Here is a 64861-nt window from a genome sequence, read left to right on the forward strand (position 1 = left end):
GGGGGTCCTCTTATAATCAGGGTCGTCTGATAATCGAGCCAATACGTTAATACCGTATTGGCTCGATCATAGACCACACCTGATTATAGGCCGCACCCTTAAAGGTTGTGTGCTTTTTTAAAGAATTTTTTTTTTAAAGAAAAAATACACAAGTGCAATAGTAAAACAGTATTTTATCTAATGAACAGGAATACATATATTTGAACATTTATGGTATCTATTATACAGTTACTCAGCATATGATACATACAAACAGAAAACCAATAGCCATTTTAAGGTGTCCCCCCATTAATTTATAATTCACCTTACTTATAGTTATGCCACCCTGCAACCCAGATTTGCCACTCTGCTCCACTGTTATGCTTTATGCCGCCCAGATATGCTTTTTGCTCCCCAGATATGACACTATACTCCCCAGATATGCCACTCTGTCCCCCCGTTTTGTTTTTATTTCCTTTTATTTGCCAACCTACCCCCCAGTTATGCACATCTGCCCCCCAGATATGTCTTATACCCTCTATATTCCACTCTGCCTCCCTGATATGCCTTATACCCTCCTATATGCCACTCTGCCTCCAGAAATGCCTTATACCCCCCTATATGCCACTGTGCCCCATGATATGCCTTTTAACCCTCTATATGCCACTGTGTCCCATGATATGTCTTTTAACCCCCTATGTGCCACTCTGCCTCCAGAAATGCCTTAAAATACATATCATGGGGTATAAGGCATTTCAGGAGGCACTCTGCCTACAGAAATGTACTATGCCCCCCCCATTTAACACCCCCCGACTTACCAGTGCTTCTGACTCCCTGGTGTCTAGTGGGGGCAGCGGGTGGACGCCTGTGCAATTCGCATAGGCAACTTCCGCTGCAGCTTCTATGACCTGGAAAGTCATGTGACGCCAGTCCTCTGTCATAGAAGCACCGGCAAAAGTGCTGGTAGCAGCGGGGGTACACGCATTGTACACGCATGGTACACGCATTGCGCAGACCTTCCCTGCCCGCCAGAGAGGAGAATTCCCCGCATGCGTGATAAGGGTAGACAACCTCCGCTGCTGCCAGAACTTTCGCCCGTTGGAAGTGCCGGCAGCATTGGAGGTTACCAGACAGGAGGATCCGGGTTCCCTGCAGCACTGCGGAGGATTTGGATCTTAGTCTCATAGTCAGCCCTATATTTGAGCAAATACGATACTCATCTTCAAAAACGAATGAAAAAACCTGCTAAGTAGATTCTACTATTTGTCCTGAGTTTAGAAATACCCAATGTTTTTAGGATTTTTTGCTATTGGGCAATAATTACAAAACCATTCTTTCCCGAAGTCTCCATGTGCTATTTCGGGTATTTTTGAAGCCGGCCCAATGCAATTTACTCCATCACACCATATATTTTATAAAACCAGACATAGAGCCATGTCGGCAACACCGATTATGCTTAGGATCGCTGATCGCTCCCTAAAAACCACCCACATCCCAAATTGTTTAATGAAATGCTTGGCATCTTCATTTTGCTGAAGTATAAATCTTTAAAAGTACAGGAGGTGAATATAATTGGTACAATAATGTTAGTGCTTCTATATATTATATTACACAGGGTTCTTGACTATGTTCATATAGAAACACCTAAAACTTCATTACCGCACTGCTTAATGCCTTGTTATGAGTCCTTATTTAAATGTAATTTACTATATGTTTAAGCCACTTTGTATTTTTGGGAAACTCTAATACATACTGACTATATGGTTATGTGTGTGTGTATATATATATATATATATATAATATATATATATATATCTTGTGTGATATCTTGTGTGATACGTATTGGAAGGGGCTGGATACTCAGTAACCTTTTTCTGTAGACAGACATGAATAATTAGATATGGTTCTGGAGATAAGTAAGCTTACAAAAATAGCAGAAAATTATTATTTTTTTTATTTTAGGTGTAACGGGTTTTTTAGTAGGCCCACCAATAGCTCAGTGTTCCCTTACCCCAGTTACCTCTTTGCGCTCTGCAGGCCCATCCTAAGCCTCCGCTGCTTGGGAGTTGGGGTACACAACTGTGGCGGTGCCTCCACCCAACAGAGCATCCAGGGTATGGATGTGGGATCCTGTTTGGAACATATCCGAGTGATCAATAAAACTGACACAGGGCTAACTTAAAATTAACTTGGAATTTCACAGCAAAACACTATGCAAATATGTAACAGAAAAATGAAATATTCAGAATATCCAATATACAATATGAGGTTCACCCACCCACAACAATCACTGCGGCCTCTGTCCCTAGGCCTCTCTCACTCTCCCAAAAGGGGCCTTCGCTTCCGGCATCCAACTCTAAACTCCTCTCCCCAAAACTCCCAATGGCCCCTTTTATCACCTCATGCCATGTGCTTTTCAGTTCGCCATCTGCTGGTCACTCCACAAGAACTACAGGTCAGTGACACAGCAGTAATCACTGAAATCCCCTGAGGGGTTACGTAGGTAGAAAGACCTCCAAGACTTTGAGTTGCAGGATCCAACGCAAGTCATTGAGTTTGTAGGCCTGCATTACTGTTGCATTTCCTTTTTTGTTATTGATACACATATACATATACATGGTTTCCTTCAGGTATCTGTGTAGCGGGTTATGATTGTGCCAAAACAAATGAAATTCTGCAGCTGCTTGTACCACAGAAGTTACATACAAAAAAAATCGGGTAAGAACTTTTTGAACGTATTTTCAGAGTAGTTGACATATAAGTACAGAGAACTGCAAGAAGTACAAGGTTACAATCAATGCCAATACAGAAGCAGTATCAGTAAGAGTAAAACGGTTAAGGTTATGATAGAGTTTACCTTTTAGTGAACCACCATTCATAGAGAAAGGTGAAGTTGCAGTATTTGAGGACCTGGGAGGTCCCTTCTTCATATGTAATGAGGAGTAAGGGGGATTACTTCAAGAAGGGCTCTGCCAGGTCCATAGAGCTGCTCAGAACGCCAATCCACTAGAAGGAATTTCTCTTCTTTGGGCTATCTGTAAACAGAACACCCGCAGGATTGCTCTGTGCAAATAGGGGCTAAGGGGTAAAAATGATTACCTGTTAGGTGAGCCCGGATCAAAAGCATGGAAGGAATTATCAGTTGGGACGCTTTAGGTTCATTACAGTCTCGGGCTTCCAAAATAATTCCCAGTTAATGATCAGTTTGGCAGGTATGTAAAATACGGGGAAGAAAAGTATTTCTTTTCCATATTGGAGTTTTTCACATCATTTTGTTTTACCAATAAAAGGCAGATAAATTGGAGATAAACATTCGCACTAATAATTGCAGCTCTTTGATATCTTTTTTAAGGAACCAGAGCTTACTTCTTGTGGAATGATGCAGGAAGTAGAAGCATAGAGAGGGTTTTTTCTTTTAAAACTGGCAGAAAATTAAAGTGAAAAAATAAAGAGAAAAGATATTTTATATTTAGGAAACTCATATAGCCATGAAATAAATTACACTCGCCAAACATTGACATAGTGGCAGGCAAAGCAATATATAGCCATATAGTGTGATGGAATCCCCAATATTTATGCCTCAGTGTCACGCACAGCGTAGAATAGGACCTGTAATCAGGTAGAACAGCGTGTGCAAGTTCAATAGACAGATCACAAAAGTCCAGCACAGAATAGCCAATGAGCAAGCCGTGGTCAGGAAGCCAGAAGTCAGGATCGTTGCAGGGTAAGCCGAGGTCAGGAAGCCAGAAGTCAGAGTCGTCGTGAGGAAAGCCAGAGTCAAACGCCAGGAACACAGGTACAGGAACAAGCCGAGTCGGTAACAGGAAATCACACGGGAACGCTAACTGAGGGGACACTATACAAGATAGGTACGACCATCAGAAGGCAAAGCTGGAAGGTTTCTGAGGCTCTTAAATAGGCAGAGGAAGTCCAGGTGCTAATTAGCGTTTTCCCGCCAAATTTCAAAATGCAGTTACGTCACTTCCGGTCCGCAGCCATCTTGGGATTGGCGAGATCTCAAGTGCCTAAAAGGACCGGTAGTACCGGCTGGCGCCACTAGGTGGCGTGCAGAAGAACGCGTACACGTGGCAGGTCCGGAACAGCTTCCAGTAGGCGGTGGCTGCCGTGTGGAGTTGCGGGGTCTTCCCCGTCCTCGCGACGGCAGCAGCTGTCTCGCGGAGGCGGGAGGTCTTCCTCTCCTCCGCGGTGGTTGCGGCTGCTGTGGCAGGGCGGGGGGTCTCCCCCTTCTCCGCGGCGGCTGCGGCTGTTGTGGCAAGGCGGTAGGTCTCCCCCTTCTCCGTGGCGGTAGAGGTTGCTGCGGCAAGGCGGGGGGTCTCCCCCTCCTCCGTGGCGGCTGATGCTGCTGTGGTGAAGCGGGAGGTCTCCCCCTTCTCCGTGGCGGCTGACGATCCGCGGACCAGGAGGAACCGGCAGCCAGGTACGTTACACTCAGGCATTGTTTGAATGGTATTTACTGGGAATGTACTGAACTCTTGCATTGTTTTGTGTACTTACTGTTGAATGTGTATGCCTTTCATGTTCTTTCTGTATATATTTTTTTGCCATTTTTTTAGATTTTTTTCAATTAGAAGCTTAAAATAATGATATCTAAAGAAAACCCTTCTTGTCTTGGAACAAAAAAACAATATATAACTTGTATGGGTACAGTAAATGAGAAGAAAATTACAGCAAAACACGAGCACCGCAGAAATGTTAAAACAGACATTGTCACAAAGGGGTTAATTTTCTGTGATATTGTGAGTTATGCTGTACTAACGACAATGTCTGACTCAGTATATAGTGATGGGAGCTGCGCTGTACCGCCGTCAGTGTCTGGCCCAGTATAAATTCATGGGAGTTATGCTGTACCCCTGCCTGTGTCTGGCTTGCTATATAATGATAAAAGTTACACTGTACCACTATACTGGATCACTATATAATCATGGAAGTTGTGGTATACCACTGTCAGGCTCTGTGCCACCTTTATTGTCCAAATGTGAATAAATCACTGGGTTTTGGGAAGTTTGTTTTACTATTTTTTTTTAATGATAAAAAGGTTTGTACCATGTTAGCCTTTGAAAAACAGTAGAAAGGTATAGTTAAAATGTGAACCTGTGAACTGTGCTTTTGTATTTAAAAAAATCTGTTTTAGCTTCATTAATGTCTTAGGAAGGGACCTAACAACTTGGTCTTGAAAGCTTGCAATTAAACTCTCAGTTAGCCAATAAATGGTATCATTTTAACTATACTTTTCTCCTATTATTTTTTTTCACACTCTGCAGTTCTAATAGCATAAATGTCCGGTTCCCTATTGATTTTCCTCAAAATAATCTCTGTAAACATATATTGAGGGGGCACAATTTCCCGTTCTTGCCTTTTTTCCCAAAAGGAGCTAGCTACAAGTTTGCCTCTTTCGCTTGGCGGCTTCTTTAAAGTCGATTTCTGACAAGTCTTGTCATTGCTGGGGGGCAGAGTATCATATCAGGGGGTATAAGGCATATCTGGGGAGCAAGCCTGGGGCAGATGTGCATAACTGGAAGGGCGTCAGGTTGGCAAATAAAAGGAAATAAAAACAGAACATTCATTTTTCTCAATCATAGTTTTTATTAAATATGACTAGTAAAACTTTTTTTCTATAGGTTAGTCTTATATTCAGGCTTTTTCTTTTTTTCCTAAATTAATATTCAAATTTTGGGGGGTCGTCTTATAATCAGGGTTGTCTTATAAGCAAGCAAATACGCTCATTCTATTTATAGCCCTGTATGTCACGCCTTTCTAAAAAAATATCCAGATCCCTTTTGAAGGCGTCTAATGTATTTGATAACACCAGCTTCCTTGGCAGTGAATTCCATACCTTCATTGTCCTTACTGTAAAGAATTTCTACCTTTGTTGTCTATGAAATCTCAGCTCTTCCAGTCTCGTAGGGTGACCTCTTGTTCTTTGTACATTTCTGTTAATGAACAGGCCATTGAAGACCTCTTTTTTATTGGCCCTGCATATATTTATATAATGTTATCATATCCCCTCTAAGTCTGTTGTTTACCATTATTCCTAAAACCTTCTCATTGGTAGTTTTCCCCAGGGATTCCATTCATAGTATAGGTTGCATATTTAGGGGGTTATAAGGCATATTAGGGGGCACAGTGGCATATAGGGGTATAAGTCATATCTGGAGGGCAGAGTGGCATATCTGGGGCATAGAGCATATCAGAGGGCACAGTGGCATATCAGGTCAGCAACAATACTCTGGTAGGCTGTCGCATTTAAACGATGCTCAATTGGTACTAAGGGGCCCAAAGTGTGCCAAGAAAATGTCCGCCACACCATTACACCACCACCAGCGAGAACTGTTAATACAAGGCAGGATGGATCCATGCTTTCATGTTGCTTACTCCAAAGTCTGACATCTGAATGTCGCAGCTGGAATTGAGACCCATGAGACCAGGCAATGTTCTTCCAGTCTTGCGTGGTGCAATTTTGGTGAGCCTGTGCGCATTGTAGCCTCAGTTTCCTGACAGGAGTGGCACCCGATGTGGTCTTCTCCTGCTATAGCCCATCTGCTTCAAGGTTCGATGTGCTGTGCGTTCAGAGATGTTATTCTGCATACCTTGGTTGTAACGAGTGGTTATTTGAGTTACTGTCGCCTTTCTGTCATCTTAAACCAGTCTGTCCATCCTCCTCTGAACTCTGACATCAACAAAGTTTCACTGGAGATTTTTCGGACCATTCTCTGTAAACCCTAGAGATGGTTGAGCAGTTTTTTAAATACTCAGATCCGTCTGGCACCAACAACCATGCCATGTTCAAGGTCACTTAAATCCCTTTTCTTTCTCATTCTGAATTTCAGTTTGAACTTCAGCAAGTTGTCTTGACCATGCCTAAAGGCATTGGGCTGCTGTCGTGTGATTGGCTGATTAGCTATTTGTGTTAACAAGCAATTAAACAGGTGTACCTAATAAAGTGACCAGTGGGTATATATATATTTATTTTTTATTTATTTTATTGTTTACATGATAAAGGCAATTAACTCTCAACAGGGTGAGACAAATGGGAGTTAATAAAAGTTAATTGCATGTTATTATGTTAAATCATTGGCAAAATAAGGTATGTCCATATGTAGTACATTTAAAAGAAAATTATCTCCTTGACTCACCAAGTAAATTTACCTGAGTGGTCATTTCTCGTTTAAACAAAATTATGTAACATTTAGGGAAAAATATACAGCATAAAAGTCCTGCACTTGACATCAATATGGCAAAAATCTCTACAGCCACCATGTATTTCCCTTTGGTGCTCAGATAGGCCGGGATCATTGCAATCCAAACGCTGCAGAACACCAGCATGCTGAAGGTGATGTACTTGGCCTCATTAAAACTGTCTGGTAATGTCCTGGCTAAAAAAGCTATAATAAAACTAAAAGATGCTAAAACCCCCAAATAACCCAGGACAGTGTAAAATGCAATAACCGAGCCTTCATTACATTGAAGGATGATCTTTCCCTGATACGTGTGCATGTCCTGTTCCAGAAAGGGGGGAGAAATAGCCAACCAGCTGATGATAATTATAATTTGAATACATGTACAAAAGCAGACAATGGAATAGGGTAATTTGACTCCAACAAACTTGCTCCACACACTGCCAGGTTTGGTGGCTTTGAATGCAATACAGACCACTACAGTCTTGGCCAAGACAGAAGATACAGCCACTGAGAAAATGACTCCAAAAGAGGTATGACGGAGCATGCAGGTTATATCAACTGGACGACCAAGGAACAAAAATCCACAGAGGAAGCTCAACATGATGGAGACAAGGAGGATGTAGCTAATGTTTCTGTTATTAGCTCTAACAATAGCTGTTGCTCTATATAAAACAAACAGCCTCAATATGACAAAAGTCACACAAAAAAAGAAAGCTGAAGTTGAAGCAAAAAATAAAGCCAATATATCATTCTTATATGACAGAAACTCAACAACTTTGGGGATACACTGATTCTTCATCTCATTGGACCACTCTGTGTCTGGGCATTTTATGCATTTTTCAGTGTCTGGAAAAATATAGGAAACAAAGTCAATATATTGAATTTCTGATTACAGGGATCATCGTTTTTATTATTCCGAACACAGGAACGGGCGAATATTCGTGGAATAGAAAGATTTTTCACCACGAAGACTAACAGGAAGAGTTGGCCAGATTTCGTAGCAGCATGCGTTCCCTGTGCTACCAGTAAAGCTTCCCATTTACCAACCTGCCAGACTCCTTCATCCTTTCCCTGTTCCGCCTTGTCCTTGAACCCATTTGGCAATGGAATTTATTGTTCACCTACCTTCACCAGAGGGAACTAGTCATTTTTGTCGTAACTTTTCTAATATGGCTCATTTTGCTCTCCTACCCAAGCTGCCTTCTGCTCGTGAATTAGTACCTATTTTCATCAGAGACATTATCCATGTTAACCCCTTAAGGACAATGGGCGGTCCCTAAACCCATTGCAAACAATGCATTTTGAGCCCATACATGTACGGGCTTTGTTATTAAGGGGTTAATGGTCTTTCAGTGCAAATCTTATCAGATAAATGAGTGCAAATTACAGCTTTGGTTTGGAGCGCTTTCTGTTCAGCAATGGGAATCTCTTTGGCGTACTCATCCACCTACCACACCCTAAATAAATAGATTGCAATAGATTGCAAAGAACCAATCAGGTGTTGCAACGGCTGTTCATAGGAGATCACCAAGCAAACTGGACACAACCACTCGTCTTTCCCAGGTCTGTTCAACAAAATCCCATTAACTGCGGTAGACCTCTCCCCGCCACCTGATGTGTGGCTGGAGGCAGGGTCGCCCAACTGTGACTCAAGCCTGCAGTTTACCTATACAGGTACCTGGATGCATCCATGCTTTGCCTACTATAGTCAGTACCAAAATGTACCTGCCGCACCTGGACCTCCTCCTTGGGGTTGTCCAAGTCTCTATCCTCTTAGCTTGGGGCTTAACTCCTTGCTAGGTGATTCTGGGCTGAAGAACTTTGAACTCACTGCAGTGAGTGCTCATTCAGTGATGGCAGACGTGACAATTAAGTATTAAGTTCATTATTGTTATTATTATTATAGTTGTAAGTTATTAACCCCTTAAGGACTAATGTAAAATACATGTAAGAACTGTAGGGCCTCTGTCAAACCATGTTTTTGGTGTACGCCAGGGGTGTCCAAGTTTTTTCTGCAGTGGGCCACTTCATCAGAATTGTATACGTGCGCGGGCCGCACTCATTTTTCACTATGACAAAAAATATGGCCTTTAATAAAATATGCAGATTAAAATAAACCTTTACTCTTCCTCTCACTGATTTCTGGGCCTAGAAAGTTTTGCGACTAAAAATTCAGGATTCCCTAGATTTATTCTAGGGATGAACTAAAATGAAAATTCTGGACCAAAACATTCAGGGTTCACTTAGCCAAAACCGAAAATGACCCCCACCTTTAAAAATAATAATAAAAACTCACATTTTTAGTAAAAGTAGGTAACACACAATTGGACAAAATTAGCAATATGACTTGGCATGATAGGAGTGTGATTGCTAACAGCAATCACACTCCTATCATACCCAGGCAACCAGTAAACGCTGGTACCTAGGCATGATGAGACTGTGCTCGCTGTGATTGCTGTTAGCAATCACACTCCTATCATGCCAAGTCAGCCAGTACATGCTGGTACAGGGTGGCTGTAAGTGATGTGCAGACCCCATACTGCTGGCAGCATCACTACACAAGGTGGGCAGCTAGCTAGGTTTCAGCATGTACTGGCTGACTTGGCATGATAGGAGTGTGATTGCTAACAGTAGTCACAGTCCCATCATGCTTAGGTTCCAGCACTTACACATCCATCCAGTAAATGCTGGAACCTAGGCATGATGGGACTGTGACTGCTGTTAGCAATCACACTCCTATCATGCCAAGTCAGCCAATACACGCTGGTACAGGGTGGCTGTAAGTGATGTGCAGACCCCATACTGCTGGCAGCCTCAATACACAAGGGGGGCAGCTAGCCAGGTCTCAGCATGTACTGGCCGACTTGGCATGATAGGAGTGTGATTGCTAACAGCAATCACAGTCCCATCATGCCTAGGTTCCAGCACTTACACATCCATCCAGTAAATGCTGGAACCTAGGCATTATGGGACTGTGATTGCTGTTAGCAATCACACTCCTATCATGCCAAGTCAGCCAGGACATGCTGGTACAGGGTGGCTGTAAGTGCAGACCCCATACTGCTGGCAGCATCACTACACAAGGGGGGCAGCTGGCCAGGTTTCAGCATGTACTGGCTGACTTGGCATGATAGGAGTGTGATTGCTAACAGCAATCACAGTCCCATCATGCCTAGGTTCCAGCACTTACACATCCATGCTATCACACACACACACACTCATTTATTCATATAATCATTCATTCACAGATTCATTCCCTCAATCACACACACTCATTCAAACACCCTCCCCACCCCCTACCTGCACTGCAGCTCCTCGATGCCGCTCACAGACTTCAGCAGGGGGCGCGGCCTCCCTCTGCCTTCTCTGCTAAAGCACAGAGGAAGTAGGATGTCACGTGAACTCCGCTTCCTCTGTGCAGTCCAGAAGACCCTCCCACAAGTAACTAGCAGGGCTTGAGGTGCGGCTCGCGTAAGATCGGTTGCCCTGGCTGCCGATCTTACGCGGGCCGCACCTCGAGGTCTCGCGGGCCACATTTGGCCCGCGGGCCGCATGTTGGACGCCCCTGGTGTACGCTATGAGTTGGTTAAGGTCAATTACCCTGATAAAAACATACCGAATTTGAAAGATATTTCTCCTTCTGCACACGGTACACAGTCATGACAGCAGGGATGTATTTTAGATTTTAAGACTTTCCTGTGACCCGGTAAACATGGCTTTGAACATTTCGATATTGGAATCTAAAATAAAATATTTTGTATAGTCAAGCAAATTCACAATCACTGTCTGTATGTAAAGCTTTATAGGTATAGCCTTCCTTCAGGAGTGTGCCTAGGGTTAACACGAGAACATGATTACATGCATCGCACACTTGTTCTGACACCTACTTACTCTAACACCATACATACATACATACATACATACACACTCTCTTTCCCTTTACCCATCCAGCACTCACAGCTCTCCCTCTAATCTTACCTTGTGTAGAGCCCTGTCTTCACACTCTACATGAGAACTACCACCCTACTACCGTGGGTTCACATAGAGCGTTTCCTAGGAGCAGCAGTGATTATTGGAGTCTTGTTTAACAGTGACATACACCAGGAGCTGTTTTGATGGGGTAAATGCAATTGGCCAGCTTTAAATATAACCGAAGTAGCACATGGGGCAGAACGACCAGATTTTGAAAAAATTGGTTTTGAAAAAACAAAACGCTACTTGTACTTATTGCCCAATAACTTGCAGAAAAAAGCAAAAAAAAACAAAAACATTGGGTATTTCTAAACTTAGGACGAATAGTAGAATCTATTTAGCAGGTTTTTTATTAGCTTTTTGGATGAGTAAAAGAGTTTTTTTTTATTATTATCTAGGAAATTAGATTGTATGATCAAAAAAGTATCTGAAAAAAGCCCTTCTTTTCCTGAAGAAAAAAAAATATAACTTGTGTGGTTATACTAAATGTGTGACCCCGATAGATTCCCATGCCGGTTCAAAAAACTTTAGAAAAGGCCCTTCCAACCTGGACCAGTACGAGGAGACAAGAACAAGTGGTTGCAGGGGTCTCCTGGGTCCCTGAGAGGTGCGCCCTGTCCCAGTTGTGCCACTGGATTGACAGAACTCTGGTAAGCTCCCAGTTAAATTTATCACCATAGCCACTAACCCTTCCTATGGCGACAATAACCTCAACCACATGCACTTTTTTCATGACTTTTGTTGTTCAAGGATTTTTAAGTTGAACTGTTTGTAGAAAATACATTATCTATAAAATAAAATTACAAAATCCTTTACCTTATTATCCTTGGTCTTCCATGATATTGCTTTGGTGTTAATAGTTAATTGTGCTTCTTCATTTGCCCAAGGTGTAAAATTACCCACATATATGTCAAGCGGGGTACTATTAACAGGAAGTAACCAGTTTACAATCATGGAATAAAAGACAAATTCTCCATATTTATCGAAGATAGGCACAATATCCCTCGAATTTAATGTGTATCGAATTTTCTTAATGTAATGATGTAACTTGAGAAATTAAACAAAATATCAGTTACATGTAAAACTTGCACAATTTTTAAATATGGAATGGCATTTTATCAACAGTCAACTCAGACAGGTTTATGCAATATACATTTTTTTTCTTATTACAATGCAGTTAATGAGATCCATAACTAATACTCCTTATCAATGATATTGCCATGTGTTAAACAAAAATGTATCAGTCTTAACAGGTAAACATTATGTTCCATGTCATCTATATAATGGTTTAGAGTGTGGCTACGCGTGAAGTGTTGCAAAGTAATTTAACAAAATTTGCTGATTTCCTCAATTCGTACGAATCACTAAAACATAAAATACAATGCAGTGTTAAACTAAATGTCGCAGGCCATAAGAGACTGCAAACTATCCCAGTCTGTCTACAGCTATGTCTTGCTTAGACACGTGAAACTACAGTGACCATTGTGTCAAAAAAAAAAAAAGAGAAAAACCAGTGAATGCTAATTTTGGCAGCAGCCTATATTAACGCCTGAAAAACTCAAATATTATTTTGTATACAGTATATGCAATATTTTGTATGATTGATATTTACAATAAATACCCTACCTTATTCCTGTAAGTAATGTGTCTGGTATTCTTTTTATCGACTTTAGTCGCAAAAGACAAATATATATAATTTAGCGCAAGAGCCATGGTTTCTAATGACCGATACACTCGAGGAGTGACTCCTATAAATATATAACTTTTGATATTAACTATATATTCTTTCCCAGTACAATTAGGAAGAGAATCTCCACAAAAAGATGCATAAAGCCGATTTCTTGATGTGTTGGATATCAGGCAGTTAAAGGAATAAATCCACAAATCGTTCAGCAGTGCGTCCATTGGGAGAGTTGAAGGATTTATATCTTCAAAAAACATCTCAATTCCCGGAATCAAAAGTGGAAAAGGTTCTATGGCCAAACTAAAATTGAATAGTTGGATGTTAAAATCTAAAATATAACTGTTTGAGGCCCATGAAAAAGGAAGAATTAATGTCTTGTCTTGAATCATTTGCATTTGTTTTGTTAATATGTGAATGATAACAACAGAAAATGACCCACAAAGTACGATAACTTGGGCAGATGATTTTTTTGCTACCAACAAGCTTGCCTTTCCCATGTATATAGAGTCAACACTAACTTTTATTGTGTAGGCTGCACAAATACCATATTTAGCCATATGATTTAATAGAATAATACTGTGCTGCTCTCCTGAATCATCTTCTGATGCAATTATCCCAACCCAGTTCCATCCAAAATACTTCAGAAGCTTGCATACGATTAAATACTGGACTTGGTCATTCTGAATCATTCCAAAGAAGTGAGGATAAATTTGTTCATTTCTGAGCACGTAGTCTGTAGCCCCGTAACTGATCTATAATACAAGAAAAATTTCAAACTATAAAATAAAAAAAAATTAAGAGTACACGATGCGGTCTTATAATTTTAGATTTGAATAAATATTTTAAAAACAGATTACTAAATGGCTGGTGAGATTTCATTTTTTATGATTATTTTTTAACCTTTTAACATCTAGACTTTGTGAATTTTAACCCTGATTTTTCTTATTCTTACTTTTGACCCCAGTACCAGACCTGAATATTTGTAAGCAGCTAGGAGCTAGATCAAATATTTTTTTGCCAACAAGCTCTAGCCATTGTCTGATAGAAACTCATCAGAATTGGTATTGCATGTTGGAACATTTTCTTCATGTGGAATCTTGGTGTATCGTACTCACCTGAGCATAGCCATACACACTGAGTATTTGCGCTATTGGAACAGTAGTTATGGAATAGTGATCACCAATAAAACCAGCCAGCTTCCCACCTTCTGCACAGTAATAATTAGGAACAGTCTTCATTGGTCCAGATAAAATTTGTAAAACATTTTTCACTGCCTTTCTAGTATGTAGACATGAGTCAAATATATGGTATCCAAGTGTAATATTTGGCAAAATGTTGGGGTTATCATTGATGGTTTGAATGGCCACAATAAACATCAGTAAATTTACGTAATGACGCACAGATGGTCTGTGAAATTAAAAGTTAACATCAAAATGTTATGACATCTTTGCATCCATCACAACATTTCTGTTTATTTACACCTGACTCTTCTAGTTTAACACAACCCCAAATGACAAAATTGAATAATCTTCTTTTTTAACCGCACGAGTTGGAAAATCACAAATGTAAATTTATTTTATATATTTTCAAAACCAACGTTTATGGGAACATTTTATACTGTTATTTATTGTACCATTCCATGTCAGAAAGTTCTGAATAATTTATTTCATGGTTGTCATTGTGGGGTGTAAATCTATACAATGCAGATTTTGTTTTAGTACGAAACCTTACATTTTTATTGGTGTATAATTTAACACAGAACATACCAAAATGCTCAAGAATGTCCTGGCGATACATATATATATTGGTAAAATTGATCTGGCATTAAAATAATTAAACATGTTTTCTTCCAATTACATACAGTACAATTATTTGGGTTTATATACTTTCCTCCGGTCATATGTGAAATTACAAGGGTCAAAGCACAAACAATGAGATTTACGTAGCAAACATTAATGCTACCGCAATATTAAAAGCGGCTATATCGCCACAATTAATGTAATTATTCTAATTAATATTATTGAACTATTCTATCAGTGTAGGGTTGCCAATTTTCTTGCAAAAATACTATAAAAACATAATGTACACCTACCTCCCCCCCAATATTTCCTGTCACAGAAACATAATGTGCACCTACCTTCCCTCCCCCCCAATATTTCCTGTCACAGAAACATAATGTGCACCTACCTTCCCCCCAACATTTCCTGTCACAGACACATAATGTACACCTACCTCCCCCCCAATATTTCCTGTCACAGAAACATAATGTGCACCTGCCTTCCCTCCCACAATATTTCCTGTCACAGAAACATAATGTGCACCTAACTTCCCTCCCCACAATATTTCCTGTCACAGAAACATAATGTGCACCTACCCCCCAATATTTCCTGTCACAGAAACATAATGTGCACCTACCTTCCCTTCCCCAATATTTCCTGTCACAGACACATAATGTGCACCAACCTCCCCCCCATATTTCCTGTCACAGAAACATAATGTGCACCTACCTTCCCTCCCCACAATATTTCCTGTCACAGAAACATAATGTGCACCTACCTTCCCTCCCCACAATATTTCCTGTCACAGAAACATAATGGTCACCTACCTCAGTTTACTTATAGCAGTGACAAAGGTGATCAGATCTCTTTTAAAACCCTAGACCCGGATCACTTTTTTATAATTAACTATGAACGTTTTGTTACAACATATAAAGGCAAAGGATTGTAGTTTAGAGTTATAATTAAAGGAGCATCTTATAAATTATATTTTTTTACCTTTTGCAAATCATTTTAAAGTTAAAAATATTTGATCTGTTATTAAAATAAATGTTTGTGTAAAGCCAGTATGTTTTATTCTCCTTGCCAGATTCCACACTGTAATATTACACCTAGTAGGATCCTAAGTGGCCAATGGTATAATACTAACTGGCTTTTTATATAGCTATAAAATGTAGAATAAATGCTAAATGCTGCTACTTTTGTAATACTTTCATCATACTTTCTGAGTACTCTCACATTATTTTTTTTTTTTTTTTTTTAGATTTAGAGGGCCATACTTACATCAAGCAAATCATCTGTTCATTAGGGTTGTTTGAATCCTTGGGTACCCATCCTACTGAATTCACCGTGACTATGCCTCCAATTATAATATCTCCATCTTGGTAATATTCATAATCTTCAAATGCTTTTATTATTTGCAGATTACAGGCAGACATTGAATTTGGTGTCAAGGATCTGCAGGGCATCACACATAGAGCTAGGTGGAATAAAATCACTTCCAATGTGGATAAACACTTGCTCACCATTCTCCAAAATAGAACGATACAGAACAATAGAACAAGAATTGTCAATTTGTTCAAATTATTCAAATGCATTTTCATGTACAATGGCATCTCCTGTTTGGTCCTTTAAATGAAACCAAGTGCTTCTCATCGTTCTTTTATATCCTTATTTTATTTACAGATCCCTAATTTAGTAGCATGCATATGTGGTTTGGCGTATTTAATTATATAAAATAAATCAATCTCAAGATGTAATCAGCAAGGTTTTTTAAAGCTATCTTATTTTAACTCCTTATATGAATTTTTATGAAAATTGTAAAAAGTTTCCCTTTAGTCCCATGTAGAATCTGTCTATACGTCAATGACACATAGTAGAAATTCAATTAAACTATGGTACCAAATTATGATAAAGATATTTGTAAAAGAAAAATAATTTAGCATTAGAGTATATATATATATATATATATATCTATATATATATATCCTTTCCTTAGTACCCTACATTGTTTAAAAAAATACCGTACTTAAAGGGGTCGTGGGGAATTGCTGAAGTTACTGCATTTAGCAGTTTGGGTAAAGAGTTATATAAATTACTAAACAAAGTTTTGAGATGGAGAGAAATTCAACTCCTTCAGGAAAATCCATTCCATGATCAAAATGGCAGGAGGCGACCCAGGTGACAGTGCTTCCACAGTATATTTCACATTGTAGGACCTCACTGAGCTGCATGTGAAGACACTAGGCAAGATACCTACAATGCGATTCAGTATGTGTGAATATACGAGCGCTTATGTCACTGTAACCCCCTGAGGCTGAGGACACATGAGGGTATATTTGAGTTTGGCAGGGGGCACTGATGGATACCTGGGGAGACTCCGTACCTTCCTGCCCTGTCCTCATTGGGGCACAGGGTGAACGGAAAACCCCATCTGCTTTGCCCTAACCAGACTCCCATGAACTAGATGGCTATGGGGGCTCTACATGGCCGGAAATTATCCATGCGCCACAGTCCGCTACCGTGTGGACTATTTCGGGAAGGATGTTCCCGCCGCTGTCGCTCAGACGTTGGATCAAGTCGCTTTTTGGACCCTGAGCTATCAGTACCCCAGGATTGATGATGCTCTATTGGGATCCACCTGAAATAGTGACTCTTTTTCAGGTAGGGACTGCTGGCCATGCAACTGCATGGAGGCACCGGGCTGTCTGACGTAGATAGGATCGGGGCCGGCCCTACAATGGAGCCGAGTGGGGCAATTGCCCCAGGCGGCACTTTGCCGCCCCAAGCGCTTTTTTTTTTTTTTTAGGTAAATCACTGTTTATTTATTTTTTCAACAGAGCAAGGGTAAAAGGAAATCTGGGAAAGGGGAGGGGAAGATAGCCAAAAAGGATAAAAGGTGAGGGACATGTAACCACACAAAATTGAACCATGGCGGTCTAACATATGCACGATAATTGTGAGTGCAGCAATCTGATACAGAAGTAGAAAAAACGAGCATGCCGTGGAGCACCACAAACCCTGGCTACTGCGAAGGAGTCAAATAGCTGGAAATCTAATCCCAGCAACGGAGCAGCGTTGCATTTGTGGAATATAAAGAAGATGAGGGGAAAAAAAAGGGGGGGGGAGGAAGTGAAGATGGGGTGAAGAGCAGGAAGAGTTGGGGAAGAAAAGAGGGGAAAGAGAGAGCTAGTGTGGAGAAAGCAACGAAGAACGTGTAGGGGGGGGACACACACAAGATGAAGGAAAGGCAGGGAACAGTGGCGGGTGGAGAGAGAGCCAGTCAACTCCTCCACTCAATGGAGTTGTTCAAGGGAACGCGAGAAGATCCCGTAGAGTGGTGGACGAGAGGAAGGAAAGCCAACATGCCCAGGTGCCTGTGTATTTCTCCATCCTGTCAGAGGAGGCATGCAAGAGCTCCTCCATCACGCGTATCTCCTCCACCCTAGTTACCCATAAGCGCAAAGTGGGGACCTCTGTGCACTTCCAAAACAATGGAATCAGGCATCGTGCTGCGTTAAGAAGATGTCGCAAAACCGTACGTTTCACCGAGACCCGGGAGGACCCACTATGAAGGAGAAGGCCAAGACCCGGGGACGGAGATATCGTTTGACCCACCACCTCACCCATGCAGCGGAACACCCCAAGCCAGAATGGTTGAAGTTGAGCACAACCCCACCATATGTGCAAATATGTACCGGGTTGTTTACCGCATCTCCAACAGGTGGTATCAACGCCTGGAAAAAGCCATCCAAGTGACACCGGTGTCCTGTACCATAATGTCAACAGCTTATATGCTGTTTCTTGCACCTTGGAGGCCACCGAACATTTATGCGCCAACTCACACACCTTGTCCCATTGTGGGACAGTCAGAGGCTCGCCTAGGACCTCCTCCCAGTAACCCTGAAACGTCGGCAGCCACGTGAGATCGGCAGCTAGCAACAGGCAGTAGAGGATAGATATTCCCCCCCTGGGTAGCGTTTGGCGTCTGGTCAGAGCCTCAAAGGGCGTCAAGTCTCTAGAAAGGTGGTGTTTTCCCGGAAGGGAAAGCCCATAACGAGTCACCTGACCATATCGGAAGCGTCGCAGCAGAGTTAGCTCAACGTCGGGGAATGCGCGTTCGATCATCAACGGCGCAGTCCGATCCCATAACGCCTCCCTAGTGACGCCAGGAATCCCCGCTCTTGTCCCGGAACAAAGTCCGGGTTGTCTGCTATAGGAGTCAGTGGGGAAGGATAAGTGGTTAGAGACCCGCTCACACACCTCTGCCTCCAGACCATCACAGTAGCTCAGACAAAGGGATTCTCAGTCCTCGACACTTGAAGAGCACCAGGGCGAAGACCCAGACTAGAAGACAGAGGGATCGACACGGTGGCCTGTTCTAACGCTATTCATAATTTGGCGGGTGGATTGAATCGCCATTCCAGCATGCGTAACAGGTGAGTCGCGCGATAGTAACCGCGGAAGTCAGGCAAAGCTAACCCGCCCTTCTCTTTGGGCCTGATAAGAACAGAGTGGCGAATCCTCGGACGTTTCCCCAGCCAGACATAGTTGGCAATCAACGATCGAAGTTCAGAGAAGAACTCCTTCCGAATGGGGACAGGGAGTGTCTGAAAAAGATAAAGAAGCCGAGGGAGCACATTCATCTTCACCACGCTAACCCTGCCGTGCCAGGTGATATGGGTAAAGGACCATCGACGCAGATCACAACGAATCCGATCCAAGAGTCTAGGGAAGTTCTCGCGAAAAACCGTGCGCAAATCGGAGGGAATCAAGGTCCCCAAGTACTGAATGCTGTTACGACACCACCTGTAGCTAAAGGGCCCCTTGATTGCGCCTGCCTCATCCGGAGTCAAGGAGACACCCAGGATTTCAGACTTGTCTGTATTTATTTTAAAGTTGGAGAGGGATCCGTATTGACGTAGTTCTTCCTGAAGAACTGGGAGAGAAATCCGGGGTTGCGCTAGAGTGAAAAGTAAATCGCCCGCGTAAGCGGCCACCTTGTACGAAGAGTCATTACATTTCAGACCGTGAACGTCCGGGTTGTTCCGAATCAACTGCAGAAATGGTTCCAAGGATATGGCAAACAAGAGCGGGGAGACAGTGGGCACTCCTGTCTGGTACCATTACGGATGGGGAAGGAGCCTGTAAGAGCACCATTTAAACGGATAGGCGCCGAGGGGGCCGAATACAAAGCGGTGATCCACTGCAGCCACGAGTGGCCGAATCCATACGCACGCAACACCTGGAACATGTAGTCCCATGCAACCCGGTCAAAGGCCTTCTCATCGTCCGTGGACAGGAGAAACCTCTGACCAGTCGCCCGGGCCAAATGGATTGAGTTCAAGGCCCTGTACGTGCCATCACGACCCTCCCTACCTATGATAAAACCGGACTGATCAGGGTGAATTAAGGTGCCCAACACAGACTGCAGTCTGGTAGCCAGCACCTTTGCAAAGAGCTTCAAGTCCGTATTGAGGAGGGAGATAGGCCTGTAGCTCTGACAGAGCAAAGGATCCCTCCCCTCCTTTGGCAGCACAGTAATCGTCGCAATGAGGGATTGAGGATGGAAGGGAGTGTCAGCACGCACCTCATTGAGCAACGACGCGAAGGGGGCCTGCAGGTGCTCCCAGAAGACTTTATAGTAACGGAGGGGAAGCCCATCTGGGCCAGGAGCCTTCCCTGAGTCCATTGACTTCATGGCTGCCCCCTACTCCTCCACTGTGTTGTCAAGCTCGAGTGATTCCAACTGTTCCACCGAGAGTCTGCGACGGACACGCGCAGCCAGGTAGTCTCGGATTAAGGACTCCCTGCGGGGAACCGCCGGGTCCACAGGGAGATTGAAGAGGGAGCGGTAATAGCGACAAAAAGAGTCCGCTATATCGATGGGAGAACAGGAGGTTACGCCACTGGGGGTCTTAATCTTGTTAACATAGAGCGTCTGGTGCCTTGCACGCAGAGCTCGCGCGATCATCCGGCCGCTCTTATTACCAAACTCATAGTAGTGGGCTTTAGTGCGTAAAAAGGAGCCCATGATTTTATAGTTAAGTAGAGTGCTCAACCGCTGACGATGGGCCAACAAATCCAAATAAACCTGTTCATCGCACGACTGTTTATGGAGGGCCTCCAAGTCAGCAATGCGAGAAGAGAGGTCCAAAACCTCCCTAGTTCTCAGGCGTTTCAGATGAGAGGCTTTGCATATAAGAAACATGCATTTGTGAGCCTCCCAAACTGAAGAAGGTCCCACCTCCGCAGTCGTGTTTTCCAGAAAATAGCGCTTTAATTGCTCTGAAATGTCACTCACTACCTCCGCGTCCGAGAGCAAAGACTCATTTAAGCGCCAGGACGTGGTGGTGGGCCGGTGAAGTGGAGCCTGGAGGCTCAACGTAACAGGCGCGTGATCCGACAGCTGTGCAGCGTTAATGGTGCAACCAGTCAGCGCACCCACCTGACAATACTCCATCAAGAGAAGATCTATCCTGGAGTACGATCGATGGGGAGCAGAATAGCATGTATAGTCCCTCCCTTCCGGATGAAAAGCCCTCCAACAATCCACCAATAGATATTTGCGAAGGATGGAGGCAAAGCGCCGAAGTTGAGATGGCGGTAGACAAGAAACCCCCGAGGATGTATCCATCCGGGGATCAGGGGGCATATTAAAGTCAACGCCTAGCAGACCTTGTTTGAACTCCATCAGAGTCCGTAGGATACTTTATAACGCAGAGCACTGTTTACGGTTGGGCAAATAGATGGAGGCAAAAGTGAAAACCTGATCATGGATTGTACCCCGAACAAATGTGAATCTCCCTTCAGTGTGTTAAGCCCTCGTACATTAAGACTCATCACCACCATAGGGGAAGCACGGAAGGGCGCGGCAGGGGGGGACATGACAATACAGTTACGAACAACTAAGGGAGGGCTGAACAAAAGGAGCCACCAGAGCAGGGAGCAACCAGAGAGAAGGCAACAATAGGGGGAGTACCAAGAAGGTAGGAGAAAAAGAGAAGGGAAGAAGGAGAAGGGGGGGAGGAAAGAGAGGAAGAAAAAAAAGGGGGGGGAAGGGTACACCAAAGAAGGTGTCAAAGAGCTCGAATAGAGCACTCAACGGCAGATAACGGGTAGGGCGGGTAGTAGGTCTAAAGTGAGGAACCAAGACCAGCCGCACTGTAGAGAGCCCGTTCTGCTAGGGGAACTATGGAAGCCCCGCCTAAAGTGTGTCACACCCAGGACCCAAGGAGTTGCAAAGACAAAAAACAGAGACAAGACATTGCAATGCTCCACAGCAAGTACCCGTCGCAGTGCAATTTATCGGAGAGACCATCCAACACATTATAATGAGTGAGCATTAAAACAGCATGCGTATCAAGGAAAGAGAGATCACAGGCTAGCCCAATAAAAAAAAAAATATATATATAATAAAATCAGAACAGTTGAACAACGAGGTGCAGATCATAACAAGAGAAACATAGACATCCTATGGAATCGCTGACGTATGACGGACAGGTACTGACCCAAGCCTAGCTTATGTAGTGCTATCATGTGTAAAAGAAAAAAAAACAAAACACAAACCCATGAACATAGATAGGCAGATGGGCATAGATATATGGGTCCCCAGTGTATGAATGTGTGCGTGTGTCTAGCAGTAAGGACCCGACTCCCGGCGAGCACCTGTGGCGGGAGGTCAAGATATGTGTGAACAGGGAGCGAACAGAAGCCCATGTGAGTCCAGAGTGTCAACGATGCACTGGGGTAAGGGGAATGATAAGCGTGAGCCGAGGGCTCATGGAACAGCCAAAGTGGGTTGTCAAAATCATAGATATATAAAAAAAAAAACAAAACAAAAAAAAACCACAAACCCACGCACATAGGCAGATGGGCATAGATATATGGGTCCTCAGTATATGAATGTGTGCGTGTGTCTAGCAGTAAGGACCCGACTCTCGGTGAGCACCTATGGTGGGGGGTCAAGATGTGTGAGAACAGGGAGTGAGCAGTGGCCCATGTGAGTTCAGAGCGGCAACGATGCACTGGTGTAAGGGGAATGATTAGCGTGAGCCGAGGGCTCATGGAGCAGCCAAAGTGGGTTGTCAAAATAATAGATATATATAAAAAAAAAAAAAAAAAAAAAAAAAAAAGCACAAACCCATGCACATAGATAGGCAGATGGGCATAGATATATGGGTCCCCAGTGTATGAATGTGTGCGTGTGTCTAGCAGTAAGGACCCGACTCCCGGTGAGCACCTGTGCCGGGAGGTCAAGATGTGTGTGAACAGGGAGTGAGCAGGGGCCCATGTGAGTTCAGAGCGGCAACAATGCACTGGGGTAAGGAGAATGATAAGCGTGAGCCGAGGGCTCATAGAGCAGCCAAAGTGGGTTGTCAAAATAACATATTAAAACAAAACATAAAAACATATAAATATATATATATAAAATAAAACATATATATATATATATATATATATATATATATATATATATATATATAGACATATAAATAAGGAAATAAAGAAAGAAAGAAAAGGGTACATATATAGGCGTATAGACATTGATATATGGGTCCCCAATGTGTGAGTGCGTGCGCGAGCCCAGCAAACGCCAACTGAGAGGTCAGGCAACAGGTGTTAAAACAAGGACTATGGCATCAGGGATCCTCAGATCACCCATACGTCTAGGTCTCGGGTGACGGAAGCACACGGGGGTTCAATGCGGTGACCTGCAGTTTTCCACGTGTGGAGTCGGGAGACCTAGTGATCTAGCCACTAAGGCCACGTCTTCAGGTTGCCTCACTATATACGTTGCACCCTCATAGGGAACAACCAGTTGAAATGGGAACCCCACCTGTAGCGGATGCCCCGTTCACGAAGTAGGGATGTTAGTGGTTTCAACGCCCTCCTGTTGCACAAAGTCATGGCGGAGAGATCTTGGAAGAGCGTAAGCACTTGGCCTTCAAACTCAAATGACCGGGAATTTCGCGCCTTTGCCATAATCTCCTCTTTTAACTGAAAGTCCTGTAAGCAACATATGACATCGCGCAGGGGGTCCGAGGGTCCGCCGCGTGGTCGCAGGGCCCGGTGTGCTCTGTCTAACCGGATGGTGGTGTCATGAGCCCGGCCCAAAACAAAATTGAAGAAGCGGCCCAGGAAGGCCCGAAGATCATCAGGGCCGTCTGGTTCCCTAAGGCCTCTAACACGCACATTGTGACGTCTACCTCGGTTTTCCAGATCTTCCACCAAGCGGAGTAAGTCCGTTGTCACAGAGGTTAGGCGTGCTGTAGTCTGTCGCAATTCCGCCAGTTGAATCGAGGCAGCTTCGAACGAGGATTCAGGGTGAGTGGTGCGTTGGTCAATCCCCATGATATCCGCGCGCAGCGCAGCTACCTCTTCGTGGAGCACATGCTTCATTTCAGAGATGAGGGTGCTAAAGTCAGCCTTCGTAGGGAGCGAGCGAAACATCTCCTGTAAAGCTGCGGCCGATGGAGTAGGCTCATTCGCAGTCGGGACGGGTGGTTGTTCATCTGATGAGGAAGTACTGGTCGGCGAGGGCGCCATGTTGGGCGAAGGTGGCTGAGTGTCCAGGACCGCGGGGGTCTGGAAATAATGCCTCAGAGAGTGTCCAGATGATCTGGGTTGAGAGTCTGGGGCTTCGGGTTGCTGTGAGGGACGTTTCACACGACCCATGGCGAATCCTAATGTCGGATGGTTGCGGATTTTCTGGGGTCTGCTGTGGAGCTAAGGTCCTAAGCAGCCATCACCAAGCAAGGCAAGCCATGCCCCCCCCGCGCTTTTTTTTTTTTAAGCGGAGGAGAGAGACAAAGGGGGGGGGTAAGGGTAGATAATGCCGTCAGCGAAGTTTAAAATGCGACCCCCCCCATGCTGGGGGGGCGTCATTTTAAACAGTCCAGGCGGCATTAAGTCTGGATAGGATTATACTTGTGGCAGAATGACCTGTCATACAAGGCCCCAAGGTATTCAGAGATGGCTCCAGCCTGGCTGCCAAACAGTCAGGAACTCCATTGTGTGAACTAATCCCATAACAGGATTGCTGCCAGGTGGAGATTCAGTAGCTAAAGGGGATTAAAGGTTGGGTTGTCTACATGTACCTGTTTATCAATTTTATGTTAATGAAGTTATGTGGCTATATGAGTCTATGTTTTACAACAATAAAATGTTCATTCCTGCTGTACTCAATTCAAGGTAGTTGTGTCTACTTATTGGGTACACATACCAGGGTTCCAAGATGCGCATGCTGGCAGGTGCTGGAAGTGATTCCGGGGACAACAGGAGGATACATGTGGGTGATCCCTGGGAGTTACTACAGCTCTCTTGGTGAACCCGTTACAATACTCCTGATCTCCAAATAAACTGTGTAACGCTTGTGGTGGGCTGCTGTAAATACTTGCTGTCCTTCTTAGGACAAAACATGCGCTGAATATGCTAAGCTATGGCTAGCGCCAATGCAGCTCCGGTGCAGCGGCATCACCCCGAAGAGGTTAACCGCTGGTGTCTCAGCAGAAGGAAGCACAGCTTGGTGGGAATACCCAGTCGGGGCACAGGAAAAAACAAGATCAACTACATGGATGACATAAAAGACTTTTGCACTAGTCAGCGAAAGCAATCATCCAGAAGTGCAAGGACATTATTATAACTTCAGATACAAAGGTCAACTACATGAAGCCAGAGAGGATGATCTTGGACTATAAACTTATTTTTTAAGTTCTGGGCAGATGCATGGTCCCTATTGGCTACTGTTGATTGAGTCATTACAGGACAAAGTAATGTCAACAGTCATGTACAAGGATTAATATACAAACTGTGTCAATGGCTTCCTTGTGACACTTCTGTCAGGAACAAAAAAACATAGGAATACAAGAAGTGTGGTAAAATCACGCCTTTATTATACAAATAAAAATAATATCACAGTCCAGGATTGTAGTACAAAAACAAAGCCAAAGAGACCATTGGGCTGCGGATGGTAGGCTGAGGAGAAGGATAGTCAAATTTCCATCTGGCAACAAAAGTAACACCGAGACTATCCTTGGGTAAACTAAGACAAATGACCTCACAGGAAAATATTGAGACCAGCTCAATATTGCTGATGGCAATTTCTTGAGAGGTGTGCAATTAGACATTTTTGAGAAACAGTAGACGACCATAAGGATGACAGTATGACCTTTGGATGTATTCAATAAAACCCAGAGATAGACGTGTTCGGGGGCATTCACCTGTGACTGTAGGTTGAAGGAGTTCCACCGATCATCTCTTCACTTCTCCTGAGGAAGCCATTAGCGAAACGCGTTGAGAAGAACAAGAGTTTTTTTTTCGTTTGCATTCAGTTTTTATTAGACTACTCAGGATATTGGTGGGACATTTCAGGCTTATGTGCACAGAGATCGATACTGTGCCATATGTATCTGTTTTCCAGATTTTACGAAGCTTTTAAACAGATTTTACACTGATACTTTTGGTTGGGCTTGATATTGTCAATTCGTTGGTGAGTGGATCTTACTCTTTACACTACCCCACCTAGTGTTTTATTGAAATATTGCACTCTTATTTTTTCCCTTCTATGTTCTGCGCCCTAATTGTTTGTGTACAGATGGGCAATAGCATCTGATTTTAGTTGGCGTGACCAGCAGCTTTCTTATTATGATAGGTTCACAGTAATTTGGCCCAGAGGTTCTCTGGTACCAAACATTTACAGTTAGGTTTCTTAGGATGAGCAGTGGGTTCGTAGCCAAAGTCTCTTTAGTTAGTACATATAGTGGCCAGGATATGATCAGGCAGAAGATCAGGTGTGCACGCCTCTTTAGACAATGTGGAGAATTGGCAAGACAGGGCATCAGCCTTATATTCTTGGGAAGATACAAGACTATATAATTAAAACAAGACAGGAAGAGGGCCCACCTGGAGACAAACGCTTGGCTTCAGAGAGATAGGTTAAGTTCTCATGGTCAGTGAGAATTAAAATGGATACACTAGTGCCCTCGAGTGTCTCCTTTCTTGGAGTGCTAGGATTATAGCCAGTAACGCTCTATCCCCAATCTCATAACTACACTCCGCTGAGGAAATTTTTTTAGAAAAGGAGTGTTAAAGACTCCTAGAGTAGGGTGTTGAGATAGGACGCCTAGACCTGTCTACGACCTATTGACCTTCAACAGAAAAAGTAGAGCGGGGTAAGGGGGAATCAAAATAGGAGCTTTAGCAAATGCTGCTTTGGAGCTCTCAAATGCTTGTATATCTGCTGAAGACTGCATTCTTTACAATTGTGGGTTTGACTATAGAGAAGAAGTAGGTTGAAAAACCCAAGAACCTTTTATGCTAATGATTTCCAGACTCTGGCTGCAGAGGCTAAATTAAATAATGAATAGCTAGATCCAATGAACTTTCCAAATGACTAAAAGACGAGATTGCTGCAAAAGATCTGCCCCTGTTCTTGAAATACCGTATTGGCCCGAATATAGGCCACACTTTTTTCCCACGGCGGAAGTTGAATACGCGTTATGCTTAGCTGTCCCCCGCCGGCCACGCAAGATCCCGTGGAGTCTGCACCGGTAAGTCTGGTGGGGGGGGGGGACATCTTGGGGACAGAGTGGCAGCATATCTCGGGGGGGGGGGTAGAGTGGCAGCATATCTCGGGGGGGTAGAGTGGCAGCATATCTCGGGAGGGATAGAGTGGCAGCATATCTCGGAGGAGGGATAGAGTGGCAGCATATCTCGCAGGGGGTACATCTTCGGGACAGAGTGGCAGCATATCTTGGGGGGGCAGAAACTTTTTTCTTTAAAAAAGCACCTAACTTTTAGGGTGCGGCCTATATTCGGGTGCGGCCTATATCCGAGCCAATACAGTAATCGCATTTGGGGGTATTATCGATTTTTTCCTTAGAGAAAGGCAGGTTAGATGTCACTGGCATCCTTTGTCTGCTTTCTGCCCCATTTTCCGTAAGTCTTCTCAACCTCCCTAGGTGAAGTCTACGCAATAGGCACTATACGTCTTTCTGAAGATAAAAAGCAACTCAGACAACGAGAGGACCTGGGCCCCTACTGTGGCAAGAAGAAGCATTAAGCCTGTGTGCATCCACAAAAGCCGGGAAACTCCAGCACCTAGAAAGTGTTAAGGTACTGTAGGGGACAGCTCACGCATGGGGCGGCAATGACAGTTTCACACAGGTTTCCAACGTAAAAGCGCGTTTATTTAGATGTTGTAGTCACAGAGCACCTTATAAACAAAACAAACTATAAGCCTGTCCGGCTCTAACTAAACAGCAGGATACCTCTCTAGCAGCCTAAGGTCTGACGCAAAGCAAAGTAACCAGTTTTGTATGGGGTAAAGCTTCATACCTGGTGGGCTGCAGCTCTGGCTGTAGCTGCTCCTCCATTCAGGTTCTCCCTCTTTTTGCAAACCTAACAGCCCTCTCTTTTAAGGCTTCCTCCCCAGTAACGAGCTTAGGAAGCCTCACCTGAGAGCACCTGGGTTTGCTACCATGCCTGGCTGAGGTAACCAGGTGAGATATATATCCCATCAACCACTCTCCCATACACTTTACCACATATCCCCCCCGTCGACTCCAGACCAGAGGTCTGGACAGCGTCAGCAACCATACAGTACACCCTGGACAACGCATCCGCATTCCCATGTAACTTCCCTGGTCTATGCTCCACTGTAAATCTAAAATTTTGCAAGGAGAGAAACCATCTGGTCACTCTTGCATTCCTCTCCTTATTCTGTTTCATCCATGCCAGAGGAGCATGGTCAGTCACCAACACGAATTCCCTGCCCAGGAGATAATATCTCAGAGACTCCAACGCCCACTTGATGGCGAGACACTCCCTTTCCACTATGGCATAATTTTCCTCGGCTGGGGTCAGTTTCCTACTCAAGAACAGCACTGGGTGTTCTTCCCCATTAACCACTTGTGACAAAACTGCCCCCAAACCTCTAGCAGACGCGTCTGTCTGAACCAGAAACGGTTTCCTAAAATCAGGGGAAACGAGCACTGGCTGGTCACACAGGGCAGACTTCAGACTCTGAAAAGCCCTTTCTGCCTCGGGGTTCCACTTTACCATCACTGACTTACCACCCTTTGTTAAGTCTGTCAATGGTGTGGCCATGGAGGCAAAATTGGGCACGAACCGACGGTAGTACCCGGTTATGCCAAGGAAAGCCCTCACTTGTTTCTTTGTTACTGGCCTAGGCCAGTTCTGTATCGCCTCAATCTTATTGATCTGGGGTTTAACCAGCCCCCTACCAATGATATAACCCAGGTATCTTGCTTCCTCCAGACCCACTGCACATTTTTCAGGGTTTATGGTTAGGCCTGCATCACTAATGGAGTCTAACACGCCCTGTACCTTACCGAGGTGACTTTTCCAGTCAGACGAAAAAATTACCACATCGTCCAGGTAAGCAGCGGCATAATCACGATGTGGTCTCAAAATCAGATCCATCAGCCTCTGAAAGGTAGCAGGGGCCCCATGTAACCCAAATGGCATCACAACATACTGGAACAGGCCCTCTGGAGTGGAAAAGGCAGTCTTCTCTTTAGCCTCCTCAGTTAACGGTATCTGCCAATAGCCCTTTGTAAGGTCAAGTGTTGTAATGTACCTTGCCTTCCCAAGCCTCTCAACCAGTTCATCCACTCGGGGCATGGGGTACGCATCAAACTTTGAGACCTCATTTAATCTCCTGAAGTCATTACAGAACCTCCACGTCCCGTTGGGCTTTGGGATTAGCACTATGGGGCTTGACCATTCACTAGTAGATTCCTCAATAACACCTAATTCACGCATGCGCCTGACCTCCGTGGATACCGCCTCTCTACGGGCTTCTGGTATCCTGTATGGCTTCAGGTTCACTTTACTGTGAGGCTCAGTTTTAATATGGTGTTTTATGAGGTGGGTACGGCCCGGTAGGTCCGAAATCTTGCGTCTGTTTTCCTGCAGGAACTCCCTCACCTCCTGCTTCTGGGGCACTGACAGTGCCTCTCCTATTGTTACTGGGGGAACTGGTTGCCCCACTTCTTTGACCCCTGCCTGGGTCGCCCCCAAAGACTCCCGCTCTTTCCACGGCTTGATCAGGTTTACGTGGTAAACCTGGAAGGGTTTTCTCCTGCCCGGTTGATGGACCTTGTAGTTCACCTCACTCATCTTCTCTACAACCTCATAGGGACCCTGCCACTTGGCTAAAAACTTACTTTCGACGGTGGGCACTAAAACCAGGACCCTGTCCCCAGGATTAAAGGCCCTCAACCTGGCAGATCTGTTATAAATTCTGCTCTGGGCCTCCTGCGCTCTTTGCAGATGCGTTTTAACTATAGGCATCACCGTCGCTATTCGCTCCTGCATCTGAGCCACATGTTCAATAACACTCTTATATGGGGTGGCCTCGGTCTCCCAAGTTTCTTTGGCAATATCTAACAAACCCCGTGGATGTCGGCCATAGACTAACTCAAAGGGGGAAAACCCTGTAGACGCTTGGGGCACCTCCCGGATAGAGAACATGAGGTAGGGTAATAGACAGTCCCAATCCCGACCATCCCTTTCTACCACCTTTTTTAGCATATGCTTTAGGGTTTTGTTAAACCTCTCCACTAACCCGTCTGTTTGAGGGTGGTACACTGAGGTACGGAGGTGAGTGATTTTAAACAACTTACACAGGTCTTTCATGACCCGTGACATAAAGGGCGTACCCTGGTCAGTAAGAATTTCTTTAGGGATCCCCGTGCGAGAGAACATGTAAAACAACTCCCTAGCAATATTTTTGGAGGCCATGTTTCTTAAGGGTACCGCCTCTGGGTACCGGGTAGCATAATCCAAGACAACCAAAATGTATTGGTGTCCCCTAGCAGATTTGACAATGGGCCCTACCAAATCCATGGCAACTCTCTCAAATGGTACTTCAATGATGGGAAGTGGCACCAAGGGGCTACGGAAGTGTGGTGTTGGGGCACTCTTCTGGCATGTGGGGCATGACTCACAATACCTTTTTACTTCTTCATATACCCCAGGCCAATAAAACCTTTGGAGGACCCTCTCTTGTGTTTTATTAGTCCCCAAGTGCCCCCCAAACACATGGTTATGGGCTATGTCCAGCACCAGGTGTCGGTATGGTTTTGGCACCAGAAGCTGTTCCACAATTTCCTTGTTAACTTTGGTGACCCGGTACACTAGATCCCCATTCATGGCAAAATGCGGAAATTTCTGGTCAGCTTCGGGTTCCTGTGGTACCCCATTTACTACCGTGACATTTGCCCGTGCAGTTCCCAGAGTGGGGTCTCTCACTTGCTCGGTCCCGAAGTTACCCCGAGACATTTCTAAATCTAAGACCTGTTGGCCGGGTAGGGAAGTTTCTTCTTCTTCCTCCCCAGCTAACACCTGCAAGGGGAAAGAATCTTCACTATACATTTCAGGTGGGCCTAGATCCTTTTCATCATGCCCCTTACTGGTATCATTGTTCCCAATGGCCGTCTCACCTGACCCATTATTTACAGGGAGGGGTACAGACTCTGCCGGAGTTTGTTCCCCAGCTGCAGAAACGTTCCCCCTTCTCCACAACTCCCAGAACAAGGGGAAATCGCGGCCTAAAATAACCGCATGCATAAGTCTTTTTACAACTCCGACTTCGTAGGTCACAGTTCCAGATGGGGTCACCAACTTAATGGGGGCCACAGGGTAAGCTACAATATCCCCGTGGATGCATAGCACTCTTATGTGCTTGTTCGGCACATAGTCCATAGTCACAAGGCCAGCCCGAACCAAAGTCACCAGGCTACCCGAGTCCAAAAGTGCCTTCACGGAGCAGTCCCCTATCTTCACCATACAAAAATGCGGCTCAGTCTCTGATTCTGGAATGGCTGCACAAACAGGTTCTGCAAACAGGGACGGACGCCGACTAGCGTCACACACCATGGGCTCTGAGTTAAGAGGGCAATAGGCGGCTATGTGTCCCCACTCATGGCACCTCCAGCCCTGGGGGGTCCCTGGCCTCCTTAGTAGGGAGCCCTTTCTAGGATTGTGGGGTCCCAGGGGTTCAGGATCAGTCTTTTGCCCTTGCCCAAACTCTAGAGCCCTGCTCTCTCTCACATTTTTCCATACACCTCCAGCTGGAACTCTCTTACCCAAAGATGTCGCGGGTCTGACCGTCTTGGAAGGTGCTGGTGCCGCAGGAAGTCCTCGGTTGCTATGAACCTTTCCACCATGTTGACAAGCTGCTCAGCAGTTCTGGGGTCTCCATGCCCAACCCACCGTTGTAGCTCCGCCGGGAGGGCGCGGAGGTAGTGGTCCACTACCACCTTTTCCACAATCTGGGCTGGTGTAGTGGATTCTGGTTCCAGCCACTTGCGTACAAGATGAATCAGATCATACATCTGGGACCTGGCAGGCTTGTCCATGGTGTATTTCCAACAGTGGACTCTCTTGGCCCGAACAGCGGGCGTAACACCCAGGCGAGCAAGGATCTCCATTTTTAGTTTTGTAAAGTCCCGGACATCCTGCTCCCCGAGGTCATAGTAGGCCTTTTGCGGTTCACCAGTCAGGAAGGGTGCAATCACTTCTGCCCACTCTGCAACTGGCAGTCTCTCTCTCTCCGCCACTCTCTCGAATACAGTGAGGTATGCCTCAACGTCGTCGTCGGGTGTCATTTTTTGTAAGCCCCGCTGAACGGCCCTCCTCACGTTAACAGTCTCAAGGGGGCTTGCCTCCACTTGTTGGGGCTGAGCCACAACAGTCTCTCTGAGCGCAGCAATCTGCTCCATTAACAGGCGATTCGTTTCCTGTTGTTGGGCCATAGTCTGCTGTTGCGCATGTTGCTGGGCGTGAAAAGCCTCTGCATGAAACTTCCGTTGCTGTTCCAAGGCCTGCTCATGTCTCAGGTTAGCCTGTATCAGCTGCTTTATCACTTCCTCCATTGTGCCGGATGGGCCTTACAGTGCTGCAGCCTTCACTCAGGACATATGCTTCCGGCCCTTTAAATGTCCACAAAATTCAGATGCTGTGTTTTGTCCTGCCGTTGCTCCTAGCACAACTGTGCCCGCATTCTCCACCAATTGTAGGGGACAGCTCACGCATGGGGCGGCAATGACAGTTTCACACAGGTTTCCAACGTAAAAGCGCGTTTATTTAGATGTTGTAGTCACAGAGCACCTTATAAACAAAACAAACTATAAGCCTGTCCGGCTCTAACTAAACAGCAGGATACCTCTCTAGCAGCCTAAGGTCTGACGCAAAGCAAAGTAACCAGTTTTGTATGGGGTAAAGCTTCATACCTGGTGGGCTGCAGCTCTGGCTGTAGCTGCTCCTCCATTCAGGTTCTCCCTCTTTTTGCAAACCTAACAGCCCTCTCTTTTAAGGCTTCCTCCCCAGTAACGAGCTTAGGAAGCCTCACCTGAGAGCACCTGGGTTTGCTACCATGCCTGGCTGAGGTAACCAGGTGAGATATATATCCCATCAACCACTCTCCCATACACTTTACCACAGTACCTAATCTGAGTGTTATGTCTGCATCCCAAAAACGTTTGCCTGTGTGCATGTATATATTTTTTATTATTTGTTTCAACTCAACTTTTTTCAACTGGTTTTACCACAGAGCAGTGCAACATGATATCCCTTGATATCCCTTTGATATCCCACAGATCTCTCTTCTAGGACTGTATTCGTGATGATGTCATGGCGACATCCCTAAAGTCTGTATAATTAATTTTAATTCATTTAAAATGTATAATCTATTTTATATTTTTAAAAATACCTTTATATTTTTACATAGTGATTAGGATGGATATCTCAACGATATTGTCGAACACTGCTGAGTCTCTACTGTAGGCATTGTTTCCAGTGGTGACAGCACCAACGCCTATGAAAGGAAATCCCCAAACCAATAAACCTAGTACCAAGCACCTCACACGTAACCTCTTATACAAATAAAAAATATGTTTAAAATTAATTATTAAAGAAAAAGGAAAAAAAATAAATTACTTTACGAGGAGCCCAGTGATGTCACTGTGGTGTATGGTATGGCAAAACCATCATCTTAAAACTTTTTCATCTTCTCAAATGCAATTACTTTGAGCCATTACATTGCAGCTGATATGTAGAATGTAATAAATGGACCTGAAAATTAATGCAAATAAAGCTTTTACAAAGATATTATTCCAAAATGAATTCAATAACATACCCCTTTGATCATGATTAAACAGTGTTTTACTGATTATATTACTTTGATGTTAAATTTTATGCAGGATAAATAGCTTGTTAGAAAAATAAACCAAATGTCTCAGACTGGCTATAACATTTTCAATTGCAACAAAGTCCAGTCTCCATTTCCTGAAATAAACCTGCAGAAACTTTTTTTAAAAATGAAAGCACCTCTAAAGCAGACTTTCTTTTAGCTGATAATTACCTCATTGCTCCTCCACTGTAATTAGTCATCAGAATAACAGGTTTTGTTTTTAATGGTTGTGTTTCTCGATAGAGGAGCATAACCACATGAGACACGAAGGGGAGGGAAGGGACAATGACAGGAACAAGCTCTATTTTAAATTAACAACCTGATAGTGTAATGTCTGTAATAGCACATAAGGCATAAGAGACAACATGTAAAACGTCAGGGGAAAAATAAGCAAATCACCAAACCACATATTAGGAATATTATATTCAAATTATCTCTAATCAAATTAAATACAAGTTTTTGAAAATCACAAATTTGAACATGTACAAAAATCCTCCATTTAACATGAGTAATTATGTATATATATATATATATATACACACATACACACACCATAAAAACTGAAGCTTTTTTGCCATGTTTATCCAATTGTGATTCTCCCTTTTCCTGCACAATTTTCTTTTGTTAACCATTTTACATCCATACAGAATGTGGTTTCAATGACCATGACTAAGTAGTACCGTATTTGCTCGATTATAAGACAAGGTTTTATTCAGAGCAAATGCTCTGAAAAATACCCCTCGTCTTATAATCAGAGTTGTCTTATAATCAGACCTCAAATAGGTCTGACTATGAGACTAAGATCCAGATCCCCCGCAGCTGCAGGGGACCTGGATCCTCCTGTCTCGCTCCTCCTGTCCACTGCTTCGGAGTCCCCGGTGTGTAGCCGGGGCAGCGTGTGGACGTCTACGCGATTCCTCACTGGGGAATTCTCACTGACAGCCGGGGAAGGTCTGCGTGATGGACGCAGACAACTCCCGCTGCTAACCGCACCTCCTTCCGGCTGCAGCGGAAGTTGCCTACGCGAATCGCCTAGACGTCTACACGCTGCCCCGGCTACACACCGGGAGTCAGAAGCACTGGTAAGTTTTTTTTTCTTGGGGAGGAGTGTTAAATTGAGGGCATAAGGCATTTCTAAAGGAAGAGTGCTCTATGAAATGCCTTTGAATCCCCTTAATGCCACTTTGCCTCCAGAAATGCCTTTTAACCCTCTATAGTCCACTCGGCCTCCTGAAATGCCTTATACCTCCCTATATGCCACTCTGCCCCATAATATGCACAGTGGCATATAGGGGGTTTAAGGCATTTATGGGGCAGAGTGACAAGCCTGGGGGCAGATGTGCATAACTGGGGGGCAGGTTGGAAAATAAAAGGAATTAAAAACAAAATATTTTTCTCAATCATAGCTTTTATTAAAAAAATAGTTTACATGAATTAACATTTACTGGCAAAACTTTTTTCCTATAGGGTCGTCTTATATTCAGGCTTTTTCTTTTTTTTCAGATTTTGGGGGGTCGTCTTATAATCAAGCAAATACGGTATATATGTTCTATTGGAAATAAAGCAGCACACCGCTGGTGCACAGTGGATGAACCAATCCTTGCCCCACCAGAAGCACGTGATCACCAAACCCTAGCGACCACATGCAGGCATGTGACAAAGCCAATGTATACGTTTGGGTAGACTTACTAAGAAACTCAATTCATTACATATGAACGTAGCGGGGGTAATTTTGCAGAGTTCAGACAAGGACATGTGAAGTCACAATTTGACCAGCCTTAACTTGCACTTGCATGCTAATGCTCATAAGGCAATTCACTGATCTGCAAGTTGTTTGTGAGTACATACAAAAATGAAGTCATATGCCCTCACCAGAAACTCGAAATTACCCCGCAAATAAAAAAATACATTTAAAAAAACATGGGCCCTCCAAGGGAAGGTAAAGATCACTCTCCTCTTCACCCACCCTGCGTATGGGGCAATTAAAGAATAGGGTTAGCGGGGATAGGGGGTTAAATAATGTTTAAAAAAAATATTTAGGAGGCGCAGTAGGACGGAGGGTTAATTTAACCCTATTGGGATGAGGGAGTGAATTCAAAACATTGAAATCCCTATTGGAGGGGTGTAACAGATCTTGGTACCCCAAATGGGTATATCCACAAAAGTCGGCTTCCTCCACTACCCCAACCACAGGACCCCTCATTTATTATCGGCCGATGTCAGAATACAAACAGCTAACACCTTCACATCAAGAAACATCAGCCGAGACTAAATGCTTTAGGATAAAATCAGGAACTCGATTTAATGGGAAACACACAGGTATGTAAACAGTGCAAGCGGTTCATTTAAGCCTTGAAATGTGTCTAGTTTTCAAAAATATATGGTTTGATGGGGTGAATTGCATTGGCCGGCTTCAAAGATACCCAAAATAGCACATGGGCATCTTTGATGATTGGTTCGGTGGTGGCTTTTCTCCAATGATCCACGGCCAGCCTCCAGCTTCCGTGGATGCTACAAAGTCACAGATTGTATCGTGAGCCCGTACATGTACCGGCTTTGACGTGAAAGGGTTAATAGGTTAATCACTCATATTTGGAAAACCACTTAAAACTAAAACTATAACATTATATAGCAAAACTATTCCACATGAAAAACTTCTGCAGCTCACTCATCTTCGCTCTATTGTTTATTCATAATCTGCATGTTATCTCATCTTGGAAAATTAAATGAATTAGTTTACCAAAAATGTAAATATTGCATGAATATACAGCCTCAATTACTAAGCTCTATTTCATGTTAAAAAATGTCTTTAAAATAAATGTAATCAAAATCAAAGAAATCATCAATTTAGGGGGGAAGCGATTTATAACGTATTTGCCCCCCCCAATTTGAATATTAATTTAGGGAAAAAAAAGAAAAAGCCTGTATACCCTATGTCACCCCACCTCCCTAATAATCCAGTCTGTCCCAGATATGCCTTTTAACCCCCTATTTGCCACTCTGCCTCCTATATATGCCGTTTACACCCATATACGTGATGCCGGCGCTCCGTCATAGAAGCCCCCAGAGGAAGTGCCGGCAGCAGCAGAGGCTGCCAGAGTTAGGAGGATCCAGGTCCCCTGCAGCACTGCGGGGGATCTGGATCTTAGTCTTGTAATCAGACCTCTATTTGAGGTCTGATTAGAAGACAACCTCGTATATAAAACGATGGATATTTTTCAAAGCATTTGCTCTGAACAAAACCTTGTCTTATAATCGAGCAAACACAGTACTTTTTTACTTATAGTAAAGGTTATTTACATTATTATTTAAATGTTTTGCACTGTTTCCAGTACAGTTTGGCTCAAGATCCTTTTGGGGATCTTGCATACATTTTAATTTTCCTCTCCTCCTGATCTGGTTGTGCTGATTACAATACGATCGGCAAGCAGAGCTCCATAGCACTGGATTGCAGATTGCAATCAGCCAGCAGGGGGAGTAGGAAGACCAGAAAGACCTTGCTAAGGCTCTCCTATCTTCAAGTGAACTTCCGGCTTGTGTCACTGTCTTCTTGCCACAAGTTCTCCTGCCATTTTCTGGTTCCTAGATCCAAACCAGCTGCCAGAGAGGATTCCCCCCACAGTGCTGCAGGGGACCTGGATCCTCCTCTCTGGCAGCCGGTGAACATCTGTGTAATGCGCACAGACAACCCTCGCTGCTGCGAGCACTTCTGCTGGGGCTTCTATGACGGAGAGCTGGCGTGACCTGACCTTCCAGGGCTCAGTCGTAAAAGCCCTGGCAGAAGTGGTGAGCAGCAGCCACCAGGGAGTATGGGGAAGCATTGGTAAGTCAGGGGGGCTGAGTGGCATATCTGGGGGAGTAGAGTGGTGTTTCTATAAGTAAGGTGCATTATGAACAAACAGGGGGACCTTAAAATTTCTATTGGTTTTTCAAGGTTCTGTTTATTTATAAACATATGCTAACTGCATAATAGATTCCAAAAATGTTAAAATACATGTATACCTGTTTATTAGATAAAATATTGTTTTACCATTCCACTAATGTGTATTTTTTCTTTAACCCCTTTAGTCCCCTATGGATGTACCAAAACGCATCCCAAGAATCCCCTGTACGTCCTGCCCTTCTTGCAGTGGCAGGGACACATGCCTGCCGCTGCACGGGAGATCAGGACTTCCCCGACAGCAAAAGCCGGCACCGCTGGCTTTCTGCTGTTCAATCTGACGTAACAGCTTCCCGCATGAAAGCCAGAAAGCTGTTACATTTTTAAATTGGGCATTCCCTTCCGGGTTGCGTCACTGCAGGGGATATCCTGTCCTCTGATGAGGCACAGGAGCTGCAATCTCTATGCAAGTCTGAATAGTATGTTCCCTATAAGTGCTGGAAAAGTATGGAAAATCTATATGAATTAGGTATTTATGAAATCAGGACACCCGAATTGATAAACTCGGAGGGGATTTTCCATCACTTTACCTAATTTTGAGAGGATTCAGAGGGAAAATTTTTAAAAAAAATTGCTGGTTTTTTTTTTCTAATTTTTGCTAGTTTTTACTAAATTTCTCATTCTAAATTTTCAGTTAACCATCCAACTATGGTATCAAAAGAAAGCTCTATCTCTCCTTTAAAAAACAATACATAGTTTACATGGATACACTATTCACAGGAAAAGAGAATAATCGCTGAACTGACAAAAATAGCAAAATTGCTTCAGTTTTGAACCCACGGTGCCAAAGACACATGCCCTACCCAAATACAAATCACAAGTTGTTTTAGTAATTTCACGTACCTGTTACTCACCTGCAGTCTGTTCCCACCCCACGGCAACAGCCACCACGGAGGAGGAGACCCCCCCTCCACCTCGGCAACAGCGTGTTTATATATTACCGTTATCCGTGTTTGACCTTGGCTTTGTTTTTGAATGTTGTTCTCAGGAATCCTGACCTTGGCTTGTTCAACTTTCTGTACCCTTGGGTCGTACTTGACTTCATTGTTTACTGAATTACTGTGTTTGGATAGAATGGGTTAAATGGTTAAATCAAAAGTGTTAAAATGCCCTTAGTAAAATTTTCAAAAAATATATACCGTATTTGCTCGATTATAAGAGGAGGTTTTTTCAGAGCAAATGCTCTGAAAAATACCCCTCGTCTTCTAATCAGACCTCAAATAGAAGTCTGATTATGAGACTAAGATCCAGATCCCCCACACCGCTACAGGGGACCTGGATCCTCCTGTCTCCCCCCCAATTTAACACCCCCCCACACACACACACACACTTACCGGTGCTTCCTGCTGTATTGCCGGGGCAACGGGTTGACGTCTACGCGATCCAGCCGGAAGGAGGTGTGGCTAGCAGCGGGGGTTGTCTGCGCGACGGACGCAGACAAACCGCCGTTGCCAACTCCACCTCCTTCCGGCTGCAGCGGAAGGAGACGTCAACCCGCTGCCCCAGCAATACAGCAGGGAATTGGAAGCACCGGTAAGTAAGTGTGTGTGTGTGTGTGTTAAATGGGGGCATAGGGCATTTCTGGAATGCCTTATACCCCTATATGCCACTCTGGCATTTAGGGGGTTAAAAGGCATATTATGGGGCAGAGTGGCATATAGGGAGGTATAAGGCATTTCAGGAGGCAGAGTGGCGTTAAGGGGGCATTTAATAGAGCACTCTGCCTCCTGAAATGCCTTATACCTCCCTATATGCCACTCTGCCCCGTAATATGCCTTAAAACCCCCTAAATGCCAGAGTCGCATATAGGGTATAAGGCATTTCTGGAGGCAGAGTGCTCTATATAATGCCTTTTAACTCCCTTAATGCCACTCTGCCTCCTGGAATGCCTTATACCTCCCTATATGCCACTCTGCCCCATAATATGCATTTTAACCCCCTAAATGCCAGAATGGGATATAGGGGTATAAGGCATTTCTGGAGGCAGAGTGGCACATAGGGGGTCAAAAGGCATACCATGGGGCACAGTGGCATATAGAGGGTTAAAAGGCATATCATGGGCAACAGTGCCATATTGGAGTGGGAAGCCTGGGGGCAGATGTGCGTAACTGGGGGACAGGTTGGAAAATACAAGGAAATAAAAACAAAAAAAATATTTTTCTCAATCATAGCTTTTATTAAAAAAAAATAGTTTACATGAATTAACATTTACTGGTAAAACTTTTTTCCTTTAGGGTCGTCTTATATTCAGGCTTTTTCTTTTTTTCCTAAGTTAATATTCAGATTTTGGGGTGTCGTCTTATAATCAGGGTCGTCTTATAATCGAGCAAATACGGTACTTTTGTTTAGTAGTTTTTCTTTTTCTGGACACTGATTTCAGAAATATCTAATTTACATAGAATTTCCATACTTTCCCAGCACTTATAGGAACTTACTATTAGGTGTACATTATTCTTTACAAAGCCGTAGAATTTTTACATTAGTTATGGTGGGATTGCAACTCTAACTTTAAACAAATAAACCAAAAATACCCACAAAGGTATATATTTCTGTAAAGCAGACAATCCAGACTATCATATCAGGGGTATTTGGGCATTCTTCATGCAGCTATCTGGCCACCAATCACTGTCAAAGGTGGCCGCTTTTTTCACCATCACTTCTGTGTTGCTTAGATTTTTTTGCAGTGTATGTGTAGTTAGAGGTCCTCTTAGGGACCTCTTGAACATGTTATTAATGCCAGTGATGTCACAATGACATCACTTAGCGCACTTTATTGTTTTTTTATTATTATTTATTGTATTATTTTGGTGAATTTTTAATGTTAAAAAAATAACCTTTTTTTTTTTTTGGCTGATTTGTGTTTCAGCATGGGGGAAAAGTGAAAAACACGTTTTCTCACTCTCCTCCCTGCGCCGATCACACTGTGATCTCTATGCAAGTCCCCACAGACTTTGCTTCCAAAAACAGGACAAATACCTAAACACACTTTTGGAGTTTTTCCCATTTGCGCTGGTTATATATAGTTTTTATAGGTGAAACTGTAAAAATATTTCCTTTTTTTCCTAATTTCCCCCACATAGATATTTTAGATATTTCTCATACTAAATGATAGTTTATATACATATCAAAAGAAAGCCCTACTTCTGCTGAAAAAAGAAGTTAGTGGTCAATCAGAGTTGAATAAAGACATAGCAAGAGCACAAAAACTGCTCTGGTCATTTAGTGCAAAAATGGTGTAAAATAAAGCAACCCCTCAGCCCTGAAAGGGTTAATGATTTTTATTTAAACAATTTAATTTATAAAGCCAGTCCTGCTATTTCTATACACATTATTAGGACTTTAATACCCCCCGTGATACCCTCATACCCAGCAAACATTTTGAGCTCCTAGAAAAGGAGAGCACCGGGGATTTGGGGCCCAAAGAGGGTCTTCCTAATGAGTGGATATGACATGAATAGGGTGGCAGGAAGACATGGGTCACACAGGGTTAAAAAATTATGCAAAGAGCCAGGGTGATTTGCCGATATTTGTACACCAGTGCAAATATACCGTACATTTAACCGTATGGGTGCCGGGTGCATGCTTTCTCAAAGAAAAAATTACTTTAAATAATACGTACAGAAACCGGCGCCAAATAATCAACAACACAAAATCTCTGACCGACTGTTCCAGTCACCTCAGACGCATTCCCGCCACGGAGCTTTCAAGCACCACGTGACGGTGAGAGTCACATGACCCGTGACGTAACCAGGTCGCGTCGCTGGGAAGGAAGTAGTCTCTGCCATGGAGTCAGATGAGTGCGAGCAGTGGATGCTGGAGTCTATCAGGCTGTGAGTGTGAGTGGGAGTGGGAGTCCGAGTCGGGCAGAGCTGGGCGACTCCGAGCAGTCAGAGAGTCACGGACAGTCATTAACTCTTTGTGGTATTTTATAATCGGGTCTGTTGATGCATCTTTTATGGCTGGTTTTTGACGTACTAGTTGATATGGAAAGGTACTCACACTTCACAACCAACCCCCCCCCCGCACAAACACACGCATTTAACATTTTAAGTGCCAGAGGTGAACCAGAGTCACACAGCTGGCACCCGCAAGGTTAATCTTGAAGTGGAAGAGGAGCTCACACTCTTTCACTCCATGACATATCGGTGCTTGGTTCGGTGCTTTAACCTCATGTGTACCAGGAGCCGGGGCGCATTTTTTTTGTATTATTATTATTATTTTGGTTCGGCGCAAAGTACAAAAGTACAAAAAACACGCGTACATAAACAACATATATCAGATAATATTCCTGAAAGACACAGAAAAAATGAATGTACAAAAAAATATTTCTGAGTGATAGAATAAAATATGGGATTTAAATCACGCAAGGCGGCGGCCGGGACACATTTTTCTACCCGATAGGCCGGGCCAATTTTTATAGTTATGTTGTACTTTGGAGACACATCCCACCAAACATCAAAAAAAACATTTTCCCCATTTATGTTAAAGCGAATAGTAAAAATAAATTAAAAATATATATATTTTCTTAAAACGCCCTTAGTAAATGTAGTTGTTTATACGTGGAGATCACCCACACAGCACATGTAGGTGACAGTACACAACGTACTAAAGGGTAGGTACATATTAGAGGGGGGTAAATACCGTAAAAATCTGGGGTGAAAATACACGTTTACACAAGTGCGAAACCTTTTTGTACCTCTAATACACCTGCTTTTGAGGATTATACCTTCCAGCACCCTCGTTATCTTTCTGGATGAGGCTAATGGGAGTTTTAGTCCACCTCGTTCTTTTCATTAAAAAAAAAATAAAAAGTTTATGTTTTATTGTTATGGGGGGGTGAACGCACAATCACTGAGGCGCAAGAGATGCCCACTTAGCAGCGGGCATATGCACTGCATTACAGGAAAGTCTTTTAAGCGCTTAGTCGATATGCCCCCGTCCGCAACGTTCTCCAAGCCGGGGCAGGAGCTGTTTGGCGATAAGTATCTCACACGCAAGGAGAAATGAGAAAACGGGCAAATACCGGATTGGCTCGAATATAGGCCGCAAAGAAAGAATACATTTTTTTTAATGAAAAAATACACATTAGTGGAAAGGTAAAACAGTATTTTATCTAATGAACAGGAATACATGTATTTTAACATTTTTGGCATCTATTATAGAGTTTGTCAGCATATGTTATATACAAAGAGAAAACCAATAGCCATTTTAAGGTACCCCCTTAATTCATAATGCACCTTCCTTATATGCCCCTCTGCCCCCCAGATATGCTTTATAACCCCTGATATGCCACTCTGCCCTTAATATGCTCTATAACCCCAGATATGCGTTATGCCCCCTAGAAATGCCCACCTGCCCCCCCCCCGAAGTGTATCGAGGCCAGCCGGTGGACGTCTGTGCAATGCGCGCAGACAACCCCTGCTGCCGGCACTAACGCCGGGGCTTCTATGAAGGAGAAGCGCCGGCGGAAGTGCCGGCAGCGGAGGTTGTCTAAGCGCATCGCACAGACGTCCACCTGCTGCCGGAGGGGAGGATCCAGGTCCCCTGCAGCGCTGTGGGGGATCTGGTTCCTAACCCTGCTGCTTACCCGCAGCAGGGCTAAATGAAAACGCAACAACTGCATGTCCCAGGCGTCGGGCAACACGAACAGCGCATCCCTGCGCTAAACCCCGAATATAATCCGCACCCCCACTTTAAAGACCAAAAGTGGGGGGGAGTGCGGCCTTTATTTGGGCCAATACGGTACATATGCAAAGGTAGAAACCACAGAAATTTAAAGGGACCACACAGTTATCATATCCATTAAAGTTCATACGATGGCAGGAGCATAAGGCTCCATTACCGACCATTTTATTCCAGAGCACATCTCATTATTACATCTTACTGGCCATCATCACCTATAAAGTGGCTTCTCGCAGTATGGGGGGGATGTATGAATGTACATCACTCATACTGCAGGGCAGCGCTATAGGTGGTCAGCAACATGTGGGAAAAAAACATCCAGATCCCAAATGGTTTAATGAAATGCTTGGCAGGTTTAGCATCTTGCATTTTGCTGGAGTATAAATCTTTCCAGTACAAGAGGTGAACATAATTGCTACAATAATCATTTTTTTGCCATATATATATATAATCGTGTGATAAGTATTGGAAAGGGCTGGATAATCGGGAACCTTTTTCTATAGACAGACATGAATGATTATATATGGTTCTGGAGATAAGTAAGCTTCCAAAAATAGCAGATTTTTTTTAATTTTATTTTAGGTATAAAGACCTCCATGACTTTGAGTTGCAGGATCCGACGCGAGTCATTGAGTGGGTAGGCGAAAAGAGTAAGTGAATTGAGTCTGTATGTCTGCATTACTGTTGCATTTCCTTTTTTTGTGATTGATACACATATACATATACATGGTTCCCTTCAGGTATCTGTGTAGCGGGTTATGATTGTGCCAAAACAAATGAAATTCTGCAGCTGCTTGTACCACAGAAGTTACATACAAAAGAAAATCAGGTAAGAACTTTTTGAACGTGTTTTCAGAGTAGTTGACATATAAGTACAGAGAACTGCAAGAAGTACAAGGTTACAATCAAAGCCAATACAGAAGCAGCATCAGTAAGAGTAAAACGGTTAAGGTTATGATAGAGTTTAGCTTCTAGTGAACCACCATTCATAGAGAAAGGTGAAGTTGCAGTGTGTGAGGACCTCGGAGGTCCCTTCTTCATATGTAATGAAGAACTGAGGAGTAAGGGGGGTTAAATACATAATATATGAAGCTGCCTCAGATTGTCATTACTTCAAGAAGGGCTCTGTCCAGGTCCATAGAGCTGCTCTGAGCGCCAGTCCACTAGAAGGTATCTCTCTGTAAAAGGACACCCGCAGGATTGCTCTGTGCAAATAGGGGCAAAGGGGTACAAAATATTACCTGATTACCTGTTAGGTGGGCCCGCATCAAAAGCATGGAAGGAATTATCAGTTGGGCAGGTATGTAAATTACAGGGGTAGAAAAGTCTTTCTTTTCCATATTGGAGTTTTTTCACATCATTTTGTTTTACTGCTTTTGCTTTTTTGTTGCTTTGTGTTTCCCTGACCAATAAAAGGCAGATAACTTGGAGATGAACGTTCGTCTTAAGAATGGCAGCTCTTTGATCTCTTCTTTAAGGAACCAGAGCTTACTTCTGGTGGAATACAGAAGCATAAACATTTTTTTCTCTTTTAAAACACAAAAAATTAAAGTGAAAAAATAACGAGAAAAGATATATAGATGTATACTTAGGAAACCAATATAGCCATCGAAAAATTAGATAGGACTCGCCAAACTTGTGGTAGTTTGGCGCAGTGGCGGGCAAAGCAATATATGGCCGTATAGTGTGATGGAATCTCCAATATCTATGCCTCAGATAGGTATTTTTGAATGGTATTTGCTGGGTATGCACTGAATCGTTGCAGTGTTTTGTGAACTTACCGTTGAATGTGTATGCCTTTTATGCTGTTTGTAAATAATAATAATAAAAAAAATATAATTTTTGCCGTTTGATATAGAGGATTTGTACTGCAGGGCTGCGTTCACATAATCAATGACGTGTATAAACTTGTCCTTATTTAAGGAGCCTTCTGGTTTGACAGTAACGCTCTGTATTGAGTTCAGATTCTGCAGTCTTATATTAACTCACTAGGTGGCGCAATTGTCCTGCTCAAATAAATACAATCGTAATGACAGAAAAGAGCTAAATGGCCCTTTTAATTACTTAATTTACTTATTTATTCGAGGTTTACAGGCGCGCGCCCAGTGGGCCACTGACTGTCACCGCCAGGCACTCACGCGATTTGCCGCTACCAGCGTGCGGGTGTGCGTGGCAGCGCACTACTCTTTTATGCTTGCGCAGCATTCAGCCACAGCCGTCGGCCGCACGTATATCATCAGGTGGCCGCTGCCCTTAAAGTGCCAGGACCACCCTGTCCTTGCCAGTCCAGCCCTGTCTCAATGTATTCTTCCTGATAAAATGTTTACCAAATAAATAACCATTCTGTAAAGTAGGCATTAAAAATAAGGCTGCTTTCATACAATCCAATGGGTCTAGTATTTGTCCTCCTGTCGTTTATCATTCATTTTATATAGGCCTCAGTTTGCAATTGTGTAACCCTACTAGAGACCAGAGCTCTGAAGGCTTATATGTAATGTAAGGCAGTTTTACTTTACTGAGAGGGTAGTAGATAATTGAACAGCCTCTCGGGAGAAGTGGCGGAGGCTAATGCAGTGACAGAATTTAAACGTGCATGGGATAAGCATAAAGTTACCCGAAATCTCAGACAGGACCAAAAACGAATAAAGGTCCGAGTTCTTGCATCTGGGAAAAATGGGCAGACCAGATGGGGCCAAATGGTTCTTATCGTACAGTGTAATATATATATATATATATATATATATATATTACACTGTACGATAAGAATATATATATATATATATATATATATATGTGTGTGTGTGTGGATATATATATTTGCAGTCTACACCTGTCTGTTCGCCCAGGAGTTTAAGCAAGCAGGGTATCTGCAAAGTCGTTCAGTAATTGCCGGAATCGCTGTGTGGCAGATCCGTGTCCAAACCCTTTACTCTCCCCAGACTTGTCGCCGCGTTTGGCCGCATTCTGGCAGCTTCCCTGCTTTGTACTTTCCATGTAAACGCTGCTCTGGAATCCACTCGCTTTCTCTCGTTTCTCCTTTCCCTTTAGGGTTTGTGTCCAGAGCGAGATTTGAAAGTGGAGCACGGCGGGTTTTCAGAGCATCCCGTATACAGCCTGAAACACATCCCAGAAACGAGGTAACAACTCGCATTCAGACTCATAGATTTATTATAAGTTTCAATGTGAATCAAGGATGTACAGCATAAAACATACAGGGCCAAGAAACCTCTATGGACAACGTGCTTGCATTCTAGGAAGCTGCCAATCAGGTGCGCACCGGGACATAGGACGTAGAATCCAGACGTTATTGTTCTGTATTGTAGCGAATATCAGCAGTACTTATTCCTCCTCTGTGAAAGGCAGCGTGTATCATTGCTACTTTACAGATCTCTGGTGAGACATCGCCTGCGGAATTGGGAACCATTCCGGGGACCATTATTTCCAGAAGAATATTGACCTTTCGGAGAGAGTTTTCGGGAGACTAAAATGGTGATGCTTTGCAGGATAAAAATCTGGATCTGGACTCAAGGATCTGGATACGTACATCTTGGTAGAGAGACGAGAGAGAAGGGATGGGAGGGAAACACTTAAATACATAAAGGGATTTAACAAAGGAGGAGAAATGTTGGCGCAAGAGACATGAATCAGATGTAGGGAAGTTTTACTTTACTGAGGGGGTGTTTTTAGGATAGGCATACGGCTCAAGAACTGATTAAGGTTTGAATCTGTACATCGGGAAACCTTGGCGGATTAGATTGAATGAACGGTTCTTATCTTTGTGGAGACAGCGGAGGAATCCCTGCAACATATCTGCCCTATGCAGCACCTTCTTCAACAAAGATGGTGGTGGATTCTCTTCGGTTCATTTTAACCCTTTCATTGCAATAGTTTGGGCATTCGGCTGTACCAAGAGGCTGCTAACACTCTGTCCTGAGTAGAGAGGGAAATGTGAGACGGCATCTCATTCATTCAATCATTCGTTCATTCTAGATGTTCTTCTGATTTGCAAGAGGTGCTGCAGCTGCCTTCAACCACACATCATATTCATCCTCCCAGCCAATGTTTTTTTGCAGCTCGGCCACTATTAGTACGAAAGGGTTTCCGAAACTTTGATTTCTTGTCCGCTAACGATCCTGTTTCCATCCAGCTCTTGGACGAAAGTCAACATGAAGTCCTGTGCGGGCCCGATATGCTGTTTTGCCTCTGCTTATGTGTGTAGCACAGGGAGGGCCGCGCAGATGTCCGAAGTATTGTACTAATTATCTGAACAGGATTCTGTATGCTGATGGTGTAATTACAGCCCTTCCTGTTATTCGCACACCCACTTCCCTTTTCCAATTGACTTGAATATCAAACACAGAATATGGGCTGCTATGATTTCTTTTTTTTAATATCCCATAATTTAATTCTGCATTGTGGTTGGTTTTATTATCTTTTATCAATGTATTTATCTTATGTTGTTAATGCTATAGATCGAAACAAACCATCTATAAAAGAACGCGGTATTGTTAGGCTGTACAGGCGTTTAAATATTTGTTGCATCAGACCACCTTTTCCTTAAGGATCTATTTTTGTTCACAGTGTTTTGGTCACTAGTGGTCCAGCTGTCGGCTCGGTGCAGGTTTGGCGGATTGGAGCAGAAGACAAAGGTGGGTGACCGGACCCTCTGCTGAGCTTAGAGTCTGGCAGTTGAAAAATGTTTTTAACCACAGTTTATCCGATCTGGCATAGTCTATAAACACACTTCCCGTATGTCCATTGATATGGAGGACAGCGCCCCTCGTCCCTCTCTTGATGTCCCATATTCTATGGAGCTCAGAATATTTTCTGGGGTTGAGGGTATCTGTGTGATCATCATCATCACATCATGGAATGGGTTAATAAGTTAAAAATTATAAATAAATTACTCATCTAAAAATATAAGTAACTATGAGTCACAGAATCACATAAGCTTGACGGGAAACCGGTGCTTATGTGTCCATGCAACGTTAGCCCCTTTATGTTCCTGCAGATGTCATTAAACCAGTGAGCACCATTCACTCGGAAGCCGGGACGGAGACGTGGACGAAAATAGCAACTATTTCGTCATCAGCACCTTGCCTTATACATGGCTCACAGGCCGGCAACACTCGTGTTTCAGAGGTGGAATCCGCCAAGCAGATCTACAGTCTAGGTACACCTGTGCGTGTTGTAGTGTTGCGTTGAATGATAAGTAACTACGTGAAGGACTTCTCATGTCACTAGAACGACAAAGGTTAGCATTGACAAAACCTGCTTTTATCTTGTTTTGTTCCAATAAACTCCCTTTATCTTCAGACCTGGAGGCCGCCATCGCCGTCAGTCGTGATATTTTGGGTAACTTTTCCAGCTCAATCACCACACTGAGCTGATGCTTTATGGCAATGCTAATGAAGTCCGTTCCGCCATAGACCTTTATTAGTCAGAGTCTACTGAATGGTTAAGACAGAACCCTTCTATTGTTTACCACAAGGTTGTATGATAAGTAGCGTCAGGGTTTGTCTGACTAACTCATGAAGTCATTTTACTTGTCATAAGTCCGAGCCTCCTCTCTTTGGGCCATCAATTCTTTTCCCTGGATCGAATTGTTCTGTAGTTCACGTCTGGTTCTACTGACACGTGAGTTAGCAGCTGATTTAATTAGCAGATGTGCCATCAGTCGTTGGGTAATTTGAAATGAACACATTCCCAAGCAGTCCATTCATACATTTCAAGGAAATTGCTATTTAACCCTTTTATTTTAATGTTCTGCCCTCCCAGGTGTAACTAGCCGTGATCCTGTGAGCACCATTTCCTCCCTGGATTCTAACACATTCTTCTTGTGCTGCTCAAGTGGACGTCAATACATGGCTGATGTCCGGCAGCCGCAGCCAGCCGGTGAGGGCACTTTAGACGTGTCGTCTTCATCTAATGGCCATTGGTGTGCAGCTGTCAGGTCCACGAAACAAGAAGCCCGGTCCGCCATTGCCAGCCTCTCTTCCGAGGGACACATTATCGTTACGGACACCCGGGATCTAAGCACTCCCGTGAAGTATGCCAGATGCAGACCTTCTGGTCCTGCTTCAGCAGAGCTTTTCATGTGCATCAGTTGGGCACCAGTGCTTGAAGACACCATTTCCATCTCAGGTAATTAGCCAGGATAAGGACATTTTTACCTAACTAATAAACTATACTAGGCTTTTGATGCTTTGCCAGGTTTTCCCTGTCCCGTCTCACTACTGATGCCACACAGGGTTAGAGGACAATGACTCTAAATCCATTCTAGTTGGAGACCTAACAACATTTACTTGTATGGCTTTTCAGTTTGCGACAGTTTGTGGATCTCGCTGTATATGCCACTTAAAATGACAAAGGAAAAAATATATAGGTATCTCTAGGTAAAGTGCTGTCCCCCAAATGTAACTAAAGAAAAGCTATAGGGAAGGGGGATGCGTCAAGAGCACTGGCACTCAAAGGGTTAAATAGTGCAGGAATAGGAGACTGATGAGTAAAATATATATATATATTTTATAAACAGGTGTGATTTTGTCAGATGTCCAGAAAGATGCCTCCCATGAGTAGGTCTCTGTAAACAGCCATGAACTCTCTTTTTTTCCACTAACTCTTCGTGCTTCATTTCTGACGCAGGGTTTGATGGCACCGTACAGATCTACAGCGCTAAATCCTGGGACGCGACGATGAAAGAGAGAGACCCCCTATTCGCTCACAAAGGCCATTCTGTGATAGGAGTGTGCGAGGATGGAAGCGTGCCAAGAGTCACAGCGCATTCTTGGCATCCGTGGAAAGAAAGGACTGTTTTATCGGCAGCCACAGATGGATCTTTACACGTCTGGGACTGGTCGGACTCCAACTCGGAGCTGGACTCTTAGCCAGCCACCTCCTGGATTGCGAGAAGATACAGTGCATTGTTTAAAAAAACATGTTAGTTTTATGTTTTTTATTCTTTATTCCAGACCAGGCCATTTTTTATGGTATGCAAATTAAACTCTTTTACGTTTCTAATGATTTTTTTTTTATTTATTTGAAGTCCTATTCATTTATTCTCCACCGAAGTGAACAATAACATAACTTACCAGGAAAAAGAGACCAACACGTAGAGTCTATATAGGGATCCCGTTAGCCTTGAATAGAGCATAGGTTTAAAACTGTTGGCCACACCCACTATGCAAATGATTATATAGTGTCAATCACTGGATTAATCAATCAATACATTTGTTTATACCACCAATAGCGTGACATATAAGTCATTTTTATGTTCTATGTCAGGAATGACAAACTTTGATGGTATATGCATAATATTAGTAATAATACTAATCATGAAGGGTGCTGCCTCTCCTAACTTTGGATACACCCGTGTGGCGGACACCTCAATATATGTTCTCCCCCTTTTCTTATTCTCTTATTGACCCACAGGTTTGCATGAAAGTTGAACATGGCAGTTGCCTGATTTCACTATACATTATGAAGGGCCGATCCTGGTGAGCTTTGCTTCAAGAAGGGGGTTGGACTAGCCCTGTGTAATGCATAGTTAATGTGGGTTGGGTTTGTATGTTTGTCTCCCTATAGACCCCATTCATTACAGAGGAACCCAAACGCTGTCCTTTACATGGGCGTCCAAGAAAATTATTTTGAGCCTCCTCCTTGGGTCGGAAGAAGGAGCTTCTAGGGTCGGTCTAAAGCCACGGACTTTCTTGTAAGATGTGTTCGTATCTGCTGTAAGTTCTATGAAACTGCTTAGTAACGAGGTCCTTTTTAAGCAGATATGGAGACCTGAGTTATAGCTGCGTCGTTAAAAATGTGGCTTTGTTTACAGAAAAAGATGAAAAACAAGTACAAATATATAGCATTTAGGAGATTTTAGTATTGTATTGGCCAAAATACATATATCTTACGTGGCTGGGTTTTTCTCTCGAAAAAGTATATATTACATCAATTTCAACAAATTAGGTATTACACGTTGCAATGCAAAAAAAGAGAAAATGACTCCCAGTTGTATCACAGGTTGCGGTTTTGCTTATTACCCCCCCTTGATTAAACTGTGTCCGGATATAATGCTATATATTATGTGTGTATATTTGCAGGTTGTGAGCAAGCGTTAAGCACCCTGCCGACTACACGGGCGTCTCATTTATGGAGGGGGGATTTAAATTGGATGAGAGTCTCGGTGTGCAGTCCCTCTGATTCCGCTCCTTGGTAAGTAATATAGCCGTGTTTACATTAAACAGGACTCGCCAAATCCGGGGTACTCTGACGTAGTGGCGGACTAAACAACATATGACGGTATAGTGTCACGGGACCCCCAGTATTTACATGTACTTAATATGTTAATAATATTTAAACGTGAAGATTCCATGTTTACTTAAAGCATAGTTTTTGGCAACATAATTTTATTCGGTTGAATTACCTTTCTATGTTGATTTTACCTCTCCCTGCCTTAGGCATTCAGAGTCTTTTCATACACCCTTTTCCCATGACATTGTCCCCTGCGTTTTATCGATTTCTCGTAAACACCTTATACGTAGCGGAAATAAAACACACTTCGCATGGCCTTAGTTTTACTTTATTTGGAGCTTCCCCACCCAAACCTTTCAGCTGCTGCCTCTGTTGCTCACCGTAATCTTGAGTCTTGTTCCAAAGGACCGTTCTGTGGAAAGGAACATGGTAGCTGGTCTGGTTAATACGAAAACAACTCTGCTTACATCCCAAGAAGAGACCTCCGATGTCTTGACATCTCTCGTGACTGCACCTCGGCTTTATTACATTCCCGCTAATATTTATTGATGCGGAGGAGGAGGCGTCGCTCCTGTCTGTTTTATTTCATCCGTGCATCGCGAATAATCTGCCAATGTTCTTGGCAGCGTATCTGGAATGTAGTCGTCCTGCCATGATGCCAAGGGATCTGTTTCTGTTTATTTATTGTACTGTATTGTATTGTGTCATTTGGCCTAAATGTTCATTTTCCGGTACAGGATGCTAAATTTTTATTGTTTGACCCGCAAAATCTAGTAAAAGGATTAATCCTGATTTTCTGCCAGTAACATAGTAATTTAGGTTGAAAAAAAAGACCTAAATCCATTAAATTCAATATCCTTCCTTCCTTTTTTTAAAAAAAAGATTTTGACACTTGGGGGGGGGAATTCCTCCTCGACATCAAGAGGCAATCCGATTTCTCCGTGGATCAAGAAGCTCTGAATTTTTTATGTTTATTCTAAGTCTTTTTTTTTTTTTTTTTATGTGGGGGGTCTATACATAAAGCAATGCATACACAGAAGCCATTTTGAAATGTCTGCTCCAGTCCTATTTTCAATGCATAATAATGTAAAACAGTGTATTTTACTGCATCTGCATGTATCACTCTCTCTCTCTCATATATATGTGTCTCTATATATATATTTATTTATAGAATCTTTTCTTTTTTTTTTTTTTTTTTATAATTTTCCTCCTTCACCTGACTTCCTACTGAAACCAGAAAGTGTAACCAGGAAGCATACTTAAGTATGCTTCCTGCACGTGCTCAGTAGCACTCCTTTTGAAGTATATTGGACTCAATGGATGTTGGAGCAGCAAAAAAACATCCACAGGAGTCTCATTAGTGGTGTCCAAAGAAGGCTTTAAATTACTTGAGAGTCTCATTGAGTGCAGTCCCACTGATTCAGGCCCTTCGCAAGCAATAAAGCCACAAAACATTAGGCAGGACTCGCCAAAGTTGGGATAGCTTGAAGTAAGGGCCAGCAAAGCAATATATGACCATGCGCAATATTCATGCCGCAGATGTATTTTTTAATAGTAGTCACTGGGCATGCGCTGAATTCTTGCTTTGTTTAATTGACATCATAAATGCGATTGGCTGCCGCGTCGCGTCTTTTGCACCCAACTGCAAAATCATATAAGTGTTTATACTGAAATACAACGTAGACACATTAGCCAGTGCAAATCCCAGGCGCTGACTAGCCATGGCTACTAAAAACAAATGAATTAAAACTGCCTTATTAACCCCCCCCCCCCCAATTCTATATGTCTAGAGGCATCAGATCATTGCTCCTCTCCATCTGTGTTCTACATTGTGTGGCCATAAACTGTTAGGAGGTTAGTAGACGGGAATCATTCGCTTGGCCCCAGTTAAAAGGCCACATTCTAGAACCCGTGCTGTGTCAGACGGGATGAGCTGGATCTCATTCACATACAGTCAGCATTTCATCTCGGCCGCATTCAGTGACTCTCGACTGTTCTAGTCCTCCCGACAAATCGCCTCTTTCTATGATATAATACCCAGGGTCCGGGCCACAAAAGGAAATGTTTTTTATTGGGCAGCAAACACAGTGATGTGGTGGGGCATTGGAGAAAATTGTTCATTAAATGACTTCTGTTGACCTAGAAATGTTTTCTTTTCAAGCTTTTTGCTCACCTGCCCCATTGTGACAATTGTTTTATCGCCGGGATTAGTAAATCCTTGTTAAAGGAGAACTCTACTAAATAAATTGGTCGAAACCCCCTATTTTTGGGAGGTGTTTAGGCTCAAATTTACTTTATCGAAGCTGAGACCTCACTGCAAAGCCACAAATATCTCATCAAGGCCCTGTCCTGATGTTCTCTCCTTTCTTCTCCCCAAACCCTGCAAAGGCTGCCTGAGCCAATTAACAGTGATCAGCGATTTAATAGGGAAGAGATAACTTAATGGGGAGGAATAATCCTGCAGATCCTGAGGACAGGAAGACGGCTTCTCCCATGGTGCACACATACATGTTTTTTTTAATTTGTAAGCACCCTTACATAGGTTTATTTAGTGTGTAGGACTGTAACATGTAGGATTTAGGAAAAGTGACGCATCAGCCAGGGTGTGAGCCTGAGTGTCAATCACTTTTCAGCATGTGCTTAGATGTAATGTAGGGATGTTTTGCTATACTAAGAGGGTGGTAGATAAATGGAACAGCCTCCCAGCAGAGGTGGTAGAGGGTAAAACAGTGAGCGTATTAAACATGCATGGGATAGACATACGGCTCCTGAATCTAAGACGAGACCAACGACTGATTAAGGTCCTTACATCAGACTTTATGGGCCGAATGCTTCTTATCTAACATTAAATTCTACGTTTCATTAAAGTACAGATGATGTCTTAAGTGTTCTTCTAATAAACTTTTCCCTTTTAAGTCCTGTAAGCCCCCCCCCAAAAAAAACCTTCATTGGTCACATGGCTTTTCTTTATGTTGTTTAACACAGTGCAGTAAAGAGAATGTCTTCTTAATCTAATCTAGATGACTCCCGACAGGAAGATAATTTACACCGGAAGATGAATAAAGCCAGTATAGTTGGCTCAAAAGCGCACGATAAAAAACAAAAAAACTGATAAAAAATTTTTAAAAATTCTTATTTTCCAGCAAAAAAAAAAAAGATGATAGAAGTTGCTCTCCGTCGCGTGCAACATTATTTCATCCAAATAATATGATTAAATAGTAATAAATATTTAGATAAGTCAGTATTTTTGGGGAGGAATCTGTGATCAGAGGCAGGGTGTGGGATGCACGGAGTACTAGGCAGTACTAGGCTTGGAATTACCCGGACTCCGTAGCCAATGAAAGCGGACTATCTGGGAGTCTCCCAAACCGAAAAGGGAAAACAATTCACATCCCGCATCGGCTTCCAGCAGCCAGAGGTCGGATCCGGCTCAGCAGTCGCCTTCTCTTGGTGGCCCGGCGGAGCCCTGGACTAACTTGCTGGGTGGAACGCGTCGGCCCTTAACCCTTTGAGTACTAGAGCGATCTGCTAGAACACAAGCAGTTAACAGGTTGGTGACATTGTAACAAGCGGAGATTCTGATGCCGTTACTGTATTCATACAAGGCGTTCTGTTGTTTAACTCGCAGCAATGATATCGGGGACTGAATGTATCAAATGTTATCCTTCTGTTTGATCAAATTCTGTTCGTCGGATCGGCAGGAGATATTTCACTCCGATGACTCAGCCTCTGTGATATCATCACCCCACGTGGGATAAAAACAGGAGCTTTTCTCAACTTCTGAAGCAGAAGTAGTATCCAGAGACCCGATGAGAGGCGTATTCACTAAACGTTTCTTCTCGCTGACTTCACTCTGTATTATGAAGGGCCATCCCCAATAAGCAAAAGAGGGGGCTTTGTCGCAAACTCTTGTTATTGTGAATACATCTCTGAATATCGTGGACTACAACTCCCAGCGGACTCTGCCCTATTGTCTATTAGAATATGTTAGCCGGCATTATGGTTTAAACAGAAGACCTATAGGCTACCAGAAGGCAGTGAAAGGGTTAGTTGACTACAAGGTTAAGAGAAGATTACCAGAAATGGTCCTCTAGGATTATTGGACTACAACTCCCATAAACCTCTTTCAGCCAAAGGGAGACTCTGGCCATCATGTACAGTACATGTGATAGCTGCGAGGTCCCTTTAAATTTACGTGGATTTACCCTTGCCAATGTTTGCCCCTTTTTCTGCCCCCAGCTATTTTCTGTGCCGGTATTTCTCTCTCTCTCTCTCTCTCTCTGGTATTTCTCTCTCTCTCTCTCTCCGGTATTTCTCTCTCTCTCTCCACTTGCAGAATGTAAATATATTCCCGTATCCTCCCATTCTGAACCGGACCAGCTCCTGCCCCACATACCTCTGACCGTTAACTCTTCATGTGCTGCATGGAATGCATACTTTTTAGAATAAAGCTTGCGGCTAAGAACTAGCTATAATATAAAACCAATTTCTAAGAATTCACCAAAAATATAAAATATAATACAACTTTAACCCCTTAAGGACAATGGGCTTTGCCATTAAGGGGTTAAAAAAAAAAGTATTTTTTCAAGAGGATCTGTTTAATGTTTTTAAGCCGGCAGATCGGCCCCATTCGGCCCGTCTAGTTTGCCCGTTTTTCCTGCTATATAGCCTCAAGCCTTAATCAGTCCTTGGTCATGTCTTAGGCTCGGGATAATTCTCTTACTGTATTAACCCACTTCTGCTGAGAGGCTCTTCCACTTATGTACTACCCTCTCACTAAAGTAAAAAAGCAGAACTAAGCTTATTTATTAAAACTGTGTTTTGTTTGCCAGTCATTGTAATTGTTTTGTGCAGATTTGGTTTAAAATGAAAAAGGTGTAGAGGTCCTTTGAGAAGAGCGCCCCAATGTGGCAGAACCAGTACAACAAATGAATTTCCTGACCTTCTGACCCTTCCCCAGAAAGCGATTCAGACCTGCGTTAGACATGAGAAGAACATTGTAATTTGTAGCGTAGTGAGATTTTATCAGTTTGGTGTCAGCCATTATTTTTTGAAATTAGGTGGATGATGCAGATACATGAGTGTTCAATTTAACCAGGGATACCGTAGGCATACTCGTTTCAGTGCTTATATCTCCTAAATTCGGGAAGCAGCAGACTGTGGGAAGTACTATTATTATATTTTGCACTTTTATATACGAGTCGGTGGGGATCACACCTTTTCTACATTCTTATATCTCCTAATGGCTGATGCTGGACACCCCAAATTTGCCTTAAAAAGGGGAAACATCTCTTCTTGACTCCAAAACGGCCTCTGATTTTTCACTGGATCAACAAACTATAACTAATCCCGTCCTTATAACCCGTTATATCCACGTATATTCCTCATATTATATATTATACACTCCGGCCGTATAACTAATCCCGTCCTTATAACCCGTTATATCCCTGTATATTCCTCATATTATATATTATACACTCTCCGGCCGTATAACTAATCCCGTCCTTATAACCCGTTATATCCCTGTATATTCCTCATATTATATATTATACACTCTCCGGCCGTATAACTAATCCCGTCCTTATAACCCGTTATATCCACGTATATTCCTCATATTATATATTATACACTCTCCGGCCGTATAACTAATCCCGTCCTTATAACCCGTTATATCCACGTATATTCCTCATATTATATATTATACACTCTCCGGCCGTATAACTAATCCCGTCCTTATAACCCGTTATATCCTGTATATTCCTCATATTATATATTATATATTCTCCCCCCGTATAACTAATCCCGTCCTTATAACCCGTTATATCCACGTATATTCCTCATATTATATATTATACACTCTCCGGCCGTATAACTAATCCCGTCCTTATAACCCGTTATATCCTGTATATTCCTCATATTATATATTATATACTCTCCGGCCGTATAACTAATCCCGTCCTTATAACCCGTTATATCCTGTATATTCCTCATATTATATATTATATACTCTCCCCCGTATAACTAATCCCGTCCTTATAACCCGTTATATCCTGTATATTCCTCATATTATATATTATATACTCTCCGGCCGTATAACTAATCCCGTCCTTATAACCCGTTATATCCACGTATATTCCTCATATTATATATTATATACTCTCCCCCCGTATAACTAATCCCGTCCTTATAACCCGTTATATCCTGTATATTCCTCATATTATATATTATATACTCTCCGGCCGTATAACTAATCCCGTCCTTATAACCCGTTATATCCACGTATATTCCTCATATTATATATTATACCCTTACGAAAAAATTACTGCAGTTTTTCTGAAGTAATACTGCAGTTTTTTGGACATGAAAAAACTGCAATACTGCACTTTTACTGCAGTATTACTGCACATTTACTGCAGTTTTACTGCATTTGTACTTCACTGTACTGCAGTTGTACTGCAGTTATTTTTGTACGGAAGTACAAATGCAATAAAGCTGCAGTACATTGAATTACAACTGTAGGTTTGCAATATAAAAAAAAAAAGTGCAGTAAATGTGCAGTAAAACTTACGTACAATTACACAGATTTGTTCGTTTTATTTACACAGAAGCAGACATGAAGTCTCCTCTTCCAGAGAAAACCCCGCTGTTCATCCATGAACCCAGTGGGCCTGTGTATAGAGCCCCCTCGCTCACTTACATTAAAGAGGCAAACACCTTCCTGGCCTTTGCCGAAAGGCGCAAGAATTATGAAGACGTCAACGCAGAATATTTGGTCATGAGGAGAGGGATCTACAAGACTGGATACGTGAAGGTAATTTCCCGATTTGGCTGCTACCTTCCATCATCTGTAGACTACCTACTGCATCTGCTCACCAATGGTCACCAATGGTCAAGTTGCTGTTGAGTCGCGTATGCTTGGCATGTGTGTGCACCCTCATTTTTTAAAGACAATTCAGTGTGACTTTGTCTAGCTCAATCCCAAGGCTAGACATCTGACACAACGGGCAAATGCATTGGTGGGCCGCTGGTCAACAAGAGTAGCGTCCGGCCAGGCATATCCAGCCACTGGCCTTCTGCTACAGCACCCCATCTGGAGCTGGAGTGGCATATGGGAGGCTGTTAAGTGGACAAAAAACCTATCGTACATATTAAGCAGCTGGCCTTGCTTAGGTCACCAGATGACCGCTGGACCTAAAGTTCCAGGGCTATCCTGTCACCGCCAGTCCGACCCTGGTTTGGGTATACATATATCTTCAGGGTCGGTCATGTGGTACGTTTAAACAGTTATTAAGAACAAACAAGTCAAATTTTTTTTAGCTACCTGTAAGAAAACAGAACAGATGCATTGATATGGATCATATTGTGGGTTCTAAACCATAATTACCTTTTTTTTTCTTTCGTCTTTAGTGGGAAGGAATCCAACCTTTACATGAAGCCACCCTAAAGAACCATCGCTCGATGAATCCATGCGCCGTCTACGAGGCAAGCTCCAAAGTTGTGTTCTTGTTTTTTAATTGTATCCCAATTGGGGTTACCGAGAAACACATGAGAATCTGGGGAAATTCTTCTAAGCTGTGCTACATCACCAGCAACGATTGTGGGGTGACGTGGAGCACCATCAAAGATATCACGGAAGTGACCAACCCCATTAGGAATATGGCTACCTTCTCCGTGTCTCCAGGCCACGGAATTCAGACACAAGCTGGGAAACTCATTATTCCAGCATACGTCCATGTGGCTAAATTTTGGTTTATACGCTGGTGGTTTGGGAAGAAACAGTCATTTTATCTGTACAGTGAGGACCAGGGGCATCGGTGGCAAATATCTGAGCGGATTACCAGATATGAGTGTGGTGAATGTGAGTTGGCAGAAATAAGCAATGAAGGCAAGAACATGCTCTATTGCAACGCACGGTCCACAGGAAACAAAAGGCTGGAGGCTCTAAGCTTAAACGTTGGAGGTGAATTTAAGTTCGTAGAAAAGAGCAAGAAGTTGAAAGAGACAAGTGGCGGCTGCCAAGGGAGTATTGTAAGTTTTCTTGGAGCTGAACAACCAGGACAAGATCGCAACTATTGGCTTCTCTTTTCACATCCCCTAAAGAAAGACCATAGAGATCTTGGAGTCTTCTTGACCAAGAATCCCCTTGTCTCTGAGTCATGGTCCAAACCTTGGGTCATTTATGAAGGCTTCGGCGGATACTCAAACCTTGTTGATTGTCAAGAGGCCAACACGTTTGCCATCTTGTTTGAGTGTGGTGAGGAAACTCAGTATGACAAAATAGATTTCTGCCTTTTCACCTTAGAAGACGTGTTGGAAAACATTAAGAAGAAGAAGAGTTTGTTTGCAAGATTTAAGAAATAACAGGTCGCATTTATGAAAAGGGGGACCATGGCTGTTCATAAGGTAGGACAAATGATGACACCCTCTGTCCACTTGGAACTTTGGCCCATGTGTCACGCCATTGCACGATTACCTCCTTGAGGTGTTGAAGGCATAGTCAGAACCCTTCACAGCGATTGCCAGGTTTTGGACCTCTACAGGACACGCACCTATATATATATCTTGGAGCTATTCTTTTGATTTTGCCCCTGCCTGAAGAATTACCTGTTCGTGGGGCCATGAATGAAATCACATAATGCACTATAGCCTACAGGATAGGGGTATAAAACCCCTGGATGGGTACATTCAGACCTTGGGCTTTCATATGGCCACCATTTCTTTTAAAATAATCACTCTATGTGGTGGAACGTCTTTTGCATGGAACCAACTGAAGCAAAGTAGCAGGTTGTTGGATTCTGTGAATGGTTGGTGCACAAAATATTTGTATTCTATCCACAAATCTGCATGCTCTAATACTAAGTTGACTCAAAATTAAATTTTTTAGTTCTATATGCTAAACCATTGCAAAAGTATTAGAAGCCCCCCTTATGTGTATACCATGGGCAGAGGTTTGTTTACCCTGGGTATTTACCAAGGGCAGCACCCCCAGCCACCCTCTCTGCTGCAAGCTTCTTCACCCCATTGAAATACCTTTAGGACAAGAGCCACGTCAGGGCTCTCCCGCGCCCCCCAACTGAACCTGCAGCCCTAGGCCAAGAGTTGTCATTGACCATGGGAGCAGCCATCTTAACTTCCTATTCTCTGGATCCGCATGATTATTCCTCCCCATGATGCTACATCTCCCCTATTGTAAAGTTGCTGATTGATTTGATATCTTCGGTAGGTATTTAGGATAGAATATAAAATATATTAACATATACAAAATGTATCACTTTTTTACTATAGATCTCAACTTCATATAGATATTAACAGCCCCTTAACTTTAACTTTTTGTAGAAAATTTACGATGGTGCAGGTTAGTTTGAAAAGTAGTCTTATCACCATAGTGATTCCAAAATTCTGATGGTTGCTATGGTGATGAGACCGGTTTTGTAATGCACCAGAAATGCATTTTGTCCATAACCTTCAAATTGGACAAGCGAGTGTTAATAAATTAATTTATTTAATTCTAACAGCATATAAAAGAATATAAAACGGGTTTAAGTCCTTCAAATTCACCTTGAAAATTATCAATACTTTTTATTATTATTCTGGAAGATTATATTTGGCCCTGGTAGGGGCAACCAAGGTAGTGGAACACTGCGTCCGACAAAGGGTTTATTCGTTTAGAATTCTTTGTTATGTTTGTTGTATCCATTTGTATTCATTTTAATGCATTTATCACAATACTTTTATATTAAAAATAAAATGTAAAAAGTACAGAAGTGTCGCTGGCTCGTGTGCATTTAACTTCTTTGTGCAAATGTGTGTAAGACCCCCCATTTCTTTGTCGTCTTCAAAACTATCCCAAATGTCCTTTTTTGCACGGAACGGTCCCAATGTTGCCACTCCATTTCGCTGTATGTTGTGATGTCACACGCCCCGCAGTCAAACACGAAGGAGGACCAGTGTTGGTAAGTATGACAAAATCAAATAAATCCCTGCCTCATAGCTCATACCGCCTAAGTGTCTCCTTTAGTTTGGCCAGTCCCTCTTTGTTCCCCAAGTCCTTGTGCCCCTTTTTACTCCCCTGATGTCCTTCTTTTCTAGAACCTAAAAGTGCCTATGTGGCCATTTATAATTTTCGTCAGTTATACCACTGTAGTACAGAACCCAGTGGGCCGGTATGGCTAGGGTACAAACAGGGGCATAAATAGAAACCACAGGGCTCTGGCATTAAAATTGCCCCGCGGGGTTTCATCCTAACCCCCCAAAAGCCTGTTTGTGTCTTCTTTGTCCCAGCTTGTCAGTGACCCCAAAAAAGCTAGTGCCATTGCCCTCAAACAGCTTGTCTGTGCCACCATTGCCCCCAAACAACCTATCTGTGCCTTCTTTGCCCCTTGCACCCACTTCCAACATATGTACACATTCATTCTTTCTAACACAAACTCCACCTCACCAGACTTACACACCCATTCTCACACACAATAGTACAGATCCATGCTCACACACATCCATGCTCTCACACACACAATTACACATGTATATATATATATATATATATATATAAATATATATATATATATATATGTTAAAAAAACAAGCAAAAAATATACCAACCCATACAAAATAGTTTAGAAAATGCCCTTCCAACCGGTGCAGTCCAGATCGGAAGGGCCCTTTCTAAACAATTTTGAACCGGTGCGAGGAGACAGGAACAAGGGGTCGCAGGGTTCACCAGAGGCATGGGCCCCGTCACATTTGCGACCGCCGCGACCCCTGTAGTTACCCCACTGGGTCCAAAAGCATATTGTTTGCGCTGAAAAAAGTAAGCTTTAAATAGGCAAGAGAGGAAAAGGAGGGCTGCGATATTATTATTTTTTTAAAAAAAAATGAAAAAATAAGCATGACCCTTCCTCTAATATAATTGTTAGAAACTATAAACTTAAAATAACAATTTTCCAAAAACAAATATTCTGAAGGTTTTAAAATAGAATATGAGGTAGTACACACAAAAAAAAAAAAAAAGATTTTGTATGAACTGCCTGGAGCACCTAAAGGGTTTCAGGAAGGAAACTCTTATGAACGACGTATATACGAAGGGAAGCGTTTGTTTATTCTCAGGACATCGATAAGTGCCCATGAGTGGCAATGAAAAATAATCACTTTTCAAGAAAATATTCTCAAATATGTTTTTCTTTAGCAATAACAAAAAAGTTTTTCCCCACACCATATGCTCACACACGCTAACACCACACTACAATATACATCACGCACACACTGAATCTAACACTTCTGTTCACTCACTTTGCCTTATGTTAAATGATAAAAAGGAAACTATTAACATCTATTTTTTAAACCAGTCTTACTCTGCAGCATTTTTTCCCATAGGCTTGCCCCAGGCCCTGGTTGAGGTCAGGTCAAGTTCTTCCACACCAAACTCATCCAACCGTGTCATTATGGACCTCGCTTTGGGTGCTGGGGCACGGTTATGGTGGAATAGAAAAGGGTCTTCCCCAAACTCTTCCCATAAAGTTGGAAGCAGAACATTGTCCAAAAAGTAATGGTGCTAAAGCACTAAGATTCCCCTTCACTTGAAGTAAGGAGCCCAAACTCTGATTTCAATAATTAAGAGGCGCGTCCCAATACTTTTTTCCATATGGCGGTGCACAAAGCAAGGACCACAAAGACATGTTTGGATAAGTTTGTCGTGAAAGAATTTGACAGAGCCCTGACCTCAACCCCATCGGACACCTTTGGGATGAACTGGAACGGAGATTGTGAGCCGGGCGTCTCGTCCAACATCAGCGCCTGACCTCACAAACGCTCTACTGGATGAACGGGCAAAAATTCTCACAGAAACTCCCCAAAATCTCGTGGAAAACCTTCCCAGAAGAGCGGAAGCCGTTATAGCTGCAAAGGGGGGGACCGACTTCATATTAATGTCTATGTATTTAGAATGTGATGTCATGTAATGGTCAGGTGTCCCAATACTTTTGTCCATATAGTGTATATATATTTATATATACACACATAATGTTTCGTGCTGTTGCTGCAGAACCCCCATGACCTTTGTCTGACACCCCCTATGACTGTCGGTGCTGGTATAAGGCTTGAGAATTATTAAACAAACGCTTCCTTTAGTACGTATGCTATCGCCCCCGTTAGAAAGAGTTTCCTTCCTGATAACCGACTCGTCGAGAATCCTTTAGGCGCAAGTTCCATTTGGGGGGCCCCTGCTGTGCCTACATTCTGCAAATGTTTGCATATCCTGCTCCCAAATGTTATTTTAAAATATACACGTTTGTTTTTTTTTTAAATTTTAACAATTGTGCTGTTTTAATAGTACATTTTCTAAAAACGGTGTCAGCAATTTTGTAAAAAAAAAAAGAGAAATGGGGCATCACTACATAATGGTCTAAATGGTAAAGTACAGTATATATATATTTTTTTAATGCTCTATTTATATGATTCCAACAAGTTCTAGACAAAGGAGTTCTACATACTATATATGTGCTATTCTGTTGTCCCATGCAGGTATTTTCTGTTTTCATTAGTGTCCTCTGTAGATGTCTGACCTAGTCCGCTCCGGTTGTTTGGAGACGTGGTGATTCAAGGGGTTAAGCTGGGACAGGCCTGATTATAGGGACAGGAGCCTGTCTGGATATAGAATTTTTACATCATTAGAAAAACCAAAATTCCATTTGGATGAGCACTTCATAAAACAATGTCATCACCATGATGACTTTAGTCCACTTGCCCTGAGAAAGGTGCCATGGAGATAATAGTAATGAGGAAAGTGGACACCTGGTCTTGTTCCATCATATAATATTATGGCTGATGACTGGAGACCAACCACTCCTATAAGTTGAGACTTGCACAGAGCAGAGGGGTTTCATCACATTTAGGAACCTTCCATCCAACTCATGACTACGATCTAGAACGCACAAGGTAATTTTATCTCATCCTACCGCGATCTTCCATCATACCGACACGTGGTAACCTCACCAAGACAAACGTGTTTCACAGTGTATTTACTCCAAATGTTTTATTCTATGGTATTTTTCTCTCATTATTTTTAAACTTTCTCACTTTTTTCCCCATCCTAGCTTTTCAGCCTGTCTTCTCTATGCTTTCTAGCCCCCTGAAGACCTTTTTTACCCTTCTTTTTTTTGGTTTCTA

At 43.0% G+C, this 64861-nt stretch overlaps 2 protein-coding genes and 1 long non-coding RNA gene across 3 annotated transcripts; 2 read left to right on the forward strand and 1 right to left on the reverse strand.

The window, feature by feature from the left end:
• Positions 1 to 35244: 35244 nt before the first annotated feature.
• Positions 35245 to 36126, reverse strand: LOC128474341 (uncharacterized). Its single transcript, XR_008346341.1, has 2 exons — positions 36068 to 36126; positions 35245 to 35281 (listed from the first exon to the last, which is right to left on the reverse strand). It is a non-coding gene; the product is annotated as an uncharacterized LOC128474341 (long non-coding RNA).
• A 5393-nt stretch (positions 36127 to 41519) lies between these two features.
• Positions 41520 to 50837, forward strand: WDR73 (WD repeat domain 73). Its single transcript, XM_053456649.1, has 8 exons — positions 41520 to 41598; positions 44033 to 44100; positions 44191 to 44279; positions 46499 to 46587; positions 48032 to 48099; positions 48462 to 48623; positions 49229 to 49594; positions 50096 to 50837. The coding sequence occupies exons 1-8, from the start codon at positions 41552 to 41554 to the stop codon at positions 50335 to 50337; spliced, it is 1131 nt and encodes a 376-aa protein (XP_053312624.1). The 5' UTR covers positions 41520 to 41551; the 3' UTR covers positions 50338 to 50837.
• Positions 50838 to 55095: 4258 nt separating this feature from the next.
• Positions 55096 to 60402, forward strand: LOC128474336 (sialidase-3-like). The gene is made up of 3 exons (XM_053456647.1): positions 55096 to 55250; positions 58306 to 58511; positions 59108 to 60402. Exons 2-3 carry the CDS (start codon positions 58314 to 58316, stop codon positions 60059 to 60061), a joined length of 1152 nt encoding a protein of 383 aa, XP_053312622.1. The 5' UTR covers positions 55096 to 55250; positions 58306 to 58313; the 3' UTR covers positions 60062 to 60402.
• Positions 60403 to 64861: the final 4459 nt, after the last annotated feature.

This window comes from Spea bombifrons, chromosome 2 (genome assembly GCF_027358695.1).
Source record: "Spea bombifrons isolate aSpeBom1 chromosome 2, aSpeBom1.2.pri, whole genome shotgun sequence".
Lineage (NCBI taxonomy): Eukaryota > Metazoa > Chordata > Amphibia > Anura > Pelobatidae > Spea > Spea bombifrons.

Bases quoted from the DNA above. Each gene is read 5' to 3' on its own strand.
- WDR73 (XM_053456649.1), top strand. From the start codon at position 41,552: ATGGAGTCAGATGAGTGCGAGCAGTGGATGCTGGAGTCTATCAGGCT. The intron at 41,599-44,032 runs GTGAGTGTGAGT...ATTTTATTTTAG, and splicing joins ATGCTGGAGTCTATCAGGCT to GTATAAAGACCTCCATGACT. The intron at 49,595-50,095 runs GTAATTAGCCAG...TTTCTGACGCAG, and splicing joins AGACACCATTTCCATCTCAG to GGTTTGATGGCACCGTACAG.
- LOC128474336 (XM_053456647.1), top strand. From the start codon at position 58,314: ATGAAGTCTCCTCTTCCAGAGAAAACCCCGCTGTTCATCCATGAACCC. The intron at 58,512-59,107 runs GTAATTTCCCGA...TTTCGTCTTTAG, and splicing joins ACAAGACTGGATACGTGAAG to TGGGAAGGAATCCAACCTTT.